Source organism: Spinacia oleracea, chromosome 3 (genome assembly GCF_020520425.1).
Source record: "Spinacia oleracea cultivar Varoflay chromosome 3, BTI_SOV_V1, whole genome shotgun sequence".
NCBI classification, from domain to species: Eukaryota; Viridiplantae; Streptophyta; class Magnoliopsida; order Caryophyllales; family Amaranthaceae; genus Spinacia; species Spinacia oleracea.
In genome coordinates, this window is record NC_079489.1 from 14,780,133 (window position 1) to 14,852,221 (window position 72,089).

Sequence of the window (72,089 nt, forward strand, 5' to 3'; positions counted from 1 at the left end):
TTTATTCGGAAACTAAATTTATTTTTCGTTAACGATAATTTTTATAATGAATTATTTTAAATAAACATTTCTATTTTTAAGCAATTTCCAAAAATAGCAACAATTTCTGAATTTTTGGCCAAATATTGTGAAATTACTAAAATACCCTTAAGGAACCAAAATTCCCTTTCTCCTTTCCCCTTGCTCTCCACGTATAAACCAGGAAGGAATTTCCTTCCTTCCTTCCTTCCCTCAAATCAGTCCAAATTCAGATACTTGGACCCCAAGCACCTCATCTTGTTCTTCACTCCTCCTGTATACAAATTCCCTTCCAATTTCAGACATTCAACATCAAAAATCAATTACCAAAAACTGAAACTCTCACTCCCTTGCTCCTTTGTTCGAACCACCAGCAACCACCGTAGGCCACCACTGCATCCACCACTGACCACCACCATCCAACAACCACCTCAACCACCCTGACCGTCGTTGTCCCCCAGCACCACCGAACACCACAACCTCACCAAATCTCCCCTCCTCTGCTTTCCCTCTCGACGTAACCCTTGCCTTCCCCCTTCCCTGCCGCGCAACACCACACCCACCACCACCAACTCAGCACCACCACCTCCAGCCACCAATACCACCATCACCTAACCTCTCTACAACCACCCTGCATTGCCCGACGGCCCAGAACCACCGCGAAACACCACGCAAATCTCCCCTGTTTCTCCTCTCCTTCGCGCCACTCACCACCCTCTTTCTTGCTGCTCCGTCGCCTCCGGCGTCGAGTCACCCCACCCTTCCTTCCTCTCCTCCCCTGTGTCGTCCTCCCCTCCGCCCATAACTGACCGGAGAACACCCTAAACTCCCCTGCTTTTCCGCCACTTTTCGTCCTCCCTCTCCTTCGCGACGCGCCGCCGCGAACCACCCACCATCACCGGAGCCTCCTGACGCGTCTCCGGTGCTTTTGCGCCACCCAGGACCCGAACCCAATCTCCCTCCTCCCTTCCTCTTCTCGTGCACCCCTCCCCTGCCTGCTCGTGTTTTCCATTCCCAGAAAACCAAAATCAATTAAGTTTCAATTTGAAACTTAATTGATTCTCCTCAAACCCATAATAAGTTGGGCCATATTTCATTTGGGCTTTTGGGTGAGTTAAAAGCTAATTGTGTTTTCAGATTTCCTAGTTTATTAATTTTCGTGTTTTAATAATTTTTATTATATAATTATTTACTAATAAAATAATTTATTATTTTTCAGGTTTAATTATTGATTTTAATAAAATAAATTACTAGCTGCAGTTAAATAAAATGGAATTTAAATAATTCTCATGTAAATTGATTTATGAATTATAAAATTATATTCTTAAAGTTTCAATTGATAAGATTTTTGTTAAATTATGAATTTTTTTTTTTTTTAGAATTCGTTATTTATAAAATCATTACTTATAAAATTATTTAGTTATAAAATATCATTTTAGATTATTTATCGTTTTAAGTACTAATTCAATAATTTAATATTCTGAAAGAAATCGAACTTGGAGCTCAGGAAGAACGATCCATCAAACAGGAAGTATAGAACAACGGTTGAGGTAACGGCTATTGCTAGTACCCGCAATCCCCTTATAAATGTATTATGAAATTATGACATTATGATTGGATTTATGAATTAAATGTTTTGACATGTTTTATGGATTGTGGGAATGAATTGTGATTTGTTTTAATTATTCTTTATAATATGATTTGATTGAGTTTTCTCATAAAATGATGTTTATGAGAAACCATGAATGAAATGATGTTTTAGTGATCCGATTCCCAGGATCTAAAAGTGTTATGTTGTTTCAACTGAAATACAAGCCAAGGCTTGGTAAGAATACATACAACATGATAAATGAAAGTGAAAGACCTGGTTTGTCTGGCGGTATATAAACTACCATCTTCCTATCTATCGGTCATGCATGCACCACGGACACCTGTCCACCCATGGATCACGAGCCCAGGCTCCCATGGTTTATGAGCCCAAGCTCAGGGCCCAGGCCCATGTTACGATGATGAGCCCAGGCTCTTATGGGCCCAGGCCCAGTGGAGAATTCCTTCACGGTTCGTACTTGCCGACAGCTAGCATGTTAATTAAAAGTTTATGAATGACGTTTTCATTAAAAGGTTTTTATGAATGAATTAAATATGATGTTTTATTAAATGTTTTACCCATTCTATTCTCCCTGTGTTATTAAATAAAATGAGTTGAAATGAATTTACGTTGCTTAGGTTGTCGTTACTGAGTCTTCGGCTCACCGTTTTGTTTTCCGTTTTAGGTACTGCGCGGAACGAGGGACACGAGTAGTGGCGAGGAATTTCACTTTAATATTATTCACCTAGTTTATGCTTAATGTTTTAATAGTTTAATTAAAGACTTTTAGTAATTTATGTACTTGAATTTTGGGAATATAAAGGATTATTATATTAAATTGGAGGTTTTTATGGCTTATGTATGATGTTGCCTTGTAATTTCTAAGACGGAATTACGGCAGGTAATGTCCCGACCAAATTAGGTTAATTCCGCTGCTAATTATGCTTTAATAATTGAATTAGAGGTCGGGGTGTTACAACCTTAGTTGACTAGGGATGGTGCACAGTCAGTGCAAAGATTAGAGTCTTTCCTGTTAGTCGTGCTTCTTGTTTCATGGTTAGCAATAATGGTGTTACAGCCTTGAATCCATCAGAAATTTATAATGCTGACAGCTTTATCCCTTTGCTTAAATCATTTCACAAAAAGATACAGTATGTATTTATATTGCAAAATCACAAACACATCTCATGTTCTTTTCTACATAACCTAAGGTTGCTAACCTCATTCCCTCTCTCAAAATAAAGTTTCAGTGAAATTTGTAAACTAGAAAATTTAGGAATTAGGATCACCTAGCCATATTTAACATCTTATAGTACCAAATCACTCGATCCAAGGAAGGAGCTAAGAGGGTTTTTATACTGCAATCTGATATTAGCCCATAAGATTATATTGGCTCTAAGTTAAAATAGGTGTGTCTTCTTTAATAAATCTGGTTTCAGTATCATAAATTCCTGAACTTGTGTAAACTATCATCTACCATTCCATTTCCTCATTACTAAATTTGTAGCTATTGTGACAGTAGTACTTGTGTACCTGATTGATAAACACCAATTTCCGTGCAATAGCTTCAAAAATTGTACACGAGTGGTACATAGAGGAGTTTTATTTATTTTGGTTTTCATGTATGGCATGTCCCCCTGTGTTACATGCTGCCAAATTGTTGTGGGTTTATTTGGTACAGGTAAAAAGAAACGAAAAGATTTGGGGACACGGTAAGTCTTCATTGAGGGTGGATCTTAACAATAGGGTCTTGGATTGTTGTGTAGGGCTGATGGTTCGGTTTATAAGTCAACTTTGGTAGCCTGGCCAAAGTTGACTTGTTGTTTCCTGTTTTGTTTTCCAAAAGTAAACTAAATTAATCTAAAAGTTAATTAAATCTCTCAAAGTAAACTTAATAATAATAATGAAGCGTCAATATTATTCTTCCTTTAAACCTATTAGCTCAAATGGTAGAGCACTATGCAGATGCATAGGGGATGTAGGTTCGATTCCTACATAGGTTGTCTCTAAAAGTATATGAAAAACAAACTCAAAAGTAAATCATAATAAATCAAAAGTAAATCAAAATATTTCTGGAACAAAAACTAAAATCAAATAAGGATTTTGATATATGCAGCCCTTAGGCCTGCGAATAAAAGTTAGCAAAACTCACTATTTAATGCATATTTTATAGTTTTAAAGGAATCTAATTGAACGAATAAAAAAAATTACTCCGTAATTTGTTAACCTAATTAATGCACTTCATAACAACAAATTTAGAGTTCCAATTTTATTTTATTTTTTAACAAATTAGAGTTCTAATTTTGGTCACGTAACTCACAGCTAAACTTTTTGGACGGCATAATTTTATTAAAGAACATTTAACCGAATTATATATACTTCGTTCATACATTAAGAAAACAAAATTACTCATCATACAGAGCTAACCAAATCAATTAGAAGCACAACTTATCATGAAAACTCCGTACTTAATTAGAATTATGTCTTCTGTTTGTTTCAGAAATACTAATAAGTTGTGCTCATATGCGGAAGCAAACAAATAATAAGTTGTTTTTATATCATTAAGCAAACAAAACCAAACACCCAATTAATACTACGTACAAAACAAAAAAATCATTTTTTTTATATGAGGATTAAATTCAAAAGTAAAAAAGCAACAAAAATAAAGAACATGCCAGAGATAAACCAAATTCTGAAGAGGTATGAAAATGAGTAGAAGAAAAATGGCAGAGGTTAATGTTGATTAGTGTAACAGTAAATAATTAATGAGGTTTTTATATGAAATTTATTTATGTGTATTAAATTCTCCTACTAGATTCTATTTATCTTGAAAATATAAGAATATTTTAGGAGTATTTAATGCTTATTTACAGCCCTAAGGGCTGCAAATATCATTTGCCATCAAATAAAAGTAAAGTAAAATTCAATAAAAGTAAATCAAAAAAATTCAACAGTAAATCAAAGTATCTCAAATATTTTGTGGCAGCCTGCTGACTATTTGGGGCCTGCACTATTCTAGCTTGCAATTGCACGAGTTGAGTCATATTGACTTGATACTACAGTCAATCATCTGAAGTTGCAACCAGATTTGCAGGAACAATGAATGCCCTGCGTGCCGCTTGCATTGTGCTAGTCGTCAGTCTTTAAGAGATGATCCTGATTATGATGCACTGATTGCTGCGATATATCCAGATATTGATCAATATGAAGAAAAGGTATGCTTCTTGAATAGCTATTTGTTTGACATACTTTGGTTAGATGCATTGTCTATTGTTTTTTAGTTTGGTTTCTACTTGTGTTTTCTACCTTTTGGTAATAAAAGTTCTCTATTTTATATAAAAAAAAAACTTAAATGTAAATAATATTAACTCACAAGTAAATTAAAAAATCTCAAAAGTAAATAAAAAGTTTTAAAAGTATTTACCAACAGTGTCCCAAGAAGATTTGAAGGAAACTAAAAAGTAAACAAACCTACGTGGGATTTGAACCCCGCATTTTTTGTGCATTTGCACAATGCTCTACCAATTGAGCTAGTAGGATAATGTTTTTAAATAGAACAAATAAAAGTAAAGCAAAAACCCCAAAAAGTAAATCAAAATAATTCAAAAGTAAAGGCCCCGATTACTTCTGAAAATTAGCTTAGTAACGTTTTTGATGCAATTATAACTCTAAATTTGAAATATATTTAATGTTTTAGAGCCCTTAACTTTCTGTATAGCCCGACGATTGCAGCTACACCCTTACCTAGTCACTAACTTATCGGACAACATCATAACCACAAAACCTAACCCATATGTCACCAAGGAACTGAGATGGCCAACAGAGCCAAGATACAAACCAAGAACAGAACAAGAACTGACTTCTAAATCCCACACCAAAGCAGCCAGCACAACCCAAGCAGAACAGTATATCAGCCATACCATATCAGCCAACAGAGAGAACGACAACACATCAGAAAGCGCGGGATAACTTTGGTCATGCTGACCAAATTGTAGCACACTAACCTAGCAAGAAACAACCCAAAAGAATAAACTAGCTCAAACAAATTTCGTCTCCAAAATCGTACAATTGAAGGTGAACTTACAAACCTTAGCGTTTTTGTTCCTTTTTTTGGTAAGTTTTGAATTTTGGGCTTCCTTGATGGTCAGTTCGTAAAAACCCGAGCTGTTGCAATAATATATATAGTTTTTTTTTTATGTTGTGGGGTGTTGGTTAATTTGGTCTTGTTGGAAAATTAGAAAGAAAATTATAACCTTGAATTTGAAAAAGATCCAGATCCATCAGGCAATTGCTTTACCCCAGCCATAGCAATTGCTGATTATTTTTGACGAACTTCGAATGGAGAGGTATGAGGGATCGACAATGGTGGAGAAGAGGTAGAAGAGAAATAATGGAGAGGAGTGCAGAGATGAAGCAGAAAATCGCAGAGGAGAGAGGAACGAAAATTAAAATAGCAATTAAAGAAAATAAGGGGGGGGGGGGGAATTATAATTGTTATATAACACGTAAGGGTGAATACCTCCTATAGCAGGTTAGTAACTTGTTAGGCTTAATAATAGTAGTTGGGTCATAAAGGTTGGATTATTTAGAAATATCGCATAGGTAGGATTAATTAAAGAAAATCTGGCAAAGGTTGGATTAATAATTACAAATTTTCCTAAAAAATATTAAAAAAAATCACCCCCTCCCCACCAACCTCAAAAATTTGACACATTTCCCACTAACTACATTAAAAAAAATATCTAATATCAACTAGCATCTAATTAAGTAATAAGTCAATTAAATTGCCTTAAATTATGTGCCTCTCAAACCGATGCGAGTATTTCGGTATAGAAGGAGTAGTAACAAAATACATATTTTTTGTTGTGTGTAAATTCACATCTCTAATGGATGGTACAAACCATACAACTACTAAAATATAAAAACTATTGAAAAAAACTATAAAACCACTAATTAACTGTCAAATTGACTAAAACTGGGAAATTCGGGGCAATAACAACAGTATTGTGGAAACATCGTACAATACAAAAAAAACTATCTCGTTTAGTTGAAAACCAACGGAAAATGAGACTTCGACCATAAATGGTTCATACTGTACATGTAAATTGTCGGTAAGGGTAACAAACATATCATCCATATATGTGTAAATTAAAATAAATTAAAAATCAAACACGCCAAAGTAATTACATCATAATTCAAAAGATAAATATTCCTAACACATACAAGTTAATAAATTTCCATAACAACTTTGATTTTATAATTCGTAAATACTTTAATGAAAATTTATTATTTCATAATTTATGAAATATTAAAACATATAAATAAATTATTCTAATATGTTTTCAAAAAAAAATGAATAATATTAAAATTTATAAAGAAATTAAATATCTATAAAAAATACTCCGTATAAGTTAATAATTATCTATAACAACTTTGATTTTGTACTTCGTAAATACTTTATTGAAAATTTATTATGTGCCGCTCAAATTATGTGCCGCTCAAACCGATGCGAGTATTTCGGGATAGAGGGAGTAGTAACAAAATACATATTTTTTGTTGTATGTAAACTCACATCTCTAATGGATGGTACAAACCATACAACTACTAAAATATAAAGCTATTGAAAAAAACTATAAAATAACTAATTAACTGTCAAATTGACTTAAACTCACTAATTAATTTGGTTAGTTTTAAAGAACAAGTGGTTTACCCGTAAACAATTGTGGGCATGTTTTGAAAAAAACTATAAAACCACTAATTAACTGTCAAATTAACTTAAACTCACAAAGGTGGGAAATTCGGGGCAATAACAACAGTATTGTGGAAACATTGTACAATACAAAAATAAAACTATCCCATTTAAGTTAAAAGTCAATGGAAAATGAGACTTCGGCCATAAATGGTTCATACTGTATATGTAAATTGTCGGTAAGGGTAACAAACATATCATCCATATATGTCTAAATTAAAAACATTAAAAATCAAACACGCCCACAATTATTTACGGGTAAACCACTTGTTCTTTAAAAACTAACCAAATTAATTAAAACATATACAAAAAGTAATTACTCCGTACATCACAATTCAAAATTTAAATATTCATAACACATACAAGTTAATAAATTTCCATAACAACTTTGATTTTGTAATTCGTAAATACTTTAATGAAAATTTATTATTTCATAATTTATGAAATGTTAAAACATATAAATAAATTATTCTAATATGTTTTCAAAAAAAATGAATAATATTACAATTTATAAAGAAATTAAATATCCATAAAAAATACTCCGTATAAGTTAATAATTATCTATAACAACTTTGATTTTGTACTTCGTAAATACTTTATTGAAAATTTATTATATCAAAATATGGAATTCACCGAAGTTTATCTAAACTAAATATGCAACATGTAATGTAAAACTAAATTTAAAAAAACGACAATTCATCATCCACTTAACTCACCCCTAGCCTATACTAAATTTTAGCCCGTACGATGTAAGGATTCTATTAAATTGTTATGTTTAAATAAAAATGCTACGTATATACCACTTTTATATATTAGATTAGATTAGTTTTTGATTTTGCATTCAATTTCATTTTAGATTTTTTTTTATTACGAGAGTGTTTGTTTTTGGATGAAATTGTATATGCGTAATATTAATAATTAATTAATAAAAAATATCTACGTGACACTTAATAATTTCTTTACGTGGCACTCGACTTTTTGATTCAAAATTAATTTTGAAATCTTATTTTTCATTGGAAGAAACCATTAGATTTTTCTACAAGGCGCTCTAAAATTGGATTAATTTTTTATTTTGAATTGAATTTTATTTATTTTATTTTAGATTATTGTTTGATTTTGGATGACTTTTATTTTAGATTTATTTTTTAATTATTAGAGTGTTTGATTTTAGATGGAGTTGTATATATTAGTAATTAATTAATTAATTAAAATATCTACGTTGCACCTAATTAATTATCTGCTTGGAAATCGATTATTTTGTAATTATTAGAGTGTTTGATTTTCGATGGAGTTGTATATACTAGTAATTAATAAATTAAAATATCTACGTGGCACCTAATTAATTATCTATGTGGCACTTGATTTTTTTAATTCAAAAAGAAATTAGAAATCTTATTTTTCATTGGCCGAAACCATTAGTAATCGCAGGTGGCGCTCTAATATTTCAACAAATATTCCTCCATTAGCCAAAGCCATTAGATTTTTCTACGTGGCGCTCTAATATCTCATTTTTGTTTATTTCTTTTTCAGGTACTATAATCACGTACGGGAAATAAGATGACGTACTGGCTTGTGATAATGTCATGATTCATGAACCAATAACTTAAAACGTGGTAATATATATAGAATAAATAAATGGTGGTGTGCCAACCTATTTTCTTTTGCAATGGCCACTACGTACCATCTTAGTGGTGTGCTGTTAATCTGTTATATGATCCTTGTACTTTAGAAACTTTGTGTGGTTTGAAGCCTTTAGGCTCTAAAAGTCCAATGTAATACTCTGCATACATTTGTTTTTTGTTTTCTTCAAAAAATTAATTTCCTCTCGTTACCATCATTGGTTGATGAAAATTATGAGAAAAATGAGATAATTGAAGTGAATTAGCATTATCATAGATTTATAGGTGTTGGTATATGACTTTCCTTAACAAATTCATTGTATAATTATCATTTATTACCTCCTACTAACGGATTTTGTTATGTTTTTCACTTTGACAAATTTTCACAATCAAGTGAACGTTTTTTATTTAATAAAAATTAGATATCCGATTAAATTAATGAATTGATGGCCCGTTTTTAAAAAAATTGCACAAAGGCCAATTATCAAGGCGTAATCGTCGCCCCGGCACTGATCATTAATAGTTCCACAATATGCATACCGGGATTCAAGATCAAAATTAGGTTCGTGTGAGATTGTACTTGTCCGCGAGATAACCTTTGCAAACATAAAAGGAGTACATAAATGATGAATATTTGGATATATACTTTGCAAACATAAACTGATAAAAGGAATACATAAAGAATTTGGCATCCAGACATTTCAGAGTGCGCGCCTCTTATGTTTGATTCAAGAGAGCATGCTTTCCCAGTGGTTATTAAATACTAACAAGAATATCAAAAAATCACATTGTCGCTTTGGCCGAGTGGTTAAGGCGTGTGCCTGCTAAGTACATAGGGTTTCCCCGCGAGAGTTCGAATCTCTCAGGCGACGTTTTTTGCATATGACAACGTTTTTAAATTAATACAAAGTATATATGTAATTTCGTCGATATGATTCCATGTTCGAACCCTGGATGCAGCAATTTTTAAAACCTCTCAAGATTTCTGTTTTTTATTGTTACCACTCGGATTATCCGAATTCGGGGCAAGTTTTGGGTAGATAGGTTCTAGTCTCATCTCAAGATTATAACTTAGTATTTTATCTTTCTCTAATATGGGACTACTCAATTAAGGGTAATGATTTTTTTTATTTTTTTTTTACAAGGAGAGGCACATACTACAGTTATAATCGCGACCCATATCGCTATTTTAAAGAAATTTAGTCATGTTTAATAACGTTACACTTAAATACTTAACTAATGGTGTGATTACGTAATACGTACCCATCTATAAATCTACAATAGATTGGGACTTTGGGAGCTGTAACAAATGGATTTATGGATTTGTTACTGTATTATGAATTTTTATGGTTGTTGAATCTGATTTTATTACTTTACCAAACTGCCGTCGTTTTTTCTCTTACCAATTTGGTTGATCGACCCCCAAGTTTAACTTAGACTGATGGCGTCAACATAAAAAATACATGAATATTTTGCTTTATGTTCCTTAACTTTTTACTTCTAAAATCTGAAAAGTTATATGACTTCAGTAAGATTAAAATGTTGGAATTTTATAATATCGAATATAAATTTCACACATAACTTTTATTATCTTTATCGTATAACTGGTTGTATCTTATAATGGACAACTAAAGCTATTTTTTGTTCACAAAAGAAAAAAATCGACATGGTTGTAAAACGTTCTGGTCATTTCTTTACTTGTAATTTCCTAATTGACGTTATACATAGAAAATTCCTAAAACGTTCTGGTCGTTTCTTAATTCTCATTGATTTATACGCTAAAACGGTTTAAGTTTAGAGATCTATATATAGCAAATTTCGAAAAGTTATCCATTGAAGACTTGACTGAGGATCGTGATGATCCTATTGTTGTCTTAAATATTTAATCAACTTTTTCATTATGCTATTCTAAGTGAATTGATTACCATCTACCGTAGATGAGAAGTTTTAATTATCTTTCTTGTCTCTTTATATATAGACTAGTTGAACCACGCGGTAGTCAACTTGGTGTTTTATATATTAAAAATTATATATATATTTTTTCTTTTGAATTAAGTACTTGTTTGTGGTTAATGTTTCTTAGGTTTGGTTATAGTTTATAATTTTTAAAGTGTTGGTAAAGAACATTTGTTTGTTTATTCCTCTTTACCAATGCAAGAGTATTTCACTTTTAAGTCATTTCTCTTTCTTCTTTAATTCTTTATTTTTTTTAAAAAGATAAAAGTAGTTCATTCATAGAGTAGTCATATGACATCTATAATAGAAATCAAAACTAACAAATACTCCGTAAAAAATAATTTGGATCAACATAATTTCTATATTTTAAAATATATATATATATATATATATATATATATATATATATATATATATATATATATATATATATATATATATATATATATATATATATATATATATATATATATATATATATATATATTTCCAAAGTCTTGTATGATGTACTCTATATAGTACATCTATAATTACATTTTAATTATCCACTATTATCCACTTGTATGCCAAGGGTACATCCTTTTCACAAGAATTTTCCTTTTATTGAAATTATACCTAATGTATCCGAACTTATTGAAATTTGACTTATTTAAATTATATTTCCTACACCTAAAACTTATTTTTCTTTAAATTAAATATTTAATGCTATTCTCAAAAAATAAAAAATAAAAAATAAAAAATGCCCGTTTTGTTCCCTTGAGTTATTCTATGTTAGGATCTATCTACTCCACCTTTTAAAAAAATATTTAGTAAAAATAAGTTAAGTATATCAAAAATAAATTATGTTTATAAAATCCGTAACGAATTTATATACTCCGTATAATTGTAGTGTTGAGGTAATTATTAAACATAGGCCGAATTTCGATGGGATAAAAATAAATTATACAAGAAAATCTATGTCCCTCCGTATTTTATTTAATGATGCATTTTTCTAAAACAATCGTTTTTCAATAAATGATGTACTTTTCATTTTTGGTATGTTTTCACATTTTAATAATATATACTTATCCTCTCATGGTCCCATCTCTCACCTACTTTATTTTGTTTTCCTTACATTTACATTCTTTGAATAATTTAATACCCGTATTATCTTTTATTACAATGAGTTGTTCTCGACTTACTCCACTTGTATCTTTTTTAAATAAAAACAATTGTTTCTCCTTAAACTCGATCTTCATTGGTCAAAGTGCACCAGATAATGAAATACGAAAGAAGTAGTAATAATCATATACTTCTCATGACTAATAAAATTAATACGGATTTTGATCAAATAACTACGTAAGCATTTGCTTTAATTCGTGTCAATTTAAATTTCTATAATTAATTGGTTTTTGTATTTGTAACCTTAGGTGCATTTTATTCACATGTTTCGAATGAGCTTCATCGCCAATAATGTGACTTGAATGCAGCTAACATGATCATTATTAGCTGAAATTAAGTGTTAGTGGAAATTAATTTTCAGATTATACAAGTGACGATCCACCAAATTAAATAGGCCATATAATTAAAGTAATGGTATTAAACTAAAATTTGATATTTGCAAGTACGTGATGGTGTAATGAATACGGAATTACAATTACAAAATTAAGAGTTAATTAAAATTCTGTATTTTGGAGGAATAATTTTTATTGAAAAAAAAATCACTAAAATCATTACACTCATTAATTCTTAATGCAATGTATAAAGGTAAAATGTAATTCTTAAAAATTTATTTATTTAAAAAAAATCATACTATAAAAAGTTAATGAAACATGTTAAAAGTTGTTAATGTACAAGTGGGTAGAAGTTATCCCGATGTACACGATATTATAGTATATCATTATTACTTTGATAAGTTAAAATCTTCTGCCCTAAAATTTATGTATCACTTGTTACTACTCTTTCTTACTTTGTTACTACAAAATTATGAATCAATTAGAGATGGATTTTGAGACGGATACAATAAACGTCTCAAATTTGAGACAAATTACTAAAATTTCGTCTCTAAATTACACTACTACAAAAAAGGGCAAAGAGACCCTTCCAAAATGGCTGAAGAGATCTCCTTTCAAGGGGTCTCTATCTCACAGGTCTCTTTGATAAAGAGACTCCCTCATCGAGAGGGGGTCTGTTTGTTAAAATCTAGAGACCCCCCACGTAAGAAAGAGGGTCTCTTATGTAAAAGCTGGTGAAAATAATTTAGAAGGGAAAGAGACCCCTTATTAGAGATGGGAGATCTGTTTTTTAAATGGTTCAGACCCCATAAGTAGGATAGGAGGTCTCTTTGAATATTTTTATTTTTGTTTATTAAAGCAGTTAAGACCTCATATATAGATAAGGGGTCTCTTTGTTATTTATTTTTTTATTTTTTTTTACAAACTAAGACCTAATATCTTAGATATGGGGTCTCTTTGAATTTTTTTTTATTATAACTAGAGAGCCTTTATTACACCTGACGGGTTTAAAAAAAACGATAATAGCAAAATAATACACCTGGTCGATCAGCGATATATTAAGAACTAATTAATATGCATATTCAACCTGCGTTTACACCTCTATAAATACCGGCCAACCGGCATCAAACGCACAAAACCACACCTGTTATAATAAATAATTTGTAATAATTCGAGAACAAGTCCATAACCCATATATTACCAAAAAAATTATTTCCAACAAGTAATGCTCAAAATGCAAGCTTTACATAAACTGTGATTTTCATAAGCGTCAAACTTTACATCGCAATTTCCAAAAACGTAAAACAAAAATCAATTCCAAAATATAATCATTCACACCAATTAACCAACAATTGGAACTGAAACTCATGGAGTTATTTCCATACCATCAACTTTGTTTTCTTGATCCGCTTTTTGCTTGAGCAAATACTCGACCGACATGTCTCTAACCTCATCCACATTTTCCGATGAATAAGTTTTTTCAGAAAACTGTAATAAGTAGCATAACTATTAATTAGTAGTTAAACAAAGCATAATTTAAAAAAATCGACTCATTTACCGATTAACGATAACATGAATGATGAAAAATACATAAACATCTGAATGAAACTTCGAATACAACCAGCAATATATTAAGGACAATTTATTTGGTTGCCTAAACTAAAGGGCATTAGCATCAAGGCAGGTTGAAAACTCCAAAAACAAAACAGCGGTCACACTGTATGCAGACTATGCAACACGAATTATCTTACCAGATGAAAATATCGTTTGAAGCATGCAGCCGAGAATATAAATAAATCAACTGTAAACTAAAGACCTAAACTATCCAAGATATGCAGATGCCCATGCACATAAAAAAATTCGCCTTTACAACGACTATATCACATAGACCTTTGAAAGAAGTTTCAAAACATGATTTATGGCAGTAGACCTCTATGGGATTCTTTTTCTTCTAGAAACTAATATCCTCTAGGAAAATTAAAACCTCTTTCACCAAAATTGCACCAGAAAAGCTATCTATATATGTAAGTAAAGGAATGCCCCTACTTTTGATAATTAATCTACAACTACCATTCTGCTAACGTAAGATGACAGCATTCATGAATCATGGCTAATCTGCTTAATGTATACTTTCTGTTATCGCATGAAACAAGGTCCACCTACAAAGATTTATAAAGAATGATACAAGTGTATCTTATAAAAGACCACGGACATGTATAAGAAGAGTAGACTTACTGTGCATATTCCATGCGGCCTTGCTCGTCAATAGGTGGGGGAGATATAAGCACCACTAACATGGTGGGGGAGCATTTCTGCAATTTATAGGGACAAGTGATTATATACAAGCAGAAAGTGATGATCATAGATACAAGTCGAATATACTTGAGGGTAAATTATGTAGCATGAAAACAACGGGTCTAGTAAAAGTTCCAAACTTCCAATAAGTCTGATAATATGCAGAAGGAACAACTTTTACAGAACTTTAGAAGAACGACCTACAAAACAGTTTTAGTGTTCATACTCGCAAACCATGAAATAACACTGATTAGCCTGATTTGACTGTGAAACCAGAATCTGAAAATTCTTAGACGCAAGGATATATTTCTACTGCCAGTAATACTATCTCTTTCACTCAAATCAATTGACTCGAATTAGAATCAAAAGTATGTATGAAAATTTCAGCATTTCCAGATAAATCAAATGAGAAAGTAAATATTATAAATAGAGAAGACTATTCTTTAGAGACATCCTGAACTGGAAAATGAGACTATTGACTTGCAAGTTGCAACAAAGTATTAACACTAATAAGTTCACAAAGACAGGAGAAAGGATAACCTTCAAGTGCAGAACAATCTTTCTAAGGTTCTCTTTGTATTCCTCAATAGGAACATGTTTCCGTTCACTATTCCTCCCAAGCAAAGCCGCGTCATTAGCTCCAAAGAAAATGGTGGCCGCAACAGGAGGATTAGCCAAGCCCAGCTCGAATTACGGTGGAAGACAAAAGATAAAAATAATATTATGGTCAGTGTGTAGACAGGAAACCAGTAAAAGATCATTCACATAGATGTCAGATAGCACAAGCCTCCAGCTTAAGACTGGAGTTCAAGTTCCATGTTATCAACCTATGACAAGGGAAGCATTACAAAGCTTGAGTTGAATCATTACCTTACCTTGTGTAAATTCGACAATTCCTAAACCATTGCGCTCATTCAGACAAGCTCTTCAACCTGAATAATTCCCTATTCCTCAAGACTTCTAATATGTTCAGCAATCCGACTTTGAATCCTAAGGACAAGTCGTACTTCTGCCGCAATCCTTTTCGACTTATCTGTCCTATACCTAAAAATTCAAAATTCGAGAAATTGAATTCAGAAACATAGAGTTAACAACTCAAACAATTCAATTGGAAAACCTTCAGCCATGGGTGAGACATATAGAGTTAGACACCAATGTTTGTAGAGTGATTTGTGGTAAACGAAAGCGATTGATTGTTGTTGGTGAGGCAAAGAGGGAAGTCGGCAGAAAGCAACGAGACCCACCTTAGGGTATATACAAATAAATCACAAGTCAACAACTCATTCAGGCATTTTATCAAACACTTAGTGTGCAACTCAAATAATATAACTTCCACTACTCAATACTAATAAAAAAATTCATCTACCATCAATAAAATCCGGGAAATTAACAACATTCAATAAATCGCTACACAATAAACAAATAATAATAACTAATTCGTCCTAATTAGAAAACCTAACTTAATCGAAATTCTAATCCTTTGAGCAATTCATAAGTTCGAAAAAAGAAATTCAAGAGAAGGAGAGAGTGATAGATAAAGCCTAAAAACCGTTACTTTGTAGTTAGTTCGCTGGTGGTAGTGAAAATCTGCCACACAAATCCTTGCCCCCAATTTGGTATCATAATAATTTTACACGATACATCAATTAATAAGAGAATGCTAAGATTTATCACAATGACTACATCAATTAGAAACTAGATACAGAAAATCAATTAGAAACTAGATACAGAAAATGGAATGAAAACTGTCTCTGGAGGAAAAAAAAATCAATTCAATTTGAACGCAATTGAAACCCTAATTTCTAAAAACTAGATCAATTAAATCGATGAATTAATTGATAAAACCTAAATCTATACTAACAAATATAACATCATAGCTAACAATACCTGCAATAGTCACAATTTCACTACAGATGCTAAAAAACTGAACAAATTGTTGCCCTAATTGGAAAAAACTACACCTTAGGCAAATATCACCATCCGATTTAAACCATAAAACCTTTAATTACGACAGAACTACAAAAAAAGTAGCGAACTTTGAAGAGAAAGGGAAATAACAGTGAAATCTGAAGTTCAATTTGTGAATGGCGAGGAATGCCTTGGATTAAAAGCGTGGAAAGAAGGTGTCGGTTGCGGTTCTTCAATTTCTCGATTATTTTCTTCTTTGGATCACAGATTTGCACCAAAAGCTTCTTCATCGTTGCCGGTTTTAGGGTTTTCTACTGAGACTCCCTCTTTTTTTGTAAAGAGTGAAACTTGCTGAAGGTTGAAGAGGAGAGAGAAATTAATGCTTAACTTCTGGTTGCTCGCATGTAGAGCAGTAGAGGAAGAGAGATCGCAAAAGGAGGGGTGTTGAAAAGAGACCCGTGTTTTTTGATATTAGATTTCTTCATTTTCTTCAATTGGACCCACGCAAGATAACAGACCCGTGTTCTGTGATAGTGGCTCTTCTCTTTTTCTTTCAACGGGGCCACGTATTATAAGAGACCCGTGTTTCGGGATATGAGGTCTCCTCCATCAAAGAGAGCTGTTTTTTACATAACGGGTCTTATTTAAGAGATCTATTTGCCAATTTTTGTAGTAGTGTTAAAATTGAGATGAAATTGTATATGGAATTCCAACAATTCCGTCTCAAATTTGTAATGGATTTGCAAGAATTCCGCCTCAATTTTTTTTGAGACACCCTCTATCGAGACGCCCTATTTCCGTCTCAAATCCGTCTTTAAGCATCATTTTGAGATGGATTTGGACTATATAGAAACGAAATTACGCGTCTCTATAAAATGAATATTTTGTAATGTGTACTCCTTTCGTTTCGAAATAATATGGACACTTTGACTTTTGACACTATTCACAAATTTCGAATTTACTATCATTTGTGATTTATTGGTAGAAAAATATAGTCGTGTGAAGTCTTGTTTGATTGTCACGATATATATACTCTCGGAATATCAACTTTTTATAATTCTTACGAATACAAATTAGAGATACTAATTAATGTCCAAACATTTACATTGGCAAGCGTGTAAATTGTCCCTATTATTTCGAAACAGAACGAGTATTAGTTAATATTTGTAGTTAGTCATTTTTTTTTTATTTCAAATCTTAAATTAAATTAATATAAAACAATAGAGGAAGTGACACGCATATATACACAAACTATAGGACCACATATTCCGCTTCAAAATCCTCTATCCCAACAATTTTTATAAAGAGTAATTGTTATGTTATAGGCTTATAGAAACTCAAACTCAATGCAAAATAAAAGACATACTCCCTTTGTCCATAAACGTTGCTCCATTTGATTTCTCATAGAATTCAAGACACAATAAAATTGTAAATAGTTAATTTTCTAAAATTATATATTGAGTCGAGAGTAACAAGAACTCGCAAAACTAAATTAATTTTTTATACGTTAGTGATAAACTGATAATTCATAAAACCTTTTACTTTTGAACCAAAAAAATGATGAAAAAAATCAGCATGACATGCCAAGTGTCTAAATTTGTTGGCTAAGCAAATGAAAATTTGCTGACTTAGGGAGTTAGGGGCCCGGATTCAAAACCCATTAAATGTGAGTAATAAGGGACATAAAAGGTATTATTGGAAAAGATGACACTGTAGCAATAACCTTTTGGGCAATACTTCCAATTCTCTTTTATATGAAGTTATATATAGATAAAGTAGCTTTTTAAAAAAAACTTTTGTATTCTCGACCACTGTTTACCTTATCACTAAGAAATTTCATTAGATTGATTCAAGTAGTTTTATGAGGAAAAAAATTTACAAACTTTTATATAAGGCGGTCTTACGTACACAAAAGACCACCTTAGTATTGTATAAGTTAAGCAATAAAATTAATTAGTTAAGCATTTGAATTAATTAGTTAAGCACTGAAATCAATTAGTAAAACACTATAACTAATTAGTTAAGCAATGAAACCAATTAGTTACGCAATCAAAGTGGTCTTTCCGGTAAGGCTCTCTTTCACAAAAGTTACCGGAAAATATAATACATAAGTCAAGATTCATTGTATTTCATAGAATATAATTTAGTCAACTGGAGTATTTATCTAATTTATATTATGTTTTGTTCATTTGATTAGTCCTGTAGTCTCACAACTGGCCTGTTTGATAACTGGAATTCAAGCTGTAATTTACCAAAAACAAAAAAAACTAACATCATGGTGTATACAGTAAATATCATCTTAAACTTGTAATTTACTTCAAAATACCATTGCTTTGCTATCAAAATACATTAAAACTTGATTCATGTCTTGATGCTCCCTCACACAGTCGTACTCCTCGTGTCCTCAACGTTATGTCTCGAGGGAATTCTTAGTTTTTGGCTAACCAATTAACCAGCCACAATTTAAATAAGCAGGTCCGTACATGATGATTAAGGCACTCGTATTTAGAACACTTGTTGAGGAGTTGCCTCACAGTTTCAACAATTCTTTTACAGTTCCTCAATATCCCACATCGACATAATAAGGAAACTGAATGTGCTTTAATTGTCAATTACGCTAATGTAATGTTGCCCACTTGTGCACCCGATTTTCATTGCACTCGGGTTCTTCTCTCTTTCAAAAAAAGAAAAAAAATCTGACTTATCATTAAAAAATAAAATAAAATTGTAAGCCATCCGGCATGGATGGTCTATGTTTTTTAACTCCTTTTTTTATAACCTGGGGAATAATAAACCTTTTATTATTTGATTTACTCGATACATATATGTACGTACTATGCACAATTATATGTTCTAATCAAATTTACCTACTATACTATGATACAAAAGTTGAAATGACAATGAACTAATTAATTTTTTCCACCAATGGTGAAATATAATGTTATGAATGTAAGTAACATTAATGAAAAACATATGGAGAGCAATATGTAATTTTTTTTTAATTTTTTTTTTCAACGTAAAACAATTTTAAGGGTAAATCATTAAAAGAAAAAGGAAAAGAAAAAATAGAAATGCAAGAAGTGGACATATGGCAAGTAAAACATCGTGTTATAAAATATTAGTACGTATTCGATGAATATTTGGATAACCTTTGCAAACATAAAAGAAGTACATAAATGATAAATATTTGGATAACTTTTACAGACATAAAAGGAAAATATAAAAGAATTTGGCATCCAATACTCTTCGTGCACGTCTCTTGTGTTCCATTCAAAACAACATGCTCTCCCAGTGGCATGGTTCATCATAAGGATAAGGTCGATCACAACTTTGATAATAATCGTGACATTTCAGAGTGGATTAAAGATTATTTAGAATTATATAATATTAAGAATAGTGAGAAGACACATTGTCGCTTTGGCCGAGTGGTTAAGGCGTGTGCCTGCTAAGTACATGGGGTTTCCCCGCGAGAGTTCGAATCTCTCAGGCGACGTTTTTATGAATAGCTTTTGGCATACGACAACGTATTACAAATTCAATACGGAATAGGTTTATACGGTATACGGTATACGGAGTATAATTTTATCACAAAAAAAGCTGCAGTAGCACATTGGTTAATTATCAGGTCGATATGATTCCAGGTAAGTACCGTGGCTGCAGTAATGTTTTCAAACCTTCATTTTTGGGCAATAACTCTCCACTGCAAACACTTATAATATGGTATTTTCTCCTATACCTCCAATGTGGGAGTGTGGGACTACTCTAACAATTTTATTTTCATTTTTTAACAAGGGGAAAAAGGGGAATTTAATCAGGCTTGAGCACGGGAAACACGTACTCACAGCAATAATCGCCACAAACATCGGGATTTTAAAGAATTTAGTCATCTATAATAATTGAAGTAACAAAAACAATTACCTCACAGGTGTTTTACCCTCAGCACTCAAGCAAGAGGAAGTCAAAATCCATAACGGTTATGTATTACCTCACACGTGTTTTACCCTCATCATTGCTATGTGTGGAGAATTAGAGATGAGCGAACTGCTTACGGCTAAGCAAGAGGAAGTCAAAATCCATAACGGTTATGTATTTGTAAAAACATAACAGCAAAAAAAGTTAATGAAATGGTACATGTTTTAATCGGATTAATAATCTGTTTTTAATGAAATTGTACTCTTTTTAACGAAATGGTACATGTTTTTATCGAAATGGTACCTTTTTTTTTAATGAATGGTACATGTTATTGACCAAATTGCCCCTGTGATGTATTTTGAAACACCTCACAGAATGCCGCTACGATGCTCCCGCTAAGCTATCCGATATAAACAGTAGGCAGTACTAGTACGTAGCATATTGAGATCGAATAGGCATGTATTGATGTTAATACCATCCACATTAGGAGGTTGGAGAGGGGGCATGCTGTGATGTATGAGCAAATACTATACATCACAGGGGTATTTTCATAAATTTATACCAACATCAAACAAATTAGGAATATGACAAAATGAATAGGACAATCGGAAAATGACAAAATTAATAAATAAAAGAGAAGAGAATGACAGAAAAAGAGGAGAGAGAAAGTGACATGAAATACCATTTCTCTTTTACAATGTACCATTCTTTAAAAAACAAGTACCATTTTCTTTTAAAATGTACCATTTTTTAACAAAACACCATTTATTTTTTACAAAATGCCATTCTTATTTAAAAAATACCATTTTATTTCATTTTTTGTACCATTACATCATTTGTTCGATCCATAATCGGTCCAAAAAAATATGACAGCAAACAATTTTGTCTTTTCTCTATTTTGTCTCTTTGTTGGTGTTATATTTTTGGTGATACATCACAGCATGGGATTTTTACTTCCTCCCACATTAGCAAGAGTCACAAGATAAAGGCTAATCATCGATGTACTATATTTTTGTATAGCCATTATCATTTTTGTCTTTTCTGATTCTAGGTGTAAACACAAATTTCAGGTCTGCAAAATAAGAGAATCAAAATAATGTGAACAAAATATATTTTATTGATTTTTGATGAATTTGGGTACAATCTCTAATATTTGCTCCTCTGATTCGATCTCCACGTTGAATTTGACTTGGCTCACAAACTGATTTGATGTGATTCTCGGACTAGTTTGATTTGTACTTGAATGAGGGCCTTCGGGCTTGATCTCGTTCAAGAATGTCGATGTAGAATAGAACGGCACGTCAGTTTTGTATGCTTGTTGTTCTTCATTCTTCCACCGGGATGTTTGATGTCGATTTGGTGTTGCTCACGAACGGGATTGATTTTCTTGAATAAGGGCCTTCGGGCTTGATCTCGTCCAAGGTCGATCTTTTAGAATGGAACGGCACGCCTCTTTGAATGCTTGTTGTTTTTCTTCTAGGGAGAGAAAGAGTTTGATGAGACTTGACTGGCAGGAGAATATGTGAGAGATTTAGGTTTGCCGTCTGTTTCTCCCCTCCTCAATGAAGTAGAAAAAACTCTATTTATAGTGCGTGAGCCTCTTAGGGTTTTGTACATTGGGCCTTTGATTTGGACTTGATAGCCATAACCCGTTTATAACAGTTTAACCCATTTTGTCAGGTTTAACAATTAAAAATATCCGGGTTAGATTAAAATAACTAAAATGGGCTAATTTAATTTATGCACCCAAATTAATTAATATCATTGACTGTCAAATAATTACCGAGTCAATGTTTTGCCTATTTGACCCGAATAAAATCAAACGTGGCACATTAATGAATTTTTCGTGCCTACACTAGGCAACAGCTTTTGTATTGATCCAAGGAGGATCCTTGGCTATTATTTTGGTAGGTTAGAACTGGTAACCTTTGTATATAAGGTGCATAGAGGAAGAGCAGCAACTTGTAACACAGAAATCAGAGAAACATAATAGAAAGAAAAGTGGTTCATTTGAAGCAAGAAAACCAAATTATCGAGTCTTTGTTTTTTACATAGCAATATTATTCAAATACTACGTAACATCTAGTTTACCAAAAAAGGGAATGCATATTTTATATTTAAGTTACATTATTATTACTTAGGTGAGAAATAATAGCGTAAGCAACTCCAGAAAGGTCAAACATAGCCTTATTATCAGCAGATATGGGAGATTTGACGGGTTTCTTGAAGCTCCCCTCACAAACATTGACATAACGTTGTACATTTTTCATCATATCTGGAGCAAAGGCATACCTTTTGGCTAACAAATCTTCTACAGTTTCAATAAGCCGATTCGTGATGATTCTTGAGTAATTTTGATAGCATTTGTCAAGGAGTTGCCTCACCGGTCCGGCAATTCCACGGTTCCTTATTAGACCGAATATATGATTTTGGGTTTTGGTTGACAAACCATTGGCGTGGAGCACCATGATGATGGCTAGGTGCCTCGTATCATTTGCGTAACGTGTTTTCGGGTCCGAGGTTAATGTTGAAACACAAAGGTTGTAGTTTGGTGTTTGATTGCATGTTTGGGTGATCAAGGTAGTGTTTTGAGCATGCCCTAGAATTATGAGATGGGCAACAATACTCAACAAAATTAAGGCTTTACTAATCGTCTCCATTTTATAAGATGATTAACTATATATGGGATTAACTCTATGATTTTCATTATATATATACACAAATTCTAGCTAAATCTTTATTTTTGGGTGCAATGGAATATTTTGTTCTTATTGCTAAATTCTAGCTCAACCTTTATTTTTTTATTGGTGTAAATGAAGATTTTATTCTTATTGCTAATAAAACCTTTTGATATTTGATTTACTCGAGATTATTTTCCTTTCTTTTCTCAATCGTGTTGAGAATTATAGAATGGTAGGTTTCCGTTTATTATAAAAAATGCGTATACGATTATCGATTTTTAATGGAAAGTAGAATAATTTAAAACCAACTACCATTGGAAAAAATAATACTAATTTATATCAAAAACATTTGATGCTAATTACTATTCATAATTGACTACTGTAATGCAAATTGATACCCCCAATTAGACATGTTAAACGGATTGGTCGGGTCGGGTTGAAAAAAATTATTTTCGGGTATGAGTTAAATTGGATCAGTTATTTTTGGGTTCGGGTTTACAAATGTTTGTTCAAGATCCATAACTTTTGAGTTCGGGTCGATCCAACGGGTTGAGAAATTTTAAAGCGTGTATTGTATTTTCATTAATTTAGGTAATAGATATACAAAATACGGGCACAAATTAACAAATTTTCCTACACAAGTTTATTTTTAGTCAAAATGATGTATAATTCAAATTAAAATCATATTACACCCAACAATAGTAAAAACAACGTGTTTATTATGCTTAAATTTCCTTGCAACGTCATTTATTACTAAAAATACAACGATTTTCAATCGGTCGGGTCAAAAATTTCAGAAAGTGTGACTTTAATTAAGTTATATTACTCCCTCCATCTCTTTTTGTTTTTTACGTTTTGTATTTTGCACGCGTTTTAACGACTAATTAATGTGCATTAAGATTCTTCTAAGTTTTTATGTAAACGGGAAAAATTACGTTTATTTATAATGTTTTCACTCTTATCAAAATTCTGATATTGGGAAAATGAGAAAAAGTTAATGTCCTAATGGAAAAGTGTGAGAGATTAAATGACCAAATGGATTTAATTGGTTAAAATAATAATTGGACACAAATTTTAATAGAATATTAAATTATTTATGTATAATATAAAAGGAAATGTAAAGAACATTTTGGGACACCCAAAAAGGAAAACGTAAAGAACAAAAAGAGACGGAGGGAGTATAATTTTTAAGATGTAAAAATTTGATTAATTTAGTTATTAAATTATTTGTTTTTATGAAATTTCCTTTTTATTCTTTCCTCCTTTTTTTTCTTGCTTGATTGGTGCGTAATTGAAGATATGAATTGATTGGTTTCCTTTTGATCGAGAGGGTATGACATGACATTCGACGTGGTATAGCTGGAAGAGGAGTATTGGGGGTTTGCTCATCTCTCATTACCCACCACTTTTTCTTAATTATATAGAATAGGTAATGCCCGTCCTAATGCACGGGATATTTATTATCATGTCAGCTATTCTGAATAATATTTAATGCTATTTTTGTGATTATTTATTACTATAGTAAATTTTATGCACGCGATGCGTGCTTGAAATTTTACGCGCGTGAACACTTAAAAATCATGCGATCTTACAAAAAAAATCGTATCGAAATTGTTCATAGTGTTTGTGCACGTTATACTTATTTTAGATTTCATATGAACAACTTTAATTTTCCTAATATAATCATAAAGTCATAAGCTCATAACATAAGAGGGTTATTTAGTAAAGGAAATTATTTATACACAGTACACGATATGATTTGAAAAAAATAAAGGATGGACATTATTTAGGGTTTAGTTAACGATATAGTTGACCAAACAATTAAGAGCAAATTTTATTTTATTTTATTTTATTTTCATGTTTAAAATAATATAAATAGTGTTTGATTAATTAGGGGGAAATTAGACTATTTAGGTGGAAACTAAACTCTTTAAGAGTTGATTTTGAAAAGGGATAAAATATTGGTAATTATAAAGTTGATGAAATCAGTTTGTCCAAGTTGAGTACGATATATGGTAATATTCGTAGTATAAAATTTTGCACGATGGTTTTTTGCTTAACCAAATTGATTACTGTAGACGCCTACATTTGACCCCAGGCAAGCGATAAGTTCAGTGATGAAACAAAACATCCGCTTGTCAAACGTATTCCTAATCAAACAACGAACGTTCTAAGACTACTGACTCCTTCCCCAAACCCATGTTTTCATTTATAGTAACTGCTACTTATAGTAGCTGCAATTCTAAGTATCTGCTAAATATAGCAAACCGTCCAAGATAGATTTACATCAAAGAGGCAGAGTTTCACTTCAACTAAACCCCTAAAAAGCATCAAAAAGGTATTAGTTGGAAATAACTCGAAATAAGATTGAAAAGCGTAAAAAAGAGTTTTAATCTGGAAATAAAAATACTGGACTAACAAGAATAAAACGCGTGGATAAGAAACGTGCGCAAGAAATTTCTTGCGCACAAGGCCAGCGCAACAAAACATTCGCGTCAACATCCACGTGCAAGAATTATTCTCACGCTCTTTTTTCAGTGTAATCCAAATACAAATTCTGAAGCAAATCTAACGCCAGCCTGACAAATGTGGCGCATACGCTCTTGCGCGAGAAATTTCTCATGCCCAGGTGTTGTGCGCGAGAAACTTCTTGCGCCATAAAGCGTTTCAACAGTTTTGAAACTACGAACATCTCTATCTTTCACGACACTCTTTTCCTATAAATAGGGCCTTAAACCAGCCGAATAAGGGCACCAAATCAGAATCTCTATACTATACCCAAGTTAAGTCTAAGTCTAAGCCTTCTGTACGTCCCTATAATCGTCCTGTATACATTAGTTCCGCCGTATTAACTCTTGTTAAGCGAAACTCTGCCTGTATAAACACTCAAGCTAAGTATGTATCATGCCCAAGAGTCTAGTCAATTCAAGGAAAGTACGTTGTGTAAAAGAAAAACGAGTAAATACAAGTGGTTAGTTTCTGAGAACCGCAATATAGCCTAAAACTATATTGCGACGTGCCATAATCTGTTTTACTGCTTTTATCACCATAATAATTTTGCTAACTTTAATTTGATTATTTATAAATCCCAATAAGATATTCTTTGGAATGGCTAGGTACCTTAAATTAATCTAAATTGTCCTCTTGACATCTGTTAGTTAATATTTGTTCATTAAAAGCAATCAAGATTAGTAATGTAGTTTAACGCATGTCCCGTCATAGTTACATTGAACTAGTAAGGACCGTCACATGGGCTAATGCTAGGCACTCCGTATTAGTAAATGCCCCCCGAACCTTCAATCTCTACTCCGCTATGTTGAGCGATCTCCACGGATCACAAGGGAACCAAAGGTCGTTGTGGTCAAATACGTGAGCTTGAGTTTTGACTGCTACTCTCGTATCACAATAAACAGGTTTTGTAAGTTTTCCTCATTGTCGTTGAAAACTGAATGACGACTCCAAGGTCTAGTAAACAGGTGACTACGGCCACCCAGTTAGTCCCCATTTACTTAATATTGCTTGCCACACATCCACGAGGGAATGGAATGTAGAGACCCTAACCCGTCTTTTCCGACCCCCTCACAGTGACAACTCAGCTGGGGAGTATATTGAAATAATTGCACAAGTAGTAAGTGGAAGTAGCCCAAAGGCAAAATCTAACGCTACGCCGCTTTATTTCCTTATTAAGTTCGGGCGATCTGAAATTTCAATGTAATTGTTTAACCGGACAAAACCGCACGTAATCATGGCTTCCTTGGCATGTTTCACTATCTTATCATTCTTACCCCACAATATTTACAATTTTTCACTCATTTTCTCTTACTTTATTCATTTTTTTTCGTACACTCACTCACCTTTTTACGCACTTTTCCTATTTTGTCTTAATATTTGTGCAAGTACTAACTGTAAATAACATTTTGAAATTGAGGTAGTATATTTTTGTTCATTTAATTTCTCCAATGGTCTTATTACTCCAATAGTGTTACGACCTGTTTGATAGCTGGAATTCAGCTGGAATTTACCAAAAACATATATTAAAAAAATAAGTAACGGCATGGTGTAGAAAGTAAATATCATCTTAAACTTGTACTCGTTACTCATGGTCTTAGATGGACAAGTATTTTATGCCACATCAGTCACCATCTTTATTCACCAATCTTAAAAACTAAAAATTGCGTTATGACAACTAATCACAATAAATATATGTTAGAAAAATTGTTTAAAAAGTTCATATGAATAAAAATTAGATATAATAATCTCTAGATAAGAAAGAATTTACATAGTGAACAATGTAATACACGTATTATATGTTTCAATAAATAATATGTTTACATTGATATTAATGATACCCTCTAATTTGATCTTAGAAATGTGTGTATGATACCCTCTAATTTGACCTAAGAAACGACATAAAGATGAAACGTAGATTTCAGAAATGAATGGAATTGTGTGTCTTATATTGATGTTAATAACATAATATATACAACATACATTGCTTGATGGAGGCCTGATTTCTAGGAGTATCTTTGACAACTAATGTACAAGAGTATAATTAGCTAGCTAATATAGGCAATTACTAGTATAATACCCGTGCGATGCACAATTTATAATCTAAGTAAATTTATATGAAATCTGGTATACAATTATCACCAAAATATAGTTTATAGATATTCTCCAAATAAAAGATAATTAGTGATGGATAAATTTGTTATTGCTCATTCGGTGTCTTACTTATTAAAACAATTAAAACAAATAAGGGTACATAGATAAAATTATTTTAATTCTCATTTACCACTTGTGTCAAACATAAAGTTTCTCACCCGCCCTTCACTTCTATAGTAATACCCATTTAATATTTGCACAGTCGTCCCGTCAACCTCAATACCCGATCATTTAACACTTATCTAGATCATTTCCTTTATTGAGTTAGAGATGACTTTGAGATGGAGCAGGGCCTGCACACCCCCGCCAATAATTCTCATCTTCATCCCCTCCATCCACGATAGGAACGATACCCACTCCCCCCCCCCCCTTCTCGAGAGGTACAAAACAAAATTCACCCCCTCTTCATCACCTCCCATCCCGTGTATCCACACCCACGCCTAGACTCGACTTTGTTTTTTGTGGTAAGAGAGTTTTGAGTTTTAAAACTCTATTATAGAGCATCTAAAAATTCGTTTGTCTGATTAGAGTTATTGAGTCAATACCAAAACATTATAATATGTAAGTTAATAGTACTTTTTTTTTTATAAATTCATAATCTATCAGATGAAGGATATGATTAGCGAGTCGGGCGGGTCCAATCTAAAATTCATAATCACCCCCTTCACATGCGACGATTATATTTTTTAACCCCATCACCCAATAAACTTTCTTCTATCGCGCCCACTTGGGGCGGATGCACAAGGGGGATCTCCCAAAAAACTCGCCCCACTGACAGTCTGACATCACTATATTCAATCAATAATCCAATTTCCTTTCAAGTAAATTTTAAATATATTGACATAAGTTTGTTAAGAAGTATCAAAATTGATTGTATTGAAAAATATATTTAAAAGTGACATACATAATTAGGATTGCGTGAGTGTTTTCAAATCCGATCAATTCAAACTCGCCCCATCACCAGGGTAGGTGCATGTTATCCTTATACCCATCCACTAAAAATCTCTTTTTGTCAATCAACATTAGTAATCATCTATGTTTAACTTTGTCCTCAGACCAATCTAAAATCCAAACTCACCCCGTCATCAAGTGTGATTCACCATTTACATTTATAAATTTTATTTTGCACGAAATTTTAAAGTGATGTTGCAATCATTTACATTAATATATATAAAATATTTTGTTATTGCAAACATATTAATAATAAGGAAACTTAATCATCTAGATCTTATGACTTTGGATATAGTTGATTACGATATATTAGTCAAAATTTCAACCAACATGCTCTTAAGTCTTAAGCCTTAAATAATATGAGCGAATAAATTATTACCCGTGCTCCGTATAAAAATATTACGATAATAAGAATGTGACAAAGTTATTTTTGATATTTAAGATTAAGTATATGTTTCGTATGAAAGAAAATATATGGCTAGGGGGATCATTTTGTTAGTTTACAAAGGGCTTATAAAATGTTTGAGACGACCTTTTTAAATACATTAAATCAATAGTTAACTTTTGTTGTACAATTCGTATTCATTATATGACACAATTCTTAAAAGGTTGATAGTATTATAATAATATAATTGATAGTCCAAGTTAAACTATTATAATATTTTCTATATCGGTTATCAGAAATTGTATGAAAAGATTTTTCATTGGATTACAAATAATAACCGATCAAAGGAACGTTCAAACATATCCGTACTCAATAACGTATATGACACAATTTCTAAACGAAACTTGATAGTAATTACAATTAGTCATTATTTATGTTATAAGAGAGGCAAATCAGAGAGAGACATTTGTCATCTCTACATCGATTTGCCTCTCTTTTAGTATAGTACGGAGTATATAGATTTAAATTAAGAAACTTATTAACATGAGTAAATAAGTAATTTGTAGTATAATCGATTATTAGCATAAGTAATTAGAAGATTTTAGGTAAAATATAAAAAAGTATATTAATTATTTTATCATAGGTTATTTACCAATATTATAAAAGAGGCAAATCAAAGTGGCATTTGTCAGCTCCACATCAATTTGCCTCTCTTTTAATATAGTACTATGTATACAGTTTTTTTTTTTAAATCGGATAAAATATACGGAGTAAGTCAATTGATTAGCTTAAAATATTTGGAGGAGCTTTTTTGCGTAGATCAGAGGACTACGTAGTCGCGCATCATTTTTCTTGTTTACAACTTCTTCCATTTTTTTGGATAAATCAGTTTTATTTTCACGGTTATTAGTAAATAACTTCAACTATTAATATCTTAAATTATCGATAAGTAAAAGTTATTAAAAAAAAATGGTAGTGTTATATAAATATTTAGACAAATACAACAAAATGATACGGAGTACATGACGGTGTTCATCATAAAGTATTAATAATCACAAAAAAAAAAAAAAAAAAAAGTAGAGTATGTGTGAATATAATAGCTAGTGTTATAATGAAATAGTTGCATCTAAAAAATTTAGGAATTACGTAGTAAAGTAGAAAATAGATTAGCTTACACAAGTTTTTCTCATGTTTAAAGAAGTTACATAATATTTTGTAAAGCAGTAAAATATTACTATCAATGACGTGATAATTATCGAATTTAGTTGCTAAATATACTACGTATAAAATAGTACAATCAATGATGGTTATAATTATCGCATTTAGTTGTTAAAATATTATAGAGTACTATTGTAATTTTTTATACACTCTTATTCATACTTGATTGATTTTTTAATTTATTTGTATTCAAATTATGTAAGTACGAAATACAAATAAGTAGACTGCTCTTGAATTTTTATAAAAATATAATCTTATATTGGTTATATTTGTTACCAAATATAGAAAAGATATACTTCCTCCGATTTTTAATACTCGCAACGTTTGGACTTTTTACACTATTCACATATTCTACTTTGACTATTACTTGTTATTTATAAGTAAGATAAAATATAATTATGTAATATCTTGTTAGATTCGTCTCAATGTGTACTTCTAAAATATCAATCTTTTGTAATTTTTTCTTAAAGAGAATTAAAAATATTAATGATCAAAGTTGTGAATTGACATGCGTGAAAGTAACAAACGTTGCAAGTATTAAAAATCGGAGGAAGTATATAGTTTTAAAAAATATTCCTTATGTATAGAATGAAATCTTTTTTTATTTTGAGGAAAAGGGAATCAAATATCTTTTTGAGTTAAAAGTTAACAAAATAATTATAGAATCAATTATTTTATTTTATTTTATAATTTTTCTAATATCTATAAGAGAGGTCAATCAATGAGCGTTTCCTCTCTTTTAGTATAATATATAGATATAGATATATAGATTTCCGTGATTGATTTACATAATAAAATCAAAGATTATATAGCTAATATAGATTATTTTCCGTGATTGATTTTCAGTTTTTAAAATCAATAGTTAATCAGTTTCTTAAAATTGTTAGATTATATAGGTAGATAATCAAGGCATATCTTTTAATTAATTTTGGCATAATAATATTCAGTTGTATAATCTCCCGTAACTGTAGCAATAATCAAGGCTTGTAACTGTAGCATAATCACAACCTTGATTTGTGTTGTAATTGTAGCATAATTGTAGTAATTAATGTTGCATAACTCTTGTATATATTTTCTGACCAATGAAATGCAATAGTCAAGCGATTGAATTTCTTCATGGTACCAATAAATAATCGGATTTACAATAATATGTAAGTGTGAAATATTAGGATATTTTAATCATTTTGCTTGGGGACACAAAAAGTGGGGTTAGCGAAATACCCCTCCCCTATGTAATAGAGATGCACATAACCTTTGTAAAGTGAGAAAGTTAGAAACCAAAATAAACGATAAGAAGACTTTGAAATTAATGTAGGGACTTACTTACACCAGTGAATGGATGCTAGGAGCCTGATGGTCAATTGTGATCGTCGAAGGAATTTTGGTCCATTCAGAACAAGTCTTTGTCTGCTTTGTTAAGCAGGAAAAGTCCATAACATGACCCCTGCCAAGTCCCCTCCACCTTCATTAACCTTGTTTGGACTAAAATTAAGCAAGAATCAAATATGTATAAGCATCCAATAAATAAATCAATAAATCGTACGTAGTAGGAAACTAAAAGCTATATATCCACACACAGACTCAAGTAACTTTCCCCACCACCGGCCTGATTTAACATACTCCACAATCTGTCAATACAGGCAGTGGCGGACCTTGAACGGTTTTACGAGGGGGCCGGTAGAAAAAAATTAAGCAATATACTATGTAATTATACAATTATACACAAATTTTGGGGGGGCCGTAACTAAAAATACACTACAAAATTTTTCGGCCGGGGGGGCCAGGCCCACCCCAGCCACAACAAAGATCCGCCCCTGAATACAGGGACTAGATGTTATCCACACATAGATTATTACCCCGTAGAAGACATGTGACATCTCATTATTAGAAACCATGTGTCATCTCTCCTTTCATCCATCATTTTGTTTTGTTTTTTTTTTCAACTTTTCTTTATTGTTTCTATGATTTACAACTTCTAAATTTCTAATGTCTCTTCCACTTCATTTTCCTTATTCAACATCAAGTTATTAATAGTCTAATATACTCATTAGTCTCTTCCACTCCACCCCTTTAACATCCAATATTTATTCAACATATAATTTTTATATTTTTCCAACGTTCAAATTACACCTCTACTTAATTCATATATTACCAAAAATCACAAGTACTCACTAATTAAAATTTCAAAAGACATCTGAACCACCACTATACAACCACTATACAACTGCCTGTTCTATGAAAGGGCTTAAAAGCTAGTTATATTTAAAGGGCGTCTCCCTCAATCATAGACCTTTGATAAATCTCATCTGTTCAATTAGAGACTATTCAACATTCATATATGTGCCGTGCCCGCCAAAACAAGGCCCGCCACGATTGACAGTAATTTATATTGATCTATAAGAATTTTTTGTGGGATGATAATACAACTATGCAAGTTTCACAATATGAAATTTACATCCGTTAAAACCAACTTTAATGGCAAGATAATTGTCAATTTAGCTTGTTATGTCACATAAAATTTTAAACTAATTTGTATGTCAATGGAAAACTAAGTTACCAAACTACATAGTAGCTTAATATTAAATTGGGTCCACTTTTACAATTACCCATTTAATTTTAATTATTACTTAAATCTATAGTGGACAACTTTTTTCCAAGCAAATTAGCTTGCCCAAGCTAATTTATTAAAATCACTCGAATGTTTAACCTAGTACGAAGCTTGAAACTTCTCCAAAATTGCAAGCAAGTCCCTAGCTACAACCATTGAAGTTAGTGCTATAAATAAGAAGTTAAGATGTACCCCGTACATATGTTAAGTATAATCAAGAATCAATCATACTGTTGGATCGGATATGTAATTTTATCATGTATTCTTAAATTAACCACTATTTTTTTTGGTTCTACTACGAGTAGCTCCCACCGCCTTCGACGGGTGGACTAATCTCACGCGGGAGTTCGCATGGGTACCTCAATGAGTAGCATCCCTCCCAGTTGAGATTTTTCCATTCCCAAGGCTCGAACCCAATACCTTAGTTAAGGAGCAAGAAATCCTTAACCACTCATGCCAACCTCAATTGGTTAATTAACCACTATAGATTATGTAATTTTATCATGTACTAGTATTCTTAAATTAACCACCATAGAATTTATAACTATTGTTTAGTTTAAACTTTAAATGAATATTTTCATTTGTATAGCTTGTTTTATGGGGCATTGAAAAAAGCAAGGGAAGTTCTAAGGAGTACGCAATTAAGTCTTTCACAATGAATGTACTTAATTAATTGTCTGACTTTTATTTTGGCACAATAAGGTGGGGGTGCCCAATTAGTTTTACTCTCAGTAAAATGAGTAATGGCACTTTGTATGCATGTAGGGGGATATTGTTTCAAAAATCAAAACTACTCCGTATATATAAAGAAATAGAAACGAAAGCTCTGAATTCACCTCCAAATACTAAAATGAAAGCATACAAGATGAAACCAACACTTTCCCTCTTCCTAATCATCATAACGCAACATCTAAGAGCAACTATTGTTTTTGGGATGGTGTAACTTGTGGGCTCAAACATAAAAGAGTAATTGTGTTAGATCTACATGCATGAAAGACGTTTATCAGGAACTATTTCTATTTGAAAAGCCTTTTAGAACTTTGTTGGTGTACACACTGGTGTTGGTGTACACACTCATGCTCTCAATGCTGATATGATCAACTCAAGCTTACAGCAATGCAGCAAGCAATTTCGTGCACAAGTCAAGCAGCAACAACTGCAGCAACAACTAACTGCATCAGCCTTCTAGAATGTTCAGTGTAACTGAATTCTGTTAGAGCTATTGTTAGCTTCTGTTTCTGTTATAGAGCATGTTAGTTAGAGCTTGCTGATGTGTTAATTTGAAGCACATTGATTGGCTCCAACACGTCACCTATCATTGTATATAAAGCCAATCATGCTGTAATCTTTATTCATTCAATAAGAAAACAATCTATCTCTCTTTCTTCCTCTCTTTCTCTTTGCATTTACTGTTAAGTTGCTTAGCAACTTTCAGTTTGTGATCAACCAAGAAGGTGATCACTAACATGGTATCAGAGCAGTGACTAAATCAGATCCTGCTATAATCCGTTCTTCTTTGCATATTCAATCAGCAAAACACTCAAAAAGATCAATCAAGAATGCCTGATCAAACAGATCAATCCCAGAATCCTAGTTCTGTTTACTATCTGAGCAACAGTGATCTAAATGCTACAAAATTGGTGAATATTGAATTTGAGGGACAGTTTTTCAATGATTGGAAACGATCTATGATGATAGCTTTATCTGCAAGAAACAAATTGTGTTTTGTTGATGGAACACTAAATCAGCCAGCAATAAATTCTGCAAACTACAGATTATGGTGCAGATGTAATGATTTGGTGATTTCTTGGATGTTAGCTTCACTTGAACCTAAAATAGCAAGAAGTGTCTTGTATCTCAAGACAGCAAGAGCAATTTGGCTTGAATTGGCTGACAGATTTTGTAGAGAATCTGGTCCTCAATTGTTTTCTGTACAGCATCAGTTGAGTGAGTTAACACAAGAAGAGGATGAAGGAATTGCTATTTTTTACACTAAAATCAAGCTATTTTGGGACCAACTGGATGGATTAGAACCTCTGCCTACGTGTGTTTGCACTGGTTGTAATTGTAATCTCACACAAACAACTTCTGAAAACTCAGCAGAATCAGAGATTGATACAATTTTTGATGAAATTAAACCAGAAATATGAGCATCCTAAAAGTGCAATTCTCATGATGAATCCCTTACCTACAATATCTAAGGCTTATGGACTCTTACTCCAAGAAGAGCAGCAGAAAGAGTTGCACACTATCAGAAATCAATTGCAAACAACAGAATCTGCTGCATTTAGTGTCAAAAGGTTTGACAACAAGTTCTACAAGCCTCAATACAGCTCTAATTCTGGCTCTCAGATTACAACATCAACCAGGAATAATCTCTTTTGTGATCATTGCAAAATGAAAAACCATAATGTTGACAAATGCTGGAAGCTACATGGCTATCCAAAAGATTTCAAGAATAAAGGAAAGAGGATTGCAGCAGCAGCACAGCTTGATGAAAGCTTCAACAAAGAAAATCAGAATGAAACAAATTCAGGAATGGTTCATGCCACTTTTACTGAAGATCAATACAGTCAATTGATGCAATACCTCAACAATAATCAGGTTTCTAATCAAGTTGAGAATTCCAATCCTCACTCACTTGGATTAGCAACAACTTCTCAGCACAAAGGTACTTTCTGTTTATTTTCCAATCTCAAGAAAAAATGGATTTTAGACAGTGGTGCTAGTGATCATATGTGTTCAGATCTGTCATTATTCAGTTCTTTTGAATCTGTGAATGATGCTCAGCATACTATTACTATTCCTGATGGTTCAGAATTAACAGTTAAGCACAAAGGTGTCATTCATTTAGGTGGAAATATTACACTTAAAGATGTGCTGCATATTCCTGAGTTTCAGTTCAATTTGATATCAGTATCCAAACTTTGTTGTGATGATGGTTATTCTGTTTCATTCACAACTAATGAATGTTTACTTCAGGACCTTTCCAAGAACAAGCTTATTCTGTTTGGTAGATTGGAGAAGGGATTGTACAGTTTAAGTGAAGATTTACTGTTGTCTAGCAAGAATAAGTATGCTCTCTCTACTGTTGGGTCAGTTGCTGTCCAAGAAGCCAAACTCTGGCATCTTAGGTTGGGACATATGTCATTTGGCAAAATAAAGGGATTACAAGGAGTTGATGTATCAGGGTGCTTAGCTGAATCTTTCTGTCAGATATGCCCTTTAGCTAAGCAGGCTAGGTTTCCTTTCTCTACTAGTAGCATCAAAACAACTAGGCCTTTTGAATTAATACACATTGATGTATGGGGTCCTTACTCTATTCCTGATTCTTCTCATTGTAATCAGTTTCTTACAATTGTAGATGATCACACAAGGATGACTTGGACTCATCTTATGAGAAATAAAACAGATTCTTTGAAAATCATGACTCAATTTCTTATTTATGTTGAAAATCAGTTTGGCTTAAAGGTTAAACATGTTAGATCAGACAATGCACCAGATTTGACAGAAGGTAGCATGAAAGAGTTGTTTCAATCAAGGGGTATTCTAAACCAGAAAAGTTGCAGCTATACACCTCAACAAAATGGGGTTGTTGAGAGAAAACACAAGCACCTACTTGAAACAGCTAGAGCCCTCTCATTTCAATCCAATCTCCCTGATAAATACTGGAGTGAATGTATTCTTGTTGCTACTTATCTCATTAACAGAATGCCCTTGAAAAGTATCAATTTCTACACTCCTTATGAAAAGCTATTTGGTACAAAACCAGACTTGTCTCATCTAAGGGTGTTTGGATGTCTTTGCTATATTACTACTGCAAAGACACAGAGATCAAAATTTGATCCTAGAGCTGATCCATGTGTCTTCATAGGATATCCTTGTGATCAGAAAGCATACAAGGTTCTTAACCTTGCTACTCATAAACTTGTTACATCTAGGGATGTTGTTTTTCATGAAAAACATTTTTCATATCATTTTTCATCTTCCCCCTATTCCACTTACAAAACCAAATTTTTTCTTCCAATTGTTACTGATATTTCAGATTCCTCTTCTCTTTCCATTGCTCAAAATGAAGAATCTCATATCTCTTCTCATATCTCTTCTATTTCTACTCCTTTAACTTCTCCACTTTCTGCTCACAATTCTCCTTCTTCTATACCATCTCCTTCTTCCCCAGAAACTGTTCCCACTTCTTCAGATCTCAATCAACCTTGTGCTCCTCCTCCAAGAAGGTCCACCAGAGTACCAAAACAGCCATCTCACTATCAAGATTTTATTTGTTCAAAGCCAGTTAGACATTGGTGCAACCTTGTTGCTTTTGACCAATTACCTGACAAACAAAAGGTCATAATTGCAGCAAATATGGACTTGATTGAGCCCACCTCTTATTCTGAAGCTGTTGGTGATCATAACTGGGTTACAGCCATGGAAAAAGAGATTACAGCTCTCAACAACAATCACACATGGGATTTTGTGGTTCTTCCTAAAGGCAAGAAAGCAATTGGCTGCAAATGGGTTTACAGAATTAAGAAAAATGCTGATGGTTCTATTGAAAGGTACAAAGCCAGATTAGTGGCCAAGGGTTTCACTCAAAAATATGGTATTGATTACCATGAAACATTCTCCCCAGTTGTAAAAATGTCCACAGTTAGATGTCTAATTTCTATTGCTGCAAGCAGAAACTGGAAATTGTTCCAACTAGACATTAACAATGCCTTTTTACATGGCAATCTTGATGAGGAAGTTTACATGAAAGTTCTTGAAGGTGTCAATGCTCCTGTTGGACATGTGTGCAAGCTTACTAAGTCCCTTTATGGCCTCAAACAAGCATCTAGGCAGTGGTTTGCCAGACTTTTAGCTGAGTTGAAATCTCAAGGGTTTACACAGTCAAAGAATGACTACTCTCTTTTCATCAAACATGATCTTACTGACATTACAGTGGTGGCTGTTTATGTTGATGATATTATCATCACAGGATCAAATGAATCTGTTATTACTGCACTAAAGACTCATTTACATCAGACATTTAGCATCAAAGATTTGGGATTGCTTAACTTCTTCCTAGGGATTGAAATCTGTCACACAACAGAAGGTTACATCCTTACTCAGAAGAAGTATACTAAGGAAATGCTCCATGATTGTGAACTGGATCTTTCTAAACCAGCAGTCACACCTTTCCCTTTGAATCTAAAGCTTTCTCCTGAGGGTGATCTTTATGCAAATCCTGACTTGTATAGATGCTATGTAGGCAAGCTAAATTTTCTCACCAACACAAGACCTGACTTGGCATTTGCTGTTCAATCACTTAGTCAATTCATGCATTCACCCAGAATTGATCACATTGCTGCTCTCACTCATACCTTGAGGTATGTTAATCACACTGTTGGTCAAGGGATTTTGCTTAGAGCTACTGATAAACTCACACTCCAAGCTTTCTCTGATTCTGATTGGGCTGCTTGCCCTTCAACTAGAAGATCAGTAACTGGATATATTCTCTTGCTAGGCAATTCTCCTATTAGCTGGAAATCCAAGAAGCAAACAACTATATCTAAAAGCTCTTCAGAAGCTGAGTATAGAGCTATGTCACAAGCAGCTAGTGAAGTCTCTTGGATTGTAAGACTTCTAGAGGAATTGGGGGTCACTGGTTTACAACCTGTTCAACTTAATTGTGACAATCAATCTGCTCTTCACATTGCCACTAACCCTATTTTCCATGAAAGAACCAAGCATATTGAGGTTGATTGCCACTTTACAAGGGATAAAGTTCTTGAAGGTCTGTTACAACTCAGCTATCTTCCTACTCAGCACCAGTTAGCTGACATATTCACTAAGATTCTCCCTAGTCATCAACACAGAACTCTTTCTTCCAAACTTGGTATGACTCATGTTTCACCCATCCCAAGTTTGAGGGGGGGTGTTGGTGTACACACTGGTGTTGGTGTACACACTCATGCTCTCAATGCTGATATGATCAACTCAAGCTTACAGCAATGCAGCAAGCAATTTCGTGCACAAGTCAAGCAGCAACAACTGCAGCAACAACTAACTGCATCAGCCTTCTAGAATGTTCAGTGTAACTGAATTCTGTTAGAGCTATTGTTAGCTTCTGTTTCTGTTATAGAGCATGTTAGTTAGAGCTTGCTGATGTGTTAATTTGAAGCACATTGATTGGCTCCAACACGTCACCTATCATTGTATATAAAGCCAATCATGCTGTAATCTTTATTCATTCAATAAGAAAACAATCTATCTCTCTTTCTTCCTCTCTTTCTCTTTGCATTTACTGTTAAGTTGCTTAGCAACTTTCAGTTTGTGATCAACCAAGAAGGTGATCACTAACAAACTTGATCTTTCTCAAAACAATCTTTCTGGTCCACTACCAGACTACTTGTCTACTTTTCCCTCCATATACTTGAACTTGTCCTACAACAATTTTGATGGAGTAGTTCCAACAAAAGGAGTTTTTGCAAATGCAAGTGCGGTATCTCTTGTTGGCAATATTAGGCTTTGTGGAGGAATTCGTGAGCTACATCTACCCACATGTGTGGTGAAAAAAAGAACATCTCGTCCTCTCAATTCGTGGACAATTCTGATAATTTGTGCATTTTTTGGAGTACTAGTTGCAACATATATTCATATGGTTTTACATTAAAAGTCGTCGTAGCAAGCTAAGAAGATCTACTTCATCAGACACGCTTGTGAAGGATCCGTTTTTTAAAGTGTCCTATGACATGCTACTCAAAGCAACTGATGGGTTTTCTACGGAAATCTGGTTGGGATACTAACTGCTTGCTCAAGTATTGATTTTCAAAGAAACGAGTTCAAAGCTCTTGTTTATGAGTTCATGCCCAATGGAATTGAAGTGTTGAGAGATGGTTACACGAAGATAGCAATCTGAGCCTTCTCCAAAGGGTGGATTTAGCCATTGATGTGGCTCATGCACTCAACTATCTCCATCATGAGTGTGGTAACCCGATTGTCCATGCCGACCTAAAACCAAGCAACATATTGCTAGATAATGACATGGTTGCCCATGTATCAGATTTCGGGTTAGCAAAGGTTCTCACTCAACCCCTCCACCCAAACCAAAGCAGCTCAATTGGAATCAGGGGGACTATTGCCTATTGGTTATGCTGCTCCAGGTAATTATACCTTGTGATTGATTCGTTTGATAACCTGTTTTTTTGTCATAATTCCATGTGATATAGCATGAATTAATCTTTTTAATTTATTCATCATTACAGAAAACATTTCTTTTGTTGGTTTCTATTCCAAAGTTGAGGCTCATAACCACTATCTAATACCTACTGAAATGATCATAAATATATAATCCCTCGGTTGTCCACATTTATTTAAAAAATTGTTTCTTGAATTTAACTGAATGAAAATTATATATGTCTTAAGAGTATGGCGTGGGAAGTGAAGTATCGCCTGAGGCCGATCTCTACAGTTACGGGATTCTCCTGCTTGAACTCATGATAAGAAAGAGACCCACCAACGATATGTTCAAGGAAGACTTCAACCTCCATACGTATGCAAAGGTTGCATTGCCTGACCAAGTGTTGCAGATCGATTGTTGACTCTGCACTTATTGAGGATGAAAATGATGACGAAGCTGGTGAAACGGAACCAAAGCAATGCTGCACAAAAAAGAGGAGTACGTGCATGATGTTAATGGTAAAGATTGGAGTTGCTTGCTCAAGTCATTTAATTTGCCACACGACCGTATGAAGATAACTGAAGCATTGACTGAGCTACTCAAAGCTAGAAATATCCTTTGCAATCCCAGACGTAAGCGTAACTTGCCAAGGGGTAAATACATCTAAATATCTATATTTCTTACTAGTTTTGGAAATACGTACGGTTGCTAGCTTAGTCATTCCACTCACTCTTAACTCTTAAGTTATTAATGAAGATTTTGATGCATGCATGTTCTGCAGGAGCATGACTGGTGAAGACTGGACATATATTACATGCAATCAAATGTGTTATTGATCAAGTATATATAGCCGTATATATAGGAGCCTTTAGATTCTATCTAAAGTTATTGATGATTTCTACATGCAATCAACCTCCTGCTTGATTGCATGTTTGGTGGATCAAGATAGTGTTTTGAGAATGTACTAGAATTACTCCATAAGATAGAGCAACATAGCTCATGAAAATTAAGGCTTGACTACTTTTCTCCATTTCTGAACTTGTTCTCTTTTAGGGGGTGTAGACCGGGTAGAGATGGTTGTTAAAATCACAATTCCAATCGGATTTAAAAATGGTCTTACTAGCTATTCGATTTACGATTCTACTATTATTCTTCATTAGCTAAATTCTCGTAAATTTGAATCATGCTGAGAAAGTTTTTAATAGATAAATAATGTTAATTATAGCTTATTTTAGCTACTAAACACCATATATATTTCAATCATTAATTTTTTCACCTATAATATAAACACTTTAAATGAAATTTGAGAATAAAATATTGATTATACTTGTTCGTAGAATCGTACTATTCGATTCAAAGTAGAATTCCATTTAGACAATCTTGTGTGTATAAATAAATATTTTCTTCTTATTGAGATAATTTCTAAATAAAGCCTTCCCAAATTCTTATTTAAAGTAGGTGTACAATAAACATTGTATATTATAGTAAAAGTTAAATCAAAATGTTTAAATGTTACCAAAGTATAATATAAAGGAATTTTTATGTTTTACCACCTTAAAAAATACAAATTTGTGTTTTACCACCTTAAAAAAATACAAATTTGTGTTTTACCACCTAAAATTCTCAAACTTTTATTTTACCACCTGAAAATATAAATAAAAATTCATTTTACCACCTTTTAACGGAAAGTTAACGGCAAAGTTAACGAAAATAAATAAGCAATAAGTGAACAGAAACTTTGGGTTTCCTCTCCCCCAAGTTTCCTCTCGGCGCACGATACCTTATCGTGCACCGTCGCCATGGCAAGGAAAAAGGGTGGGAAATCTCAAGGTAGGAAGTGTGATGATGCAAGGAAGAAGCCTCGTGGTCCATCCTCTGATTCGCAAGCTCTCAAAACTCGTTCGATTGATGAGGTTTTGGGGGTTAAAGCTTTGGATTTTCCAGTAGAGAATGAAGTGTTTACACCAAAATCTGGGTTACAACATCTGCAAGCGAGATCGGAGCTGCGACATACTGGATGCAGTCCATTCACAAATCATCTGATCATCTGAACTCTGGTCGTCCTAATGTAGAGGTTGGTATGATTACTGTACCCATTTTACAACAATGCGATGAAATTTATGAGAATTTGTCTGAACATGAGCATGCTGATGATGTTAGAACACTAGAATCCATAGATGATGATGATGTTCCTAGCCCTGTTCAGATTGATATTGATGATATCCAGGAGGAAGTGGATTTCTGGAACTCGTCCAGTATTTGCTATATTGTGGGTGCTAATCCACCATTACATGTGATGGAGGGTTTTATCAGGCGTATCTGGAAGAAATACAATGTGGACAAGGTAGTCTTAGTGAAGAAGGGGATCTATTTGGTGCGTTTTTTTACTATGGATATGCGTGATAAGGTCATTACTGGGCACCATTTTTTGATAACAAACCAATGATTGTCAAGCCTTGGTCTGTTGATATGGATATGGAGAAAGAGGAACTCAAATCTGTGCCAATCTAGATTCAGTTGAGACTGAACTTCAAATATCGCGGAGAAAGGTCCTTGTTCAAGATAGTAAGCCAAATAGGTAAGCCTATTAAGAGGGACACTGCTACTGTGAGTAGGGATAAGGTGCAGTTTGCTAGGGTTTTGGTTGATATGCCTATAACACAGAAGCTTCCTGATCAAGTAGCTTTTGTTAATGAGAATAGTGAGATGGTACAAGTACCTATATCATATGAATGAAGGCCAAATATTTATGAGAAGTGTAAAATGGTGGGACATCTATCTGCTGACTGTAAGTATAGCAAGACTAAGAGAGTGTGGGTGCAGAAAACTCAACCTGTACAGCAGCAAAGTGTACCAATAGAGAAGAGTAATCCAGAAGTGGATCGGGAAGGGTTTCAAAGGTCTCTCAGACCAATCAGGGTTAGAGTTTCTAATCCAGACCCAACAACAATTAACAATCAGTTTCAAATGTTGAATGAGGTTGAGCACAGTGTCTGCAGCACAACAGAAATGGAAGGGGATGGTGACACAGAGGATGTAAGCCCAGGAGGAGGGAACTCTTCCAAATCTTATGGATAGATACTTGCTTGGAATGTTAGGGGTATCAACCTTTCTCAAAAACAGGATATTGTGAAGCAGTTTTTGCACAAGTATCAAGTGGGTTTGGTTGGTCTCCTAGAGCATAAGGTGAAGCTTCCTAATCTAGGTAAGCTTTACCAAAAAATGTTTTCTGGTTGGTGTTTTACTAGTAATGCTAGTTTCCATGAAGGGGGTAGAATAGTAGTGGCTTGGAATCCTGGTAGCTTCTCTGTTAATATTGTTGCTGTGTCAGATCAATTAATACATTGCTATGTTATTCCAGTGAGTGGTTTACCTGGTTTCTTTTGTACTTTCATTTATGCTTTTAATGAGAGTCAAAAGAGAGAGAGGTTGTGGAAGGATGTGAAGGATCTCAATACACAGGATGCATGGATCTTATGTGGGGATCTGAATTGTGTAATGAATGTGGGGGAGAGAATTGGAGCTCCTGTGAGGAGTATGGAGATGGTTGATGTGATTGTATGCAATACTGCCAGCTAGAAGATATTAAAAGTGTGGGGAATTTTTATACATGGAACAATAAACAATCAGGGAGTGCAAGAGTGTTTTCAAAAATTGACAGATTTATGTCAAATTCTAAATGGCAAGGGTTGTATCCTACTGCTGAGGTTTGTTTTATGACTGAGGGGTGTTTTGACCACTCTCCTGGTTTATTGGCTGTACATCCAAGAGATGGGGGGGGGAGCCATTTAAATATTTCACAATGTGGAAGAATTCCTCTCAATTTATTTCCACTATTCAGTCTCACTGGAATAGTCAGATGCATGGTAGTAAGATGTTCTGTGTGGTCCATAGGCTGAAGAAGGTGAAAATGGCACTAAAGGAGTTGAATAGAACAGGTTTCACAGATGTTCAGGCAACTGACTTGGAAGCCTATCATGATATGATTGAAGCTCAGAAAGAGATGCATTTACATCCTGATGATCAAAACATTGCTGATTTGGAACTTTTGGTTGTTTCTGAATACAAGGTTAAACATCAGGCATATGTAGAGTTTTTGAAACAAAAGGCCAAAGCTGCTTGGTTAAGAGATGGAGATGAGAACACTTCTCTTTTTCATCAAAGTATTAGGGCTAGGAATATTCAGAACCAGGTGTACAGTATACAAGATATGGATGGTGTGTGGAAAGATAAGTCAGCTGATGTTTCTAAAGCTTTTCTGACTTATTACACTTCTCTGTTGGGTACCACTCAGCCTAATAGGAAGTCTGTTTTAAGACAAATTGTTCAAGCAGGTCCTCTTGTAACTGATCAGCACAAATGTATTCTCAATGCACCTTATACTGCAGCTGAGGTTAAGAAGGCTTTGGCTTCTATTCCTGGTGTGAAAGCACCAGTCCCTGATGGTTTTGGTTCCTTCTTTTACAAAGATGCATGGCACATAGTGCACTAGTAGAAAAAACCCCTGTTGCAGCCCCCTTGTTGCAGCGTACATGTATTAATACGCTTCAATAACCAGTCGGTCAACGCGGGTCAAACCTTTTAAAGGGTTGTTGCAGCGTACAATTTAATTGTTCCCTGCAAAAAAGTTTGTTGCAGCGTACAATTTAAAAGCCCCCTGCAATAACCTATTTTTGTCGCAGCGTACATTTAAAAGCCCCCTGCAATAGCCCGGGTCAAAAAAAAAATTCGCTGCAATATTAAAATTTCATTTCTCGCGCTTAACTCCCCTCTTCTTCCCTTACCTTTTCCTGCGTAGTCCCCAAAAAAACCCTTCCTGCGTCGCCATAGCTTACTCGTCGGTGGTTCTGGCCTCCTCGCCAGTCGCCACCTTTATTCGAAACCCTCTCCTCTTCCAAGAAAAACCACGAGCAGCTAGTGAGCTACCAGCCTACCCTCTCAGTCCTCCCATCTTCAATTCTCTGAACTTGTACCTTTCTTTCACGAAAGCCGGCCACCAAGGGTAAGACGGATTTGTAATCTCGAAATTCTGCCGCGTTCACCACCGTCTCACCACCTTCCGATGGAGATCCAATTGGGTTCAACTACCACCGTTTCTCACCAATCGCGTTTCTCACCACCACCACCACCGCCCGTTTTTCTTCAAATTTAAGTGAATTTATGCACTACGGAGGTATATATCTCTATTCAATTTAAGATTCGGCTTATTCAATTTTTGTAAATTTGAATTAACTATTTTCCCCCAAATTTTAGGGTTTTGGCTCCATTTTATTTTTTAATCGAAAGAGGGAACGATCTACTAAGCTAGGGTTTCCTTTTTTCCTCTTTCGTTCAGAATTAGGGATTTGAGGACGCTTAATTATCAGGATTTCATCCGCAAACTCTGCACTTAGATTTTGGGATATGGGTTGAGGTTGATTCTTTTTTGTTATGCTACTGCTCTTTAAGTATAGGCATCGGTATGCTTCTCTTATTTCTTCTTTAAGATTTACATAATTTTTAGTGTTGATTGAAGTTGGATTTGCTGATTGTTAGAGGTTTTAGTAATCTTGTATGATATAGTAATTTATGGCAGATATGAACTATTTAAGTTTTGTTAACCATCATTTTGCCTTTAATCTCTTTGAAGAAGTTAAAATAAAATAAGACTTAAAGTTTTAGTTAGGGAACGATTAGAGCTGAGAAATACCATGTTTATCAAGTAATACTGTCATTTGATGGGAATTAGGATGTTCACTTCATATTATTAGAAGAATTGAATCCATCTTTACTAAAATTCTTCTTTCATTGAGATGTTAATGTCTCAGGATTGAATATAGCTTTGCAATTTCACTACAATAGTATAGATTTGTGATAATTTGGGTTTCATTGTTCAACACCAGCAAAGCAAATGGAGAGGCGTCGAGATTAGGTTTCAGAAATTGATGGTGTTTTTAATGATTAAATAAGACAGCTGGTGTTGGAAATGTTGCTGGAGTTGGAACTCATTCCTGTACTGAATGTGTTTCTGAATGTGCTGCTAAATGTATGCTTCTCTTCTTTCTTCTTCAAGATTTGTATTATTACATGGTTTACATAGTTTTCAGTATTATATTGAGGTTAGTGGATGTTTGAGGTTTTTTGTTATTCTTATATGACATACTGATTGTTAAGTAGATATGAACTAATTAAGTTGCTAACTTTTTGACACCAGACCATACACAGCTCAAGTCAACAATGGCCCATGTTGACCTAACAACTGCAAACAGTATCCAACAAACTCACTCCCAACTGACTTAACACACTAGCAATGAGCCTTTCTATATAGGAGTCATGTATATCTCTTCACCTTCTTTGTCTTCTTTTCTGGCTTTCTCATTTTTCAAGTCATCTGATTCTCCAGAAAGAGGAGAATGACCCTTTCTATATATCGGGTTCCCTTTATAAGCATGTATTCTCTACGTGCACCCGTTTCTATACATCTTAGGTTTTTTGCTTCTCAAAAATTGAGGCCAACCTGACAAGGTTGATTGCTGCAACTGAGTTTCCAGAAGGCTCCGCACCATCATGATCTTCTTTTACACGCAAAAGAACAGAAGGGTCTTCCCCTGGGGTATTGAAATACCCTCCACCTTCCTTGTCCATGAATAACTCATCTTGAGATACAAAATTCTTATTATGGACTTTGACATGGAATTTCCTTGCGAAAATTCTTAAAAGCTCATCACCTTTACCACCATTTATTGTTAAAGGGACTTTAGATCAATCATTTCCAAACAAGTTGTCTCCCAGTTAAAGTTAAGTACTTGCAAGAAAGCTATTTGATTGCATCTTCTAGATTATTGAACTGTTCTTTCTTTATAATTTTCACACATTTAAAGTTTTCATCTTTGATGTTCTTGATTGGCATAAGAAAGAAAATACAGTCTGAAATTTTATCCAACACATTGATTTTAATAACCTTCTACTTAATAATCACCATTACAAACTTCTTAAATTAGTCTGCTTAAGTGGCCATTGTTTGTACCTACTTAAAGTGTTACTCGTACATGTTTGGATTGCCGTCTGTTTCCTTATGTTTACCTTTTTTCCAGGTGGATTTCTGATTGGAAGAACTGTGGCTGTTTTGATAACTATGACGATTGGGACCTCGATGGCTGCTCGTCAAGGTCCTCTAGCTATGGCTGCTCATCAAATCTGTATGCAAGTGTGGTTGGCTGTCTCTCTTTTAACTGATGGATTGGCCGCATCTGGTCAGGTATGAGCTTTCATCTAACTAGGAGGTTCGATATCCAGGCTATAGGTTTTTCAGGCATCTAGACTACCTCTATTCTACAGTGCTTGTCCATTATGATTTATGATTATCACAAAAGTTGAAGATTGTGAATAATGTGTGGGTTTTAACCAAATAGGAAAAGCTTCTTGGATTAATAAGCATTTGTTGTTGTCCAAAGATCCTGATTTGTGAACAATAAACCAAATAGGAAAAGCTACATATTTTCTCAGAGTATTACACTTATTACATGTTTAATATGAATAGTTTTAACTTTCTAACACTCATTCCAATCTACTTATGCAAATTTAAGGCTTGTTTGGTCGTTATAGGTCATATTAGGCTAAAATGAGGCTTTTTTGCACCCAAATATGAAATAAAGAACCTTAGGACTCATTTTAAACATATTAAATGTTTTATATGATTAGTTTTAACTTTACAAGACTTAATCCAATCTATTTATGCACATTCATGACTTCTTTGGCCGTTATAGGTCATATTTAGGCTAAAATGACATTTTCGCTCCCAACTTTGATCTAACGAACTTAAAAACTAATTTCAAACTTATTACATGATTCATATGATTATTTTTAACTTTTCAAGACTCAATCCTATCTATTATGCACATTTGAGACTTGTTTGGTCGTTATAGATCATATTTAAGCTAAAATGAGACATTTTCGCTCCTAACCTTGAACTAAAGAACCTAAAGACTCATTTTAAACCCTTTACATGATTAATATGCTTAGTTTTAACTTTCTAAGACTCATTTCAATCTATTTATTCACATTTAAGGCTTATTGGGTCGTTATAGGTCATATTAAGGCTAAAATGAAGCATTTTCCCTCCCAACTTTGAACTAAAGAACCTAAGGACTCATTTTATACTTATTACATGTTTAATATGAATAGTTTTAACTTTCTAACACTCATTCCAATCTACTTATGCAAATTTAAGGCTTGTTTGGTCGTTATAGGTCATATTAGGCTAAAATGTGGCTTTTTTGCTCCCAAATATGAAATAAAGAACCTTAGGACTCATTTTAAACATATTAAATGTTTTATATGATTACTTTTAACTTTACAAGACTTAATCCAATCTATTTATGCACATTCATGACTTCTTTGGCCGTTATAGGTCATATTTAGGCTAAAATGACATTTTCGCTCCCAACTTTGATCTAACGAACTTAAAAACTAATTTCAAACTTATTACATGATTCATATGATTATTTTTAACTTTCTAGGACTCATTCCAATCCATTTATGCACATTTAAGGCTCATTGTGTCGTTATAGGTCATATTTAGGCTAAAATGACATTTTCGCTCCCAACTTTGAACTTAAGAACCTAATGACTCATTTTAAACTTATTATATGATAAATATGCTTAGTTTTAAGTTTCTAAGACTTATTCTAATCTATTTATGCACATTTAATGCTTGTTTTATCGTTATAGGTCATATTTAGGATAAAATAAGGCATTTTCGATCCCAACTTTAAAATAAAGAACCTAAGGACTTATTTTAAACTTATTACATGATTAATATGCTTAGTTTTAAGTTTCTAAGACTTAATCTAACTACTTATACACATTTAAGGCTTGTTTGGTCGTTATAGGACATATTTAGGCTAAAATGACATTTTCGCTCCCAACTATGAACCAAAGAACCTAAGGACTCATTTTAAACTTACTAAATGTTTTATATGCTTATTTTTAACTTTCTAGGACTCATTCCAATCCATTTATGCACATTTAAGGCTCATTGTGTCGTTATAGGTCATATTTAGGCTAAAATGACATTTTCGCTCCCAACTATGAACCAAAGAACCTAAGGACTCATTTTAAACTTACTAAATGTTTTATATGCTTATTTTTAACTTTCTAGGACTCATTCCAATCCATTTATGCACATTTAAGGCTCATTGTGTCGTTATAGTTCATATTTAGGCTAAAATGACATTTTCGCTCCCAACTTTGAACTTAAGAACCTAATGACTCATTTTAAACTTATTATATGATAAATATGCTTAGTTTTAAGTTTCTAAGACTTATTCTAATCTACTTATACCCATTTAATGCTTGTTTGATAGTTATAGGTCATATTTAGGCTAAAATGAGGCATTTTCGCTCCTAACTTTAAAATAAAGAACCTAAGCACTCATTTTAAACTTAATACATGTTTAATATGCATAATTTTAACTTTATAAGACTCGTTCCAATCTATTTATGCACCTTTAAGGCTCATTAGGTCGTTGTAGGTCATATTTAGGCTAAAATGACATTTTCGCTCCCAACTATGAACTAAAGAACCTAAGGACTCATTTTAAACCTACTAAATGTTTTATATTCTAGTTTTAACTTTCTAGGACTTATTCCAATCCATTTATGCACATTTAAGGCTCATTGTGTCGTTATAGGTCATATTTAGGCTAAAATGACATTTTCGCTCCCAACTTTGAACTTAAGAACCTAATGACTCATTTTAAACTTATTATATGATAAATATGCTTAGTTTAAGTTTCTAAGACTTATTCTAATCTGTTTATGCACATTTAATGCTTGTTTGATAGTTATAGGTCATATTTAGGCTAAAATGAGGCATTTTCGCTCCTAACTTTAAAATAAAGAACCTAAGCACGCATTTTAAACTTAATACATGTTTAATATGCATAATTTTAACTTTATAAGACTCGTTCCAATCCATTTATGCATATTTAAGGCTCATTGTGTCGTTTTAGGTCATATTTAGGCTAAAATGACATTTTCGCTCCCAACTTTGAACTTAAGAACCTAAGGACTCATTTTTAAATTATTATATGATTAATAAGCTTAGTTTTGAGTTTCTAGGACTTATTCTAATCTACTTATACCCATTTAATGCTTGTTTGATCGTTATAGGTCATATCTAGGCTAAAATAAGGCATTTTCGCTCCCAACTTTAAAATAAAGAACCTAAGGACTCATTTAAAACTTATTACATGTTTAATATGCATAATTTTAACGACCTAAGACTCGTTCCAATCTATTTATGCACCTATAGGCTCATTGGGTCGTTATAGGTCATATTTAGGCTAAAATGACATTTTCGCTCCCAACTTTGAACTAAAGAACCTAAGGACTCATTTTAGACTATTAGGACATTGTCATTAGTTTCTTGAATGTTAAAATGTGATATTTAATTTGTATTTAATCTAATGTTTAATTTAAATTTCTGTTTTTGTAAAGGTCTACACTCCGAGGATTGCGCCTTATGCGAGGAATTTGATGTGGTTCGTGAGCAATGGGCTAAGTTTTTTACCAACAAGTATTTATTATTGGCTTTAGCGCGCTTGATCGAGTTGGTTTAGTTGTTATAGAATAAATTTTATATTAAAATGTATGTTTATGTTGAAATTGGAACATATATTTAAATGTAATATGTGCACTTTGGTTTTGGGATATATAGTATACAAAACTCCAGTTGTTGTTTTTATATTTGTTATACAGGTTGCGTTATTCTATTATTGTTTTGACAGGTTTCTATATTTGGTGCAAGGCACTCTAGGTATCCCTAAACAAAATTAGAATTTTCCCGCCAAAAGTGCTTTTTTGCAGCGTACATATATGTTGTACGCTGCAACAAGGGAAAAAAATTTCGCAAAAATTCAGACTTGTTGCAGCGTACAAATAAATGTACGCTGCAAAAAATTGAGTAATTCAGACTTGTTGCAGCGTACAAATAAATGTACGCTGCAAAAAGTTGAGTCTTTTGCAGCGTACATATATATGTACGCTGCAACAAGTCCAAAATTTTGCCAATTTTTTGGCACTTGTTGCAGCGTACATCTAAAAGCCCGCTGCAACAAATCACTTTTTGCAGCGAACATTGTACGCTGCAACAAGTTCAGACTTGTTGCAGGCCCCCCAGTTGCAGCATACGATGTACGCTGCAACAGGGGTCTAAAAGCCCGCTGCAATAAGGGTTTTTTCTACTAGTGGTGGGTGAAGATGTAGTAGCTTCTGTTTTGGATGTTTTGCAAAATGGTAAACTGCTGAAGGAGCTTAATCACGCAGTGGTTACTCTCATCCCCAAGATCAAATGTCCAAAAAGTGTGAGTGACTTTAGGCCCATCTCTTGCTGTAATACTCTTTATAAGTGTATTACCAAAGTCATCTGTGGGAGATTGAGACAAATATTGCCAGATTTAATCCTAGAAAACCAAGGGGGTTTGTTCATGGAAGATATATTGTACATAATATAATGGTTGTTCAGGATTTGGTAAAGCATTATGGGAGGAAAGATGTCAAGCCAAGCTGTATGATGAAAATTGATCTACAAAAGGCATATGATACTGTTGATTGGGGTTTTCTTAGGGAAATGTTAGAGGCTCTGGAATTTCCTGTTTCTTTGGTGGAATTGATAATGGAATGTGTTACAACTCCTATGTTCTCCCTGATGCTTAATGGATCTATGCATGGCTTTTTTAAATCTGGAAGGGGGTTGAGACAAGGGGATCCCATGTCTCCATTGATGTTTGTTATCTGTATGGAGTATCTCTCCAGGATTCTTCACAAGATGAGTGAGTTAACTTTGTTTCAGTTTCATCCAAGATGCAGAGAAACAGGTCTCACTCATTTATGTTTTGCTGATGATTTAATTCTGTGTAGCAAAGGTGAGTTCCCTTCTATCTATCTCCTGCTTCAAGCTTTAATTTCAAGTTATTTTCAGACTCTTCTGGTTTACATGCTAACAATAATAAGTCCAGTATTTACTGTTGTGGGATGGAAGAAACTGAAGTAAGGAGAGTTCTTGATGCTTCTGGTTTTGCTAGGAGTCAGCTACCTTTTAGATATTTGGGAGTTCCAATCTGTGCTAAAAGAATTACAGCTGCTCAATGTGATAATTTAGTTGATAAAATGATTTTCAGAATTAAAGTGTGGAGCTCCAGGAATTTATCTTACACAGCAAGGATGCAGCTCATCAATTTTGTGCTCATTAGCATGCATTTGTATTGGTCCCAAATTTATATTTTGCCTAAGAAAGTTTTGAGGGATGTTGTCCAAGTCTGGAGGGCTTTCTTGTGGAGTGGAAATGCTTTCAGTAACAAACCTAGCAATATCTCATGGGACAGTTCTTGTTGGGATAAGAAATATGGCGGATTAGGCTTCAGAGATATCTTTATTTGGAACACTGCTAACATGGGGAAGTATGTTTGGTTAGTTGCCTCTAAAAAAGATAATGTTTGGACCAAGTGGGTCAGTGTTGTGTATGTCAAAAATGGGGAGTGGTGGGACTACCAGCCTTCAGCTAATGCTAGTTGGTATTGGAGGAAAGTTTGTGCAACAAAGGATCTGATCAAGCTGGTGTATACTCAGAGTGAGTTCAGTGCTATGTCACACTATTCTGTCAAGCTTGTTTATGAAAATTTAAAAGGCACAAAACCAGTGGTACACTGGGATTGTATGGTCTGGAACAGGCTTAATACCCTAAACACAGATTTATCTATTGGATGGCTGTTCAAGCTAGATTGCAAACTACTGCTAAACTAGCCAAGATTGGCATATGTCAATCTGCTGCTTGTTTATTATGTGCTCAGCAGGATGAAGATCATGAGCATCTGTTCTTTGAGTGTCAATTCAGTAGAGCTTGCATCAATGAGGTTAAGCAGTGGATTGGTGTTAATTAAGCTTCTGCTAACCTGCATCAGCTTATGAAGATCATCAGACAGAGCAAATTGTCCAAGTTCAGGAAGCAAGTTGGGTATGCAGGTCTTGCAACTGCAGTTTATCTCATTTGGCAAAGCAGGAATAAAAGTTGTTGGGATTCTGTTGTTCCTACTATTCAGAATGTTGTAGCTAGGATTAAGCAAACTGTGAAATGTAGAATTTGGGCTGTAATGCCAAAGAAAGTCAGTAGAGGTGATAGCTTATGGTTTTCTAAGCTGTAATGGTTTGTTTTTGTTGTTAGTCTAGCTCTTGGGTGTTAGGGGTCCAACCTAGTTGGTTTTCTATTCCTTGAGTTAGTTTGGTTGTAACTGGTTTTTGTGATCTTAATATATATTCCTCTCTTGCTTAGCAAAAAAAAAAAAAAAAAAAGTTAACGACAATGTTCGTGAAGTCCCCAAATTAAGTTTCTCTTTACCCAAATTATGTGATTATCTTTTTTACTCCTTCTCATTCAATGTCTGAAAAAATAAACTTATTTTTGTTGAACTTATATTATCTAAACTTAACTGAACGTATCTGAACTTGTCTGAACTTATCTGGACTTATTTTGTCTGAAATAAGTCAAAACAAATTGAACATAACAAGGCCTCACTTAAGACTCCACTATTTCCTCCCACTAAATCAAATCATGTCACATCATCAAACTTAATTATTACTTTTTACCCTTGAAAAAATTTAATTATATTTTTATTTATTTTAGCCGCACTTCACGTTTTGGAGGAGCCGCTAACTAAATTATTGTTGTTTTATGTATTCTTTGATTTCATTTGCCTTTAAATACACGTTCTACGTCTTTTTAACATATAGTGTTGTATTATTGTTTCTAATTTGTACGGAATTTATGCCAATTTTCAAATTAACATTTACTACCTACTACGTAAGTTTTATTTTCATTTTTTTCCAAAACATAAATTAAACGAGAAGAAATTCAAGGAATAAATGAAGGGGGAGCGCTTACATTAATAGAAATTGAACAAAAACTAAAGTCTTCTTTGTAACATGTTTGCAAAATCTTAAAAGAAGGAGAACAAATTAAAGTCCCATTTTATTAGTCACAAATAGTCAAAATATTACAATAAAAATAATAAATTAATTAAGTAACAAGCTCCAAAATATTCACAGCAATAATAGATATTTGGTAAACACTCTGATTCACAAATGGTTCTTCAACATCCCCTTTCGAGAATTCATCATCACAAGCCTTAGCATTATTTGCTATTTCCTTAAGATCTTGTATTACAACACCAAGTTTACCAGAATCAATTGATTCATATGCGTTTGGCATAAAAGTGTACACAATTTCCTTGTACTCGTCCAAACACTTACCACATTTTTGTCTTACAATCTTTGTTTTACTTTTGTCGTTAATTAAACTTTGGAGTGTGTCTAGAATTTCCTTGGCGACTATTAAATCCTTCTCCATTACTATTCTGGCTAGCCCTTCTGTGTCGGACGCATATTTTCGCGTGTCTTGGAATAAAAGTGTCATGCATAGATCGTAGTATTGTGTTTTGTTGCATACTCTCGTTACCAAATCTTCTTCTTCAGGAGGATTTATCGACCTCGAGCATTCGACGGAGGAGAAGAAGAGTGTGGTGAGAATACATAAGGTGAATGTTATTTTTAGTGATAGAGAATTCATCTTTTCAAGAATAATTGAATGGGTTATTAGTTGATTGAGAATTATGTTACTTATATAGAGCAAATTACTTATTGAGATATTTGCTTTAAATTGGAGTATTTTAGTTTTCCTTATAAGCTAGGTAACATGCAATAGTTAATCAAAAATCTTTTAATAGGGGTTGACCAATTTTGTAAGTTACAAAGCAATAAAAGAAATGTTTGATTGAAAAATTAAAACGAGCTAAATAAGTACATTTGTTAACGAAAATGAGTGATATGAAATTAAGATTGTTGATTTGGAGGAAGATATGCTCTATCAGCTAGAAGTTAATACCATGTATCTGATAGTAATTTAGATGGTGGACCAATATGACAATGTGTATAGTAAGTATGGTGGACCAAAGTGCATAATGAGTACGAATGTACGATACACCCAAAAAATATAAGTACATAGCTAAAATATTACTCCCTCCGTCCCTTAATACTCGACCCGTTTTAACTTTTTGCACTATTCACATAATTCACTTTGACCCTATTTTATTTCTAGTATATGAAAACGAATGTTAGTATATAATATATTGTTAGCTTCATCTTAATATATATTTTCAAAATATTAATATTTTTATAAGTTTTTATATATAATATGTAGTTATAAAGAAATTAGTGGTCAAAGTTGTGCATTGACAAGCGTGTCCGGTCAAAACATATCAAGTATTAAGGGATAGAGGGAGTATTACCTATGTGAAAAGAGCATGGATATTTTTATTTATTTGTAGTTTTTGATAAAAGGTGAAAAAATACCACATGTTCTTTTATCGCTACATAATATCCTTTTACATGTGCACATATGTCCTTTGAATGCATCCCCTAGGAACGTACCTAGGCATACACTAAATATAACTCATGTTCTACTAATCTTAGGACAACGGTCACAACGTAAATGTTAATTACTACATCCGTTTCATTAAGTTCTTTACACATTGAAAAATGTGTCCAATAATCAAAACTTTGACCATAAGTTATCACTATTTATATCTATCAAAAATTATCATGAGATATCTTGTTAGATTCGTCTCAAAATGTATTTTATAAATATCAACTTTTTATAATTTTTTACCATACAAAATTGAATATATTAACGGTCAAACATTGCACTGGAGTCCGTATAAATAGTAAGTGTAAATATTTTTTTAAAATCGGAGGTAGTATCTTATTTCACCGGCATCTTAGGGTTTTACGGAGTATGATATTATCAAAGGCATGAGGTTGAATCCCGTGTAAATCAACATTTTTCCATTACAACTAAAACTACTTCTTTCGTCCGGCGCAGTCCTAAAAGATTGCACCATTTGACTTTTTTTGGTTTTCAAGACACGACTTAAAACGTAAATAACTCTAATTTTACAAGAGTAAAAATTAGGCAAATTTGCCAAATACAACCTAATAAAGTTCACTATTTGCCAATTACAACCTCAAATTTCTAATTTTGTCAATTACAACCTTAAACTTGTACATTTATTTTCAATTACAACCCGAAACCATTTTCCGGCAAAAATCACCGGAAGATGATGTCATAACGTTATTAAAAAACTTACGACGTACATAATATCTATATAAAAAAAAATATCAATTATTTTATGTTTTATGTTTTAATTATTATTTATCGATTTAACTTTTTTTATAGAAATTATGTAACTATTTTTTTTAATAGCAATATGACATCATTTTTCGGTGATTTTTGCCGGAAAATAACTTCGGGTTGTAATTTAAAATAGATGTATAAGTTTAAGGTTGTAATTGACAAAAATAAAAATCGGTTTTTTCATGAAATGCCCCTGAGGTTTGCAATAATGCACCAAATACCCCTGCGCGTTTCAAAATTCATAGAATACCCCTATTTAAACTTAAAGTGCACCAAATACCCTTGGATTTAACGGCCGTTAGTACTCCGTTAGCGTTAATTTACGTTTATGCCCTTATTCACCCAATATTCTACATTTTAACTTTTAAAAAAAAATCTAATGTCTTCTCTCTCATCTCATCTCCTCTGTTCTTCTTAATTACTCGCCCCTCTTCTTCTTCTTCTTCTTCTTCTTCTTCTTCTTCATCGTTTCTCTTCTCTCGCCACCGTCTTCTCCTTCCTTTGCTGCTGCCGCGCTTAGTCCTCTCCTTTCGCCGCCAACCTTCAACCTTCGTCGGCGGAAATGGCGAAAATGGTGGATTCGCAGAACTACCGAGCTTGTATTTCTGAGTAATTTGAGGTGAATTAATGCCAATCCTAATTAACACTTAATGAACCCTAATTAACTCTAAATCCCCTCTCTCCTCTCACCCACCTCTCTCCTCTCAATCGCACATCTCTTTTTCCTGGGTATCAAAATGGTGAACCCAACCACAATTTTTCCTTCTCAAACCATCTTCATCAAAAATCAATTGCTAACTCAAATCCCAAATAATCGAACCCAAATTTTCTAGTGAATTGAAATCGTGAATTGAAGTTTGATGAACAAGGGGAGGTTTCTGTTAGGTATGGTGATGATGAATATTATGAACAAAGATGAAATTGAAGATGAAATTGTGGATATGTGGGTTAGGCATGTGCCCATGAACATGAATTCAGTTAGGGTAAGGTGATGATGAAGACAGTAGGACATGAATTCATATTTCTGTTGAAATTGAAGATGCTGAATTCAGATTTCATGTTGCCCCTATTTTCTGGGCTGATTTTTTTTGGAATTCGGGGGTTGGATTCGAAGGACGGAGAACAAAAATTGATAGTGTAGAGAGCATAGAGGGTAGCGCAACAATTAAGAGAGAATATAGAACTAGATTTTCGTTTTTTTTTTTTTTTTTGCAGATTTTCGTTCTCGAATTCGTTCTTCAGCATTTATGTTCTTCTCTTTGGTTCGAGGGAGCATATGAAATTAGAGGAGATTTTGGAGCAACATTTGTTTGTGTTTTTCAGATTTTGATTTTCGTTGGTTTTCCTATTTTAGATTTTGGAGCTGAGTTCTTCGTGAGCATAGAATAGCAGCGGCAGTAGCAAGGGGCGAAAAACAACAGAATTTAGGTAGATTAGAGAGAGATTATAGACACTGGAATTCGAATTTGTAGTTTAGATTTTCGATTTTAGGAATTAAACTCTCAAAATTTAATATTCTCTTCTTCAATATTATGGGTTTTGTTCTTCAATTTTCAGATGTATTGTTCTTCAAATTCAATTATTAATGGTATAAGCTGTTTGGGTATTTGGTGCAAAAAACTTTGTAAATAGGTGTATACTATGCAAAAAGTTTATAAATAGGTGTATTTGGTGAATTATAAACATGACTTAACGGAGGACTAACGGAAAGTCATAATAGGGGTATTTGGTGAACAATACGGAAAAAATAGGGGTATTCAATGAATTTTGAAACGCGCAGGGGTATTTGGTGCATTATTGCAAACCTCAGGGGTATTTCATGAAAAAACCGAATAAAAATTTAAGGTTGTAATTGACAAATAGATAACTTTATGAGGTTGTATTTGGCAAATTTTCCTAAAAATTATAAAAAGTTGATATTTCGAAAATTTATAATGAAATGAATCTAACAAGACTTCCCCTAACTACATTATTTCTTATAGGCTAATAAAACTTTATGGTTAAAGATTTCAAATTTTAACCCCAAAAAATTACTCCCTCCGTATTTTTTTTAAGAGATACACTTGGCCGGGCACGGGTATTAAGAAGAATAATTGAATGAAATCTCTATTCTATAAGCCAGCTCCTGAGGGTATTGTAGTAAATTAACTTTTCGTGTTCACTTGCCAAAACTCAATTATACCCTCCCCCGTTAACCAATAACCAGTTACCCACAACCCAAATTTTTGTGTCCAAGATACAGATTAATAACTGATTTTTTTAGCCAAATTAAATTAATTTAGAAAACTACTTACTGTTAATCATCAATCACAAAATTTTAACGTACATAATCAATCAATTGGGAAAATTTATTGCAAAGAAGTCAACAAAAATTAATCCATATAGCTAACTGATTTTTTTAATCAAATTGAATTAATTTATAAAACTGACTGTTTAATACTAATCCTCAATCACGAAATTCTAACGTATAGAATTGTCAAAATTTATACTCCGTAGCAAATAAGTCAACAACAATTAATGAATACAGCTACAAGAAGGAAAATTACAAAGTAAATAACACATTAATCACTCAATTAATGTTGTAAATCACGCCGGCATTCTCTCTCATTTTCTTCCCGGAAACAACTATTTCTTTATAAATTTCCAGCATTACAAATCAAAAGAAGATCGTGATGAAATACAATTCTCAAATTTAACAGATAAATCAAATTAGACATCACCACCACCATTGCGGCGGAGCGATACCGGAAACCCCAATAATAGTTAGCCTAAATAAGAAAAATGAGAAGCGGTTGGTGAGGAATATTGTCGGCGTCTTTGGGCAATTGGGCAGATCTCCTTCTTTATTAATGTTGATGCTGCTGGTGTTGTCACCAAAGAAGAGAGAGCGACGAAGAAAGATCAGACAAATTGATGATTTTCTGATAAAAACAGGCGAGAGGAAGAGATTAGATGAATTGATAATTTCCTGATATGATGTTTTGATGAAAAGAGGCGAGAGAAAGAGATATGTTTGGAGTAGGGTTTATTGTTTTTATTAAGAAAAGTTTGGTTGGAGTAATTTGGTGAGAACACCACCACCACCAATTTGGAGTAAGTGGAGTACGGAGTATATAATTCTTTAAAAGAAAAGTTCTTTATTCTTTTTTTTTTTTGAGAAAAAAAATAAACTTATCTAGAAAAGTTCTTTATTCTTGAACACATGATAACTTTATCATAGATTAATATTTGATTTTTTGAAGGATAAGTTTTATCTGATAATAGATTAATTATAATTTCTGACTTATCCTATATGGTAAAAGTGATAATTTGAAAAGTAATAATATTTACCTTACACAATACATTTTAGACTGCTTAGCTACTAAAATAAAATTGTTATTTCATTAGAGTTCAATCTACTATGACTATGATTAACGTTTATGCAGCTTAATGGACATAATAGGTCGAGTCATGGAAAAAGTATTCTCAAACTTCAAAACTTTTTCGTGGGCTACCTCCACTAATTGAAGATTTTAATCTAGGACATTCTTATAATTAATGGTAGTTATGTGATGCAAATTGATTGGGCGGAGGAGTGTTAGGCAAGTACAATGTGAGAACAAAAAATGAAACACACTATTTTATTCTATGTATGTTTTAATTAATTTATTTATTTCGGTATTACAATTAAGCTTTTTCAAAGTGTACGGGAATGAGTATTATATTGTTTGAAAATTTAGATTTTTTTTTTTTAAAGTAGAAATGATGTCTAAATTCTCATTAGATCAACTTTGAAACAATAATTTTGCTTGCCTATTATTTGTGGTGATTAGCCGGAACAACACATTTTTTTATTTTTTTATAATCCTGCACGCATCGCGTGCATATAAGACTAGTAAAATAATAAAGCAAGTGGGGTTTGATAGATATTTTAATAATTAAATATGTGGGGACTATGTCATTTTGGTGGGTGGAGGGTGGGGTGAGTTTAAGAAAATATTTGTTTAATAGGATGGTGGGTGATAGGGTATATTAGATGGTGGGGTTGATAAATTACTAAAAATGGCAAGTGTATCTCTTAAATAAATACGGCCAGAAAAGACAAGAGTAATTTTAAGACTACAATTGGTATTGCGCCTAAAAAAGGCCCAACGAGTGCGGTGAGCTAGAATACATAAGGTGAACGTGACTTTTAGTGATAAAGAATTCATCTTTACACAATAATACGAGTAATTTGATTGAGAACTATATACTTATATAGAGGAGGTTTTCGATGAATAAGTAAAGTAGCAAAAAATGATTGAGATACTTGCTTTAATTCTGAGTATTTTAGTTTCACGCAAAAGGCTTTTAATAGTGATTGACCAATACGATAAGCAATTAAAAAATGTTTGTTTGGAAATTTTTAACAGAGTTAATCATGTAAATTTGTAACTTACATGAATAATACTTCTTTCATATTAATTAAAGATATACTTTGACCGACGTATTGTTGTAGGAGAGTGGGTTAAATTTACAAAAATAAGATAAAAATGAAATAATGGGTGAATTATTTTGTTATAATAAAAAGATGATAGTGAGTAAGTGTGGGGGACCACAATAAGGAGAAAAATGTTAATATACTCCGTAATTGAAAATGGAGATCATGTCAGCCAAAAAAAGAAATATGTATTTTTTAATTAAATATGACCGATTAAATAAAAAAATATATCTTTTAATTAAATATGGAGAGAGTAAGACATTAGTATTGCTGATTTGGAAGAAACATATGCTAATCTATAAGTCAAAACAGACATATATAATTACAGAGTATATTTTTATTTATTTTTTTTGAGGGAATAATTACGGAGTATATAAATACAAAAAACAACCTCTATAATATGGAGTACTTCGTAAAATTTTGGTAAAAACTGTGATGCAGGAGTGCCAACGTTTAACTAAGTACGACCTTGTTCTCTTCTCTTAAAGGTTACGAGGGCGATATTTTGATCAAACTGAGCGAAAATTTTCGCCCTCCTTGATCCTGCTTGTTGTAGTGGTTTTTGCTGAACTTAAATTACTTTTATTGGTTAAAATTTATTTTTAGTGAACCTTTTTGTTGAATTTAAATTATTTCTTATAAGTTCGAATAACAGCTATTTAATAATAATTTATAACTAAAAAGAGGGCAGTATACAACTATATAATAATTTATAACTAAAATAATAATAAGTGATAAGTATACAACTATATAATCCGTAACTTTATACTCCGTATTGTACTAATATGCATATTTAGCTTAATTGGATATTTATTTTATACACTATGAATTCATACTTTTGTTTTGCATATATTCTTTTTACTTTCACGTTTTCCTAATATCACAAGTCTTTTATTTAGTATTTTAGTAATAACCGTGCATTGCACGGGACCTAACCTAGTTTATAAATAAAATAAGTTTTGATAAGTGTAGATAATTCATACTCCGTACTCCACAGTTGGCAATCTTAACATTATCGACTAAATTTTGTGATGGTTTGCAAGTATGTATCGAATCCAATAGTTTCCTCTCAAGTCTAATCTCCCCAAGTTGCTACAGGCATTGGCAGCCTCACTAGAATCAGACTCACTGGAAGCATTCCTTATGGGGTTTGGGAAAGCTTCAAAGCCTTGAGTTGATATATTAATTAAGGGAGTGTTCGCAAATGCAATCAAATGAATGTATCTCTTGTTGGAAACAGTAGGCTTTGTGGAGGGCTACATCTAGACCTGGTTATTGGATAGGGTAATCCAATGGATATAGGATTAGGGTCAAGTTAATAGGGCTTTTATTGGGCAGGGCTCTTATTGGACATGGCCTTTATTGGACAGGGTCATTATATGGTCAAACTTATACTACAATTATTTTGAAAATAAAAATAGTAATGATACAAAAAATTACGTGCATAGCTTCGTATTTACTTGTACTTGCACATGGCTCTTTTGTTTTTCATTTTTCATTGCTCGTTTATTGACCCGCCCACTAATGACCCGCTATTGACCCGCGACCCGCCTATTATCGACCCTCTAAAAATGACCCTTTCAATACCCGACCCTCTTTTGACCCGCACCGACCCTGACCCGCCCCGCCTGATAACCAGGTCTAGCTACATCTACCAAGATGCACATAGTGTGTTGTACTCCGTACATGAAAGGTCATAGCAAGAAAAGGAAATCAACTCCAACAATGGCCCTAGTGAACAATTAAGCCATTTTTTAAAGTCCTATGCCATATATATTGCCATGCTACTAAAAGCAACTAATGGGTTTTCGTCTACTTGGTTCTGCTACATTTGGGTCTGTGTTTAAACTTTAAAGGGATCCGAGTGCGAGGCATTCTTGAATCTTGATAGACTGTGGAAATCTAAGCAATTGATGCACTCAATTATCTTCATCATGAATTAATTGCTTGATCACGACATGGTCGCGCATGTATCAGATTTTGGATTTTCATCAACCCTTACATCCAAATTATCAAACTAGTTCAATTGGTATCAGGGGAACTGTTGGCTAATTGGCTTTGCTGCCCCAGGTAATTAACTTAATGACATCTTAAATCTTAGTGACCTAAATTGACACATACTTTTATTTCTTCCAATCTTTTCTAAAATAGTAGAAAGCTCTCAATATTTTCTACTTTTTGCTTTCTAAATTTTTGATGCATTCTTTATCCTAAGAGTATGGCTTGGGAGGAGAGGAGAAGTATCCCCTGAGGCTGATCTCAGCAGATGTTCAATGTACTATATGTGTGTACGTTATACCTATCTGTACGTAAATCTATACATCCCAGAGCGAATTCATACCCTGTTTCTGTTTATGTACGTATGTCTATTGTTTAACCACCATACACATTACACAGATGAGAATGCTTATGATTACCAAAAAATAATGTATCTATTTTGTTTTTGCTTCTCTAAATTTCATTCAGAACCTATATCAGTAAGTGAGCATGAACTTCACCTTCACTGGCCACTTAACCAGTGAAAGAGTTGGGCATTCTATACTGATCATGCTCAGGAACTCTCCAGCAAGCTTCCATTCTCTTAGTTTTGGGCAACTGTACAATGTTGGGCAGCTCTGAAGCAGGCACGATACTCAGTTTCATCTTCCCAGGCATTCCTCGGTAGCCGCTGCTCAGATTGCTCCTGAAATCCTTCTCAAGTGAAGTTACATTTATATCCATAGGTCGATCAGTACCAAGCCCCCAGTAAAATACTACACTTTTCTTTGAATCTACATTTCCAGAATGTTGATCAACATATTCTGTGGGGTTTGGGTCACACAGAACGTTCATCTCCTCCAACTGCAACCAAACCCAAATATATATGAGAAAACCCTCTGACCACAGGAAACGTAAAGGGATTCGAGAATAAAGAAAACAATTGAAAAATGGCTAAAGAAGAATGCCAATGACACAATTGTAGCACGCAAACAAGTGTTTAGCCCATTAGTCAACAAAACTGAAAAGAGGAAGGAAAACAATACGACTTGAGTAATACATTTGCCTGCTTTTTTCTAGGAAGAAAAACAATACAACTCAAAACAAAAATCCACCAAAATCAAGCATAAAAGGTGGGGGGAAACATGAGACAGCAACAACTTATCACTATAGAGTGTAGAGCTAATTATTATATGCCCATGACTCAAAAACCTGAAGAGGATCAAATATCATCACTTACCTTCAAAATGAGAGAGGGAAAACGTGATTTCACCCGTCCAATCCAATCTCCCAAATTATCTTTCGCACAAGCTAAAAGGTCAATTTTCAGAAATCGGGAATATAACTGCCGATACATGTTACTGTAAGGTTCAAATAGATTCACCCACTCAAAGTCAGGCTGCAGGATCCCCTGTAATTTTAAAAATACAAAATGTTAAGCATATTAGTCAGGGAAAGCTGTAAAATACAACTAAACATAGGTCAGTAAACAGTGTATGTTTCACTCCAATAAAGATGAACCATTTTTGTTTGTCAAAGTGTATTTTATCTTTTCCTCCCTTCATAGACAAAGATAGTCCAAAAATAAAAAGTCTTATAAAATGGTCAGCCTGGTTGCACAAATGTAACTACTTCATAAATTATAAAATAGTCATTTTTTATAACAAATAAAAAGTAAAAAAAATCAAGCATGCTAACCATGGTGAGTTTATGCCCTCGGAGAAATTCATTCATGATTCGGGTGAATGTGCTCCGCGTGACGTTAGACTGGCAGCATTCGGAAGGGCTACAAGGCATTCTAATAGGCATCCAACCTTTCTCGATCACATCTCGCACAACTTGAATGGTATTACCTTGCAAAACAACAGGTATAGGCCAGGGCCAGTTGGCAAATGTATTAAAGAACTTAAGCACAAGGGCACTTAAGCAAAAATCTGGACTCGTCTGGCAAATGAAAGCTGATAATATAGCCAAATGTATCCCTCCGAGGAATCCAAACAGCTGCGGAAAAAAAAGAGTTGTCAAAATTCTGGTAATGCGGATATTATTATCCCAAAAGATGTGACTAGATGGGAATAAAACTTTGTGACAGGAATGTAAATATTGAATATGTATGAGATATGTAGCTTTAAACAGCAGAAAAATGGAAGGAAATTACTGAAATGCGCTATTGTGCATTAAATGAAAAGGAAAAATAGTGAAACAGTTAAAGAAATTTGGGTGGGCTATCCGACTGATGGCATAAACGTAAGCGATGATTATCAAGTGTTAGCAAAGAAACAATGATATACCTAACTTAATAATAAAAGTTCTAAAGTTCTGCAGTTTGCATAGAGATATGGTTAAAACAAAAGAAAAAACATAAGGCCTTCTATTACTGGTACTGTAGGATCATAGCATTGATTAAGTGAACATATTATACTTTATCGAAATCAAAATTGTTTGCTTATAACCAGAAAGAGTGTAAGTTGTCTCTCGTTTCTGCTTCACATTGAGTACAACTGATGGTACCAAGTTACGACAATTCCAGATGAGAAAAGAATGAGGTTATATAGTAAAGGAACTCCATTCTTATTAGTTTCCTTGAAACCATTCCAACTTTGATTTTAACAGTCACTCCCTATACGGGATATTCTTCATAAGCAGAACAGATTGTTGTGTGATTTTAAGAGATCCGGAAGTCACATATCAAATGTAATAAAGCGAGTACATGCACCACATTTATGCTTTCTAAAGCTTAAAATCAGCCATGGAACACATATATGCAAAGACAAAGTATCCATCTTGAACTGACAAAGTTCTAACAAAAATTACTTACATGACCATAAACACCACGTTGTTTGGCCCAAAACTTGACGCACCGCAGCAATGACTGAAAATTCTGCAACATATGAACCACAAATATGAGGAACACATACTACAATGCAAACTCATTATTGGAAGGTGGTGGGTTTAGTCTCCACGCAATTTAGAAAGGATATTCCACATAGTGTTGCAAAATAAAATGAAAACTTCTATCTATCATCAAGTTGGCTAGCTATTAATTCTAAGAGAATCACCATGAACAACACATTTGTACGTTTACCTCTTTATCTTCCTTTCATAAATTTGGTTGCATTTTAAGTAAACGTGCACAATTGATAAAGTCTCTAACTTCAAACGGGGTTGCTATCAAAACGCCTTTTACCTTTCCACTCTCCTTGGGCATCATTTCAAAAGAAGTTGAGGAGCAATTTAAGGTTACCCTACAACTTCAAGCAAAGGCAAAGCCCCTAAAGCATAAATCCTTTAAAGTCATTCCTTCTCCCACTTGCCCAAGGCACAGCCTAATCAATACATACAGTTCTCATAAATCTTAAATTGAAAGCGTGGGAAAGAAGTTTAGGGAATTTCATGACGGAGATGATGATTAAAGCAAGACTCAGCCAAATGGAGTTTGGTAACGAGATTTCAACAAAGCGGAGAAGTAAAAAGACATAATATGTCCTAAATGATAGGAAATGAAAACTAGGGAAGGCCAAATAAATCGAGTACTAGTAGTAAGTGGTAAAGCATATGTATCTCGCTCAATTATCCATTGAGTCCCTTATCACAAAAGACCAGCCAAGTTCAACCCACTTATTGAACCAGGGTTCCACTTCATCATTTAAAGTGATTGTTAGTGCAATACTCAACACAGCCCACCTGAAAACATCACCGACTTGCTAATTCAACTTCAATGCGGACAGAAATCAAGAAGTTGCATGATAACTGATTAAGGACATGAAATACAGGAAGAGTAGCTCTACTTCCATCAGAAAGGGGTTAATATTGACATCAACCAAACAAATGCCAGCAAAAGAGCCTAAACTTCAGATTTCAAAAGCAATAATTGACAGTGCCAAAACAGACTAATTCAAGAAGAAATCATAATATATAGTACAATATTAGCCATAAAGCATCCTTTCCTATGAGACACTAACTAAAAACACAAAACAATGTTAACCTTACAGGGAAACAAACCCCTCTAATAGAAAAAGAAAGAAAGATACAAAGTATATCTTTAGCAAAAGCATACTTCATGTTTTCACCACATTCATCCTGTGGCCAGGGCCCACACAGCATATCTGACAACTTTGGTTAAACTGCAAAATCTTCATTTTTAAAAGGATGTAGGAGGAAAGTAATTTCTGGAGGGACTTTTGGACTAAAAATGGCTCTAAAAGCAGAAGGCTGCACACATTTGTCAAGAAAAATAGCAGGGACTCAGACAACATACTACCTCCAGGTGTGGAACAAGTTGAAGGATGCGTTTGTTAACACGTACACCAGATAAGATTTTCAAAGTAGTTTCATCAATACTGGTTGGTAACATTGGGCTCAGCATATCCACATTCTGCATTTAAAATTTCAATTAATTCATCAGGATATAAACACAATGTTAACGAAAACAAACTCAACTATGAAACAGAAACAAACAGAATGAATATTAATACTCATTAAGCTATGAACTGATCAGACTAGTTTTCCATCTTCAAACAGAGAGCCTTCACTCACTTCAGGAAGTCGAGCATATGGCATATCAACAGCTATCCCTTCAAATATAAACCTCATTAAAGGCACCTTAGCATCCTTGACACAATGGATTTTAGACACTCCGGATGTGCTTTTAAGAACATTGTGTAAACCAATAAAGAAATCCTCCTGCAATGCCAAAAACTATTATGAGAAAACATTTAACACATAGCCACGCATCAATTCCATATAATAGAAGGGAAAAAAAACTTACTTCCATAGTAGCAAAGAAAGGGCCGAAACATAGAGCGTCGATGTCTGATTCAGAATTATGAACCTGGATAAATAATAGAAATAAAATTACAACAAAATATCAGGAATCTGGAACATAAGCAATCACCGGAAACACAAATACCTCCAAGAAAAGTGTTAGACTGTTTGCTTATACGTAATCTAATGCTTCGTCAACTTTATTCACTTACTCCCTCAAAATCAAACAATTATAGAGCATCGGTTCTAAATATATATTAATATGAGCTTCATTATCAGCTGATTCAATCTTAAAATGATATCTAGGATTTTCTTCAACTTTCATAGAGATTTCAATTACATATAATTTCATTAGCTGGCACATATTGTTTAAAAATAGTTTTGTAAGTACCCTGCCTACCCTCTCGACTCCTTATTAGACCTCAAGTACCCTTGACACTCCAACATGGATATGGACATTCAACACTTTATTGTGGACCAAAAACATGCACATTTAATAAAATGGCCAGTCCTCAACACATAGTCATGTCCGACACTATTACAAGTCCAGGAAACATGATTTCACAACAGTCAAGAATAGGAAATTTCAAACCCCCCCCCCCCCCCCCTACGCCCAACACACACACACAGGGGCAGGGGAGGATAGAAAGCAGCATAGGCAAACGGATCTCACAACCAAAGAAAATGCAATTTCCAATTCTGTTGAAAATCACACCATGTACTAAAATCAAGTTCACATTTCACTTAGCGTACGGGACCATTAAATTTATACTCCTGAATATGTGGAGGCATTAAAGTTATACTTAGCTTGTATGTAGAGGTCAAGGTGTTTAAAACTGACTAAAAGGCCCTATTAACTGTTGTAGACCTTTAGTAGTTGCAGGCTATTATAGGTAGCTATCAAAACTTTAGTGTGATAACAAATTGTTGGATTAGAAAGAAAGAAAAAAACCCTAATAAAAAAATCTACTTTTACTCATTACTCCCTCCAATCCTTTTCTATTGCAACATATACTCTTTCGGAATTTCATATCAATTGAAAGAGTTTCTGATTTTGGACCATTTTGACACCTGAGATGACTTTCTTGCTCTTACTCCAATGTTTCTCTCTCTTCCTTGTACATATTCATGTAGGTCAAATGGTCCAACCCCAACCTTTTTTCCCTTTTCTTTATCTGTGTGCCCAACCCATGTGTTAAAGTAGACAAGGAACGGAGGAGGTTTTTAGTTTTTTTAGTTTCTCCAGAACACTAATTTTACCTCTAAAAGCTACCCCATTTCACAACTCCATCGAACACTGCGTTTTACAGTTGTTTTTTTTTTTTGAGGGAAACACTATGTTTTACCCGTTAAGAGTTTGAGTGGGTCAAAATTCTAAAAGCTAATTAAGAAGTTATTGCAAAACAGGGCCTAAATTTAGTAGAGAAAAGTCCAAGACTCCAAGCATTAAACAATGCAATCTGATCACAATATATCAAAAAAAAAAGTTTAAACAAGCCCAAAATCTTAAACACATTCCTTAAAAAAAGGTGAGTTCGTGTGTGTAAGATCTACAATAAACATAAGGCCATGCACATAGTACAAGAGAGAAGCAGAATACTTACCCCGAGGCCATAAGATCCATAAATTATTACTCCAGCTGATGCATTGCTAATCCCATTTTCAGGACGCTTCCTCTGCCAAGCAACTTTTGTGATCCAATCCTGTACAATCTACAGCACAGTAATAATCACCGATGAGCCAATTAAAAGTAAGTCCAAGGACACAAAAGCAGTTTGAATCAGATGCATACAACACAAAAACAGTAGCAGTAGTTCAGATAATTAGCCGCACGATGAAAGGAGTTAGTGCCTCTGTCAACAGTTTAACTGACTGATGCCCTCGAACAACATACTAGTAGCTCAAGAAGGCCATGAATGCTAGCCAAGATATAACTCCAACAGCTAGCATTGTGCAATAGTGCAATAGTGCAATACATCCAAGTGGAAACTCCTGAGTTCAAAATCTCACTTTGGTGGAGTAGCAGGTGATATTATAGGAAAATGGAACCACAGGTATGGAATCTCCAGACCCAAAATACACTCTGAAACTAAGGAGTACTACTTATAAAAGCTTCATATTGCAAACCAATAAGTTTGACTTGGATCATATGCAAAACTTTAATATCATTACAGCTCAAATAGCACGATACAATGACTTTTCGACAAATTTGTTAGCTCGGGATTTCAAATTTATCAATACGAACTTCTGAATAATCTCTTCCTCCCAGCCCGGAGGAATGGAAGAATAAGAAAAGCTCAAATTTGATTTATGTCTAGCGTGAATGCCAATATTACTACTTTCTTCAACCGATAAAGGGAGTTCATTGCTTCTAAAGTTCTAATAAACAGAGTTTGAAATTTGAAGCAATGCCATTTTTTGTTATAATAGTAATATCTAAGTAAACAATTACACAATAAATACCTTCATGGCATTCTCAATTTCCCATACTATCCCGACATAAAAAAATCTCAACTTAACCTCCGTCTACACTCTACGCAATTACGCATGAAAGAACAGGTTTATGATCAAGAGATCTATACTGTTATCCCGACATGAAAGAACAGGTTTATGATCAAGAAGTCTATAATGTTATCATTAACCATACACCTCCAAGCATCCAATGAAACTTCGGCCTAGGTAGATTTGTCATGGTAAACGGGTCAAATTATGCAACTTTAATTACGTGGTCACAAATATACAATCAGGTCTTATTTCCTTAATTAAAAGTTATGCATTTCCACAAATTTCACCCCAAAATCTTATACGACATTTGCATCAACAACAACCAAGAAAAGCATATAAAGAATAATTCTTAATAAACACACCCAAAACATGAATTTATCAAAATGGGCAATCTTATAAACTAAATTCCACTCGTTAAATCAAATAAAAAGGCGCAAAATAATTTATTTATTTTTAATCTATGAAAAGAAAAGAAATACCTTCTCCAGCCTCAGAACGATGGATCTTCTTTTGAGTGTCTCGTCAGGAGATGGCACCAGACCTTCATTAGCCATGAACTAAACCCAACAAAAACATCAAACCACCATACATTAATTTGATAATAAACCAATAAATTTGAAATATATCCCTAAAATTTGAAATTAACCCGTAAATTTTGAAAATTAAACCCAAGAATTAACATTCAACCAAAAAGTAAATTAACAAAAACCAAGATAAATAAGTTAAACATTCAACCCAAAAGATATTTAACATTATACCCAGAAAAAATAAGATAAAACCCAGAAAAAATGGACAAATAGGGAAGTACCTGAAGCAAAGAGATAGAAAGGAGAAAATCCGTACGAACAAGGAAATAAGGAAGTGGAACACATCCGACAACCTCGTCTGAATTAGTTACTGCAACTCTTCCTCCTCTTTGATTGTATGCATTTGCCATACACCAATTTGCAATCTTTAGTCCTTTCAGCGCTAGGAATGATTGCAAATTCTACAAACACAAAAAATAAAATCGATTAAAATATAATCTTGAACTCAAGAAAAGATGGAATTGCCGAAACGCAACAGACTATTATTAGAAGAAATTGAGGAGAGAGAAAAGGAAATGCGTACTGGATTGAGTTGGGGAAGAGTTGACTGAATAGCAGCACGTTGGTTGAAGATGAAGTTGAAAGAGTAGCAATTTTTTGAGAGAATTTCTGGGTAATGTTGTGGTGGTGTGAAGTTTGGGTGTTTTTAAAATTATGAAAGGGGGCAAAATGGCAGATGGCAAATGAGCAATTTTCCGTTTGGCTTTTGCCATTGTAAATACATTTGGTCATTTCATGCTTCTGAAAGAGTACGTGTGTACGGCTACATCGAGGGTTTTCGCAAATTCTTGTTTAGGCCGGTTCTGGTCACATCGATGTACTGTTTATTTTTATTTTATTTTTTTATTTTGTTTTACTACGAGGAGTTCCGACCATCTTCGGCGAGTGGACTAATCTTTCGCGGGAGTTTGCATGGGTACGGGCAGTATCCTTCCCAGTTGAGATTTTTTCCATTCCCAAGGCTCGAACCCGAGACCTTGGTTAAGGAGCAAGATGCCCTTAATCGTTCATGCCAACCTCAATTGGTTCACATCGATGTACTGTAGTATTGATGTATTGGCTATTAATCTTATATGTACGCGATGCATGCGAGATTATATAAAAACTTAGAATTGAATGTTTACAACTAATCATAACAAATACAAGTAACACGCAATAAAAATGTTCGTAAAGTTCATATAAAGAAAAATTACACATCATCTCTATTTAAGAACATCTAATTAGTAAAACATTGTACAACTCATGTTATGCCCCAAAATTTTATGTTGTGAATAACAATAAAGAAAATATTATTTTATAAATATTTACCTCAAGATAGTTTATCTTAAAGAAACTAATTGATTCTTGTTGTCCCGAGCCGGGTTGTG

The 72,089-nt window shown here is 33.6% G+C and overlaps 3 protein-coding genes, 2 long non-coding RNA genes, 2 other non-coding genes and 1 pseudogene across 7 annotated transcripts; 5 read left to right on the forward strand and 3 right to left on the reverse strand.

The window, feature by feature from the left end:
- The first annotated feature begins 9,764 nt into the window (after window positions 1–9,764).
- TRNAS-GCU (transfer RNA serine (anticodon GCU)) lies at window positions 9,765–9,846 on the forward strand. Its single transcript has one exon. It is a non-coding gene; the product is annotated as a tRNA-Ser (tRNA).
- Window positions 9,847–13,618: 3,772 nt separating this feature from the next.
- On the reverse strand, window positions 13,619–15,374 carry LOC130470723 (uncharacterized). The gene is made up of 3 exons (XR_008931445.1): window positions 15,259–15,374; window positions 14,659–14,735; window positions 13,619–13,911 (listed from the first exon to the last, which is right to left on the reverse strand). It is a non-coding gene; the product is annotated as an uncharacterized lncRNA (long non-coding RNA).
- A 4,663-nt stretch (window positions 15,375–20,037) lies between these two features.
- On the forward strand, window positions 20,038–20,119 carry TRNAS-GCU (transfer RNA serine (anticodon GCU)). Its single transcript has one exon. It is a non-coding gene; the product is annotated as a tRNA-Ser (tRNA).
- Window positions 20,120–22,519: 2,400 nt separating this feature from the next.
- LOC130470672 (cell wall / vacuolar inhibitor of fructosidase 1-like) lies at window positions 22,520–23,210 on the reverse strand. Its single transcript, XM_056841198.1, has one exon. It carries the CDS (start codon window positions 23,196–23,198, stop codon window positions 22,656–22,658), a length of 543 nt encoding a protein of 180 aa, XP_056697176.1. The 5' UTR covers window positions 23,199–23,210; the 3' UTR covers window positions 22,520–22,655.
- Window positions 23,211–34,602: 11,392 nt separating this feature from the next.
- Window positions 34,603–35,193, forward strand: LOC110780638 (uncharacterized). The gene has a single exon (XM_021984986.2). It carries the CDS (start codon window positions 34,603–34,605, stop codon window positions 35,191–35,193), a length of 591 nt encoding a protein of 196 aa, XP_021840678.2.
- A 4,063-nt stretch (window positions 35,194–39,256) lies between these two features.
- On the forward strand, window positions 39,257–40,626 carry LOC130469497 (probable LRR receptor-like serine/threonine-protein kinase At3g47570; annotated as a pseudogene).
- Window positions 40,627–41,969: 1,343 nt separating this feature from the next.
- Window positions 41,970–50,913, forward strand: LOC130470673 (uncharacterized). The gene is made up of 4 exons (XR_008931397.1): window positions 41,970–45,378; window positions 45,541–46,230; window positions 47,279–47,442; window positions 50,685–50,913. It is a non-coding gene; the product is annotated as an uncharacterized lncRNA (long non-coding RNA).
- Window positions 50,914–63,156: 12,243 nt separating this feature from the next.
- Window positions 63,157–71,433, reverse strand: LOC110797443 (nuclear poly(A) polymerase 3). The gene is made up of 11 exons (XM_022002558.2): window positions 71,246–71,433; window positions 70,944–71,123; window positions 70,615–70,692; window positions 69,235–69,342; window positions 67,635–67,697; window positions 67,403–67,549; window positions 67,128–67,241; window positions 65,685–65,747; window positions 64,565–64,867; window positions 64,107–64,277; window positions 63,157–63,730 (listed from the first exon to the last, which is right to left on the reverse strand). The coding sequence occupies exons 2-11, from the start codon at window positions 71,070–71,072 to the stop codon at window positions 63,401–63,403; spliced, it is 1,506 nt and encodes a 501-aa protein (XP_021858250.2). The 5' UTR covers window positions 71,073–71,123; window positions 71,246–71,433; the 3' UTR covers window positions 63,157–63,400.
- Window positions 71,434–72,089: the final 656 nt, after the last annotated feature.

Bases quoted from the DNA above. Each gene is read 5' to 3' on its own strand.
- LOC130470672 (XM_056841198.1), bottom strand. From the start codon at position 23,198: ATGGAGACGATTAGTAAAGCCTTAATTTTGTTGAGTATTGTTGCCCAT.
- LOC110780638 (XM_021984986.2), top strand. From the start codon at position 34,603: ATGCCTGATCAAACAGATCAATCCCAGAATCCTAGTTCTGTTTACTAT.
- LOC110797443 (XM_022002558.2), bottom strand. From the start codon at position 71,072: ATGGCAAATGCATACAATCAAAGAGGAGGAAGAGTTGCAGTAACTAAT. The intron at 67,698-69,234 runs GTAAGTATTCTG...TTATTTATCCAG, and splicing joins ATGGATCTTATGGCCTCGGG to GTTCATAATTCTGAATCAGA. The intron at 67,242-67,402 runs GTGAGTGAAGGC...TTTTAAATGCAG, and splicing joins CATATGCTCGACTTCCTGAA to AATGTGGATATGCTGAGCCC.